General features: G+C 33.0%; 1 protein-coding gene across 1 annotated transcript; it reads right to left on the bottom strand.

Annotated features, from left to right (window-relative positions):
• Positions 1–34,837: 34,837 nt before the first annotated feature.
• LOC128679945 (larval cuticle protein LCP-22-like) lies at positions 34,838–40,750 on the bottom strand. Its single transcript, XM_053762494.1, has 4 exons — positions 40,598–40,750; positions 40,029–40,123; positions 38,610–38,849; positions 34,838–35,333 (listed from the first exon to the last, which is right to left on the bottom strand). Exons 1-4 carry the CDS (start codon positions 40,610–40,612, stop codon positions 35,111–35,113), a joined length of 573 nt encoding a protein of 190 aa, XP_053618469.1. The 5' UTR covers positions 40,613–40,750; the 3' UTR covers positions 34,838–35,110.
• Positions 40,751–72,089: the final 31,339 nt, after the last annotated feature.

The following is a 72,089-nucleotide window of genomic DNA, read 5'->3' as shown; positions in this document are numbered from 1 at the left end:
TAGGGCGAGATCAGACGGCGCAACCGGGACGCCGCGAATTTCAGAAATCTTACAAGTTATCTATATTTTATTCTTTCACCAACTACTGCCACAATTGAATTATAACAATCCTGAGTATATTCAGTAAGTAGACAAATATGTTCAACAAATAAAAATAACTTTACTTAAAACTTCGACAAAAAGAAACTTTTCGATTGTTAAATGAAGCAAAATTCTTTTTCCATCGCTCTCGACTGGTGGCTAGAAAGTTGCCAATAGTGTTTTATTACAAGTTCGGTATCAAATCAAAGTTTTACTTGCAATAATGGAACGGATATCGGACTTCCTGATAAAGTCGTGGGGACAATCGGGAAAATGCCAGGAATTCCGAGTCGACAAAACAAATTGGTTGGATGTGGTTCGGGAATGAAGATCTGATTAGACGATTGTCATGTCTTATAAACATTTGTTGGTATTTTTGTTAATGTATATTTAGATAGTCCCGGGTTCCTCTGTCATGGTCAGGTCAAATTGGAAAATGGTAATTTTCTGATTTATCTGGGTTCTTGGATGTTTATCTATAACTTAAATAGCGAACATGTATTTTATTTACAGAATTTTTTGGCATAATATCTATTAGTATTTACCCGGATTTAATAGGTCTGTATCTATAGGACCCTAAAGTATCATTAACAATATTATTACCTATACGCGTATTGCACTATTGAGTATTCCATAATACAAAACCCATGTTGTCCATTTCATCGTAATGACATGACATTCTCAATTCGAATGTCGCGCGATTCTTGTCACTTTTAATTTTCTGTTTTTTTTTCTTCTTTTTTCTAGCTACGTTACCACAGGGCTAAAAAATCGCCACAATAATTTCAATATTATAAATCTCCCACCCCTGTACTAAGTACAGTCGCAAGCAGTGAGACGTGAAGAGACGGTTTGTATCGCCTTTCATCCTACGCGGCGACTGTAACAAATGGTAGGGGAAGCTGGACTTGGTTTGAGTAATGAGCTTTGTGATATTTCATTCCGCGTTGTAATGATTCTTTTTGGCCCATTTATTTGCTTGGTTGCGGAAAAACAGAACGCGACAAAAGATTCAGGTTTTTGTCCCATAATTTAGTAAGATTAGTTGGGGTGAAGCGATCGCCTGTGATCAAAAGGTCCCAGATTCGAACTCTACTCTGATAAATGAGTTTTATATCAATTTGACTTATGTATGATGCCGTGTATGTATCGTGAGGAAATCAGCATCCACTTACCGCTTGATGGCGATAAGTAGGTATTCGAAAAAGTCATATGCTGTAATGATAGAACAAAAATAAATAAATGGTACTAAATTGTCATTTTGGCTAATTGAAGTAGGCATTTTGAAAAGGCGAATACAATAATTTGAAATAAGTTTATCGTATGATAATACTAAGAAAGGATTTATTAACTCAGGCATTGCGCTCGGGTCACATGAAAATGTTAATTCATTTTTCATTTGAAAAGTCCTGATGTCCAAAGCAGGCGCTTCTAACGATAAATTATTTTGGTAACCCAGTCCTAACGATATGACAGTACAAGTTATGTCCTAACGATATGACGATACTCTTGGAACTACATCATTTATAGATCACAATTTTATTTATTCGATTAATCAAACCCATGTAACTTATCGACTATTAGTTGACATTTGTTTTTGTTAGAAAACGTTTTTTAAATTTACTTTAGTACTCGAATCTAGTGAACATTTCCTTTTTTGGGATTTTAATTTTTTAGGCTATCTTTTTACACGTTATTTCTTGCTTCTTTATCGATACCGACTCAATTAACAACAATTAACAATTTTATCGCCAAAGTGAGTGGTATCATCAATCATATTACAGTTATAGAGTGGTACATGACGTAGTTTGCGGTCCCAAAATCGACGTCCGAAATAAACGACGACCATAAATTTGACATTTCATTTAACGCCTAGATTATTTCATTGCTTTCTTTACAGCCCGATTTCTTCCAACAGATACGGCTAGATACGTTACTTGCCGTATTTTATGGACTGCTCACCCCATACCAGGATTCAATTTAGATTCACCAGTGTGATAAGGATTATTGAAAGTCGGAAGGGTGGCTCCGAGATACTGCATGTGTATTACAGGCTTAGTACCTAAATCAATCATACATAAAGAAATACTCATGCTCAGGTAGATTGGAGAAAGTCCTGGACATAATGATATAAGGCCAATTAATAATAAACGCTCTGTAACTGTAATATAGCCTTGGCCGTTGATAGAAAACAACAGTATTCCCAAAGTTAGGGTTAACGTTAGGCAAGCGGCTGGATGTAAAATTACAGACAAATATTCATAATTTTGGTATTTTAATTTTTACGCTGACTCCGGGTTTTGTAGCTTCGAAGACAACCGGGAACTACGAGGGTGGGAGAGATAAACCCTTATTAGAAGTATCCGTCCATGGACTTCGGTGTTTGCTTACCGCCATACATCACACATGCTAAAAATAATAATTATTTTAACACCAAATTTTGATTTGATATACAAAAAGAAATCCTTGAAAACAATAAGTGAACAATCCTTTAGTATTTTTGTATAATTATATTATAAAACGAGTAGACTACATTAGAGTTTTATAATAAGTAGTATATATAATATAAATAAAAATTGGGTCTAATACAAAATTATTTATCTCGATAAAATGAGTCTGTTATTAAAACCGCAACAGGTAAACGGGGAATACAAATGATTAATTCGGGAAATGTACGAAATATCCGTATAACGAGGGTCGAAAATTGAAACGCATAGGAATCTGCTGTATGGGTTATTTACATTGATCGAGTAAATAGAATTAAGAACTTGTTCATCAAAATACTATTTTCTATAATATTTGATCTTCAAACTCCCTATTCCATATTTTACTAATACCTATAATAAACTATTTACTTTAAATACAAAGCTACAAAGATGGATGCAGTGTATTAAGTTTTAATGAAAATTGTGTTTAAACTCAATTTGTGTTTATCAATGGACTTACCAACTGGACATAAAATTAGTCCCATTAACTATTCAATAGATATAGTATAAGTCATCTTTTACGAATAAATGCCATCATATTCTATATCCGTATACTGACAGACCATAAGCTCAGCTTATTAAACGCACAGTCGACCTCATATTAATTTAATATGCGTGAATACCGCGGCAATTGAGGCGAATTTGTAAGAAATTTTGCTAAGTTGAAGTGCTGTAGACTGTTCTATTTTCACATTAAGTTTAGTGTGAAAATTGAACCTACTTGTACAGTGTGAAGCTCACGTGTGCGGCAAGCCATGTCCCAAGTGTCATAAGTGCAGTCATCTCGACCACAATCTACATAATAGCGTTGTCGCCGATTACATATTCCAACAATGGCTTGGCATTCCTTGTGTAATTTACAATATTTTTGCATTGAAGCGAATTTCAGGCGTGATTGTGGTAAAATGTACTATGTTTAGACGTATTATCAAGAAAAAAAGAAGAGGAAGCGGTGCTGGTCAAGTGTTTACCGTCCAGTGATTGAAATGTCTGAAATGTTAAAAATACTAAAAATGTCTAAAAATACTACTCGTGCCATATGAGTTTAATAAGAATCAATTTGAAATCAACATAGTTCTAATGTGAAAGTACAAAATAGATGTATTCGATAATTCCTATCATAGTATATACCTGTATTATTTCATTCTGTACGTGTTATATTTTATAAGAGAAGATAAATTTTCTTCGTTCAAAATTAGGAGTCAAACTTGCTGTATCATCTACAAATACTAGCTGCGCCCCGGGGATTCGCTCTCGTGAATTTAGAGATAAAAAGTTTGAGGTTATATTTTACCCGTGTACTAAATTTAATAACAATCGGTTCAGAAGATTTTTCGTGAAAGAGTAACAAACACATACACGCATACATCCTCACATACTTTCGAATTTATAATATTAGTAGAATTAACAGAACTGACAATGTTTTGAGTAATTGTGCATTAATTTAATGTTCTTTGTTCTATTTCTTTTTGTATTGTAATTTTACCGTAATGTATCGCCAAAGATCGGCGAACTGTTGGCCGATAGCCGACAGAAAAAGTAGTAAAACTTATTTTTAACATATTTTATACACAGTTTAAAACATAGTTAATTAACTGTATCAAGCAAGATGCATCGAAAGTTGCTGCAGTTTCTGCTAAAGTTTTTAGTGAATGCTGCAGAGTGGATAGCACCTGTGTGAATCTGGGGCAATCAAAGTTGCTATTTGTCTGGAAGTTTTGCGCTCAAACGCCCGTAACCCGTTTAAGGTATTTGTCCATTGCTGCATGTTTATTACTCGATAAAAAAATGGAATTCACAGCGGAATTTGAGTTATCGTCCTCTGACTGTGAGACTTCTACTATTTTTAAAGCTTATTTTTAGAAAATATGACAATTTATTTTTAATCTCTCTTACACAAAGGTAATATTTGCATGTGGCAATATAATCCTTAGATTACAGGAACAACATATGCATATTTGCCCATAGACATATACTAGATAGAGTATAATACGTTGTAGGTATTCATGTAAAAATTAATTATTCATTGTGAAAAGGATAGTGTAAACTACTATATAGCATGTAACTTCGCTTACATACTTGTAAAAAGGTCTATTAACAAAAGAAGCAGAAATATGTCTTAGTTAATTGACCATTTTTATTTTGAAGATTTTGTTCTGAACCTGCTGCTATGAAACTGCGGCTTAGCCCGCTCTCCCGGTCAAGTGGGCTTTGTATTTTCTTCGATCCAAACAATGTTTACGATGCAAAACAAACCATTAACCCCATTATCCTGTATTGTTATCGAACTATGTAGGTGTTTTAGAATAGACATAACCTTCAGTGTATGAAAAATGATCAACATAATTTACAGCCTATACCAAATCAACTACTACCTACAGTCATAGCCAGTCTCATCCATCGCTCTCCCGTGACCCAAGCAATGTCTTCTGATCATCGGGCTGATGGTTTTCCAATTGTTATGTTATCTTAAACATTATATTTCTGACTTTAATTCCTAAATCAATGCTCACTATGCAAACACACACCATTAGCTACACTTGCAAAAAACTCCAATATTACTTCCTTTTTAAGTTTAACCTTCAATAAAACGTGTCCCGAATAAGTTAAGTCGAATCTTAAGGGAACATTTGTTCAATAAAATGCGTGACGAAATTGCGGGTTCGAGCAATGCTCCATCACCCTCGCCCTAACACTTAAGCCTTCATTTTTACCAATTTCACAGCTCTCTCATACATCAATCTCTACGTATTATGTGTAAAAGCGTCAGGAAGATCGAAGAGTATTAGAAATTTAATCACACGTTTAATATCATGCGATAACACGAGAACATAAGTTTATACGGCAAATTTTTAAAACTATGTATGTGTTACCTATGAATGAAGGATCTAAAGATTTGAATCTTTCTTTAGAATCTGGGAGACTATTATTATCATCCGGTTAAAAATGGTAAAGGAATATGATATTGTGATACTGTTTTTCTGTAATTTTATGTGTACAGAAATAAGTAATTAGCAATTTCAACCAATTTGAGGTATTGTGGTTGTCTTTGCATACGATTGTCAATAGAAAACCAAACAGCTTTTTGTTAACGAGTAATTTAATTGTGTAGTAAAATGTTATAACTATTATTAAATTGTAATACATCAAATCATCATTTTAATGACTAAGTGAATAAATAAAAAAATGCAGATCTTAAATAAAAAATATATAATAATCAAAATAAATAAAAAATACAGATCTTATACGACGACTAAGTAGGCATATATTGTTTTTAATTAATTGCTAATATGCTTATAAACATATTATAATACAACTAAGTAGACAAGTCTTCGTTATATTTGTCTTTTCCAAACAACAAAATAGTGGGAAACAATCTGCGAGAGCAATTCCGTACAGTAGAACTTAGAGGCGCCAAAGGAGCGGTTGATAAGGACCTTATACGAGGAAACTCCTATAAAGATTTTCGTGTAAACGTAATATCGCGTCGTTAGGGTAATAGAATGGACCGCTATGGGCCTGGTTACCCTGGGTAAATTACTTGATGTTTGCTCAAACATGCTTATTAATTTCAGTGCTTGATATTTTGTTGTACGATATTAGATGTATTTTTTGTAGGTTAGGGCAATCAGATGTCTTTTGAATGAAAAGTAATTCATAGTTTAATTTTCCAAATAAATACGAAATATTTCAGCCGGATTAGACTCGAGACCCTACTGAGTAATAATACCCGTAAGTAGTACCTACGGGTATTATTACATTGACCTTTATCGCTTGCCTCATTGCATTTGATTTTTATTTCCATAGAAAAAAAATTATAACAATATAAAAATAGAAAAAAATATAATAATATATATAATAATATGTAAAACAGTTACTTTTAGTAATTTATTATCTGAGCTGATTTCTTTTTCAAATTCAGAATCTTAAAGTTTTGAGATTATTAATCGAAATTTATTGTACCTACTCTGCGCGAATATAAACATTTTAACAAGATTTCACAAAATGTATTCTGTGAAGATGATATACCGGTAGATACAGTGCCAAATCTGTCATAATTTTCAACCACGGGGCCCTGTCAACACGTAACTGCCTCAATAATGGCAATTACTACCATTCAAGCGAAGAACATCAAGCGAAATAGCCAGCAGTGCAGTTTCATTATTCGATAGCAAGCTTATTGAATCGAACGATAAGGTGACGTGTATTCCTGTGGTCTCCAAAGCTTTGACCCCCTAGTCCTAATCCTAACTAATATTATAAATGCAAAAGTTAGTTTGTTTGTTACCTCTTCACCCTACTCAACCAATCTTCTTGAAATTTTGCATACATGTAGTTTAAAGTATGGAGAAGAGCATTCGTCCCGGAAAAGTTCACGCGGGCGAAGCCGCGGGCTGAAAGCTAGTATGTAATATATACAAATACAGGAGACAGACATTCATTTATAGATTCTATAGGAAAAGGAAGCGATGAAAATTATATACCATATAGTATAAAAAGTGAATGTGAATGTGAATGAATAGAACGAAGGTGTCGTGTGAAATGGCAAGTGATAGAAGTGAATGGAAGAAAATAACATACTATTCTGAATACACGTAAATGATAAAAGGTCAAGAAGAAGATAGATTACGAATAAGAGTTTACTAAACTCTGGCACTGTCGTTTCAGAGGCCCATGTCCATATCAAGATCACAGAATAATATAGCGGACAACGCTTCTAAAATGCCTTGATTTTATATCAGCTATAACGTCGCTGCGTGGATGGGAATTAATTATTATAAAAACTATAAAATTCAATTATTACGTAATCAAATTCACGTAGGTAGCACCCTCTCTGTAACTTTTTGTTGCAAAATCCACAAGTACGAAAATTATTTTATCATACGATCATGGCTATTGTAAAACGAGAAAAAGGGGAATACAGTCTGGGAGACAAGGGGAATGGACGGTAATTTCCTGTCATTTAGCAGCATTACTCTCCCACGTGATCACCTAACTGCGGTTGGGGACGCAAAAAGAACTCAATTCTTATAGAAATTCGGATAAAACTATTTCCGGCTTCCGATTTGAGCTTCGTAATAGCATACGTGACAAATTGACACTGATAAAATCACATTTTATTACCATGGTCATCCCGTTTTGGTCAAAATTATTAGAGACTCTTTTTCTTTCTGACCGTTTCCATAATTTTATTCATTATTTACCAAAGTTGATTCTAAGCATTAAATACAGACAGTATATTTTATTATTCTGATATCTACAACACCCGTTTTGGAAACTCCATCAAAAAAATTTAATGAAGTCAATAAAAACAGACATCCTTTTCTTGTATAGAACGCGCCAATACACCCAACAAACAATTGTCACAATCTATTATTAAGCAAACCGAAGCCAACAAAGAGGGAAGCGACTCGTATGAAGATCGATTAATGGTTCCTAATTACGCAATTTCTGGCGATCTCTAATTGCAACGCGGCCAGTATATTCTGCGTGACAGTACGTTATTTCCCCAGGGGGCGGTAGAGATACGAGGTCGTGATGATACAAAAATACTGGAATTGGGACGTGGCAGTCATTTGCTGGACTCGTTGTGAGATCTATCCAGGGTTTGTCAAGATTAGAGTTTTATTGCTCATTGTTTAATTTATCTAAATACTTTGTATGAAGATGTAATTGAAAATCAAATCGAGATAAATAAGCAATTGTTGAAGTAAATGATACCGATAGATGAAAATTAAGTGAGATAAAAATATAGTAAGGACCTCAGCAAAAGTGAGTCATCGTGAAATTCAAATCCTAATATCATATTCATTTGCAATGGAAAAGTAGTAAAAGGCATATGGTGTGAAAGATGATAAGTATTAGCATACTTATGATCCTTCACACGATAAATAAGCACGAACCTTTATCAACACAAAAATGTTTGTAAGTATCATTGTTCTATTATTTGTTTCATTGAAAAGGTGTCCGGATACGTAATCTATGCTTGTGATATATTTAAATCAGCTAATGTCACATCTATTATTGAGACTCCTTGTTTTAACCCGCCATCGCCGTCGCGCCGTCGGATCGTGGGGCTAAAATTATTCACTGGCTTGTATTGTTCTCTCATACTTTATTTGTCTCGGAGCTTCATGATTCTGTTTACTTTTTGGTTCGATGCGTGTCGCTTGCAGGAGTAATTCTGGTCTAATTTGCGATGGCAAAGAGAACTAAACGCTTCAAAGAGTTTTAAATGAAACCGCTACAAGTTTTGCTAATCATGTACGCTTGTTTGAAGTTTAATGTGGTGTGGTGAACTAGGTATTTCAAAGAATTTATTAGTATTTATTTGATCTCATTTAGTTTGAAAGTTTTTAATAGGTTATCCTATTAAATAAGTAATGATAAATATAATGAAATTATAAATTATTTTAGAAATAATGAAATCGAAACTAAATGTATTACCTATATTCAAGCTTACGATTTTTGTTAATTAAAATCACAATCATATTACGCTTATGTTCGAGGGTAAATGCTTTCCATATATTATTATACTAAATCAAGGCAGGTGAATAATTCAGTGCCAATGAACAATGGCTAAAACCCGGCTTCATAAATTAATGGCTATTGATTTTCTTTAAACGTTCGCAAAAGTCATTCTTTTTTAGTTCTATTTGTAGGAGCTAATGGTTTATTGTGTGTCTAGGGTTCAGTCCCCGGGCAATTGTCTGGAGACAAATATATCGGAGATGTAGGGAATGTAAGTCTATCCATTGTTAACTGTGACATAAAGAACTAACAAGCGATCAGATTTATCATCATTTTCTTTTACAATTTGGTTACCAACATGCTCGTTTAGCCATTAAGCTACAAAATATACTTATACAATATCAAAATCCCCCTTACTAAATAACACACTATTGTGACAAAGTTACGGCATCACTTGATTTTCAGAACCATATTTGTCCTGTTGCTACATGTTGTACACGATTGTGTTTATTACAAGAATCATGTTAGGTCCAAATTTATTGCATATTGTAAGCTCATGTATTTAGGAAAAACACTTCGTTCTAGTAGTATTATTTCTGAAGTCAACATTCCTAAACGCAATTTCTACCAAACTTAAAGTCATTTGCGCATAAAACATAATGGCTCAATAAAAAAATATGTAACCCATTCAGCGGCTAACAAAATCACACAATGGGGTATGGCATTAGAACTTTTATAGAGATGTTAGTTGCCATTTAACAGATGATAACGCCAAGTAGACGCGTATTGGCGAGTGGAGTCACTCTGATGTGTAAGTACGATAGCCGCCAAACCCCATGAGGGGATTATACAGTTAAATCGCAATGTTCATGTATAAGTATAATTATGGTCGACCTAAAATATTAAAATAACTCTTAACTTTCTTCTTAACTTTCGGCCCGAACTCACGAAGTGCAGACCTAATCTTGACATCAAGCTAGAACTTCTTATGCGTGGATGTTATGTGTGCCTTGCCAATTATCTAACAATAATCATGGATGACGACGACAATCAAGTGAAGAAGGAAAAGTAGGAAAGCGGACCTTTCGCTCTATGCTTTACAAGTAAGAAATCAGGAAGGCCCTTCGACGAAAGAGAGGGAGAGGGATCTTATATGTATTTCTCAGTGAATATTTCGCTATAAGTTCCTGTTTCGTGTGAATTTTGTTTAACAGTGAACCTTCTACACTTTAGGTGGTAATATTACTTTCTCTATGGTACTAAGGAAAATGTGGATCTTTTATCGTGACTCGCGTAAATTCCCGGATCCTGTGGGATCGCAATAAATAGCTGAAATCCTGGACTTCGAACACTGACACGGGCAAGCTTGATAGGACTTAGTTGGTTTCACACTCGTCGTATCCTATTCTTTTAGCCAACTTGGACGTTCAGAAAATGTTTGAATTTCTCATCTCAGAAATCACACTATCAATTGGTGAAAACCGTATGAAAATCCGTCCGGTAGTTTTTGAGTTCGTCGCGCTTATAGACAGCCAGACGGCAGCATTGGATTTCTTTAAATAGGTATATGTATTTTCTTTAAAGTATTGTAATTTTTTTGTATATAATTTTGTAGCAAATATTTTTTTCTAATTCTAAACAATTTCGTACTTAGTATCTATATAAAGCAGTTTATTGAAATTTATCAAATCGTAATATATTGATGACTAGCTGATACCCGCGACTTCCTTTGGGTAAGGAATTAAAATTATTAGAGAGAATAATAACATAAGCCCGAAGGCATATTCTATACATAAATGGGAGTTTTAGCCAGTTCAGGCAAGTTTTCAACGAATACCTTCCATCGTCATCGAAACTTAGCCCAAACTGTTTCCGCCTTCACCACGTGGAGGTACTCCCAGCGTATGTTATAATAGTATAGGTAATATAAGATTAACTTTATTACAGAACTTCCGTTTCAGAAATGTTCGAAATCTTCTATTTTAATACGCCAACCGTTATTCCTCCTCAGGTTGAACAATTTCTGCTAAGACTTCACTTAAATGTTTATCAGATTGGTTAACTTTTACTAACACGTCATTTACATATAGATATAGAAGAGCTGTTGCTCGCGGCAAAGAAGACATGGGGAATAAAATAGATTTTTAAAAATCTCAAGGTGTTTGTGAATCATGGTTAAAAACGTGGACCAAATGAGTCTTTTTATAAATGCTTATGTTAAAAATGCTCATTAGGCTGATCAACTTTTTTTAAGGCGCTTTTGTTATTTGTTATCTGTTAGGTATAGTATAGCTGGTCTGTTGGAGTTCATCATCAAGTGTTTCATATCTTCGATTTTTATACGTCATCAGAAAATGCTCATCAGGGCTAACAATTATTTTTAAGTTGACTTTTCTATATTTCCTACAGTTTAGCTGGTCTTGATAGGTTCTGCTAGAGCTGTTCCAGTTTCCAAAATAAATTATACCCTATATGTTGACCGGGCTTTATAGCTATACAACAAAAAAGTTTCATTCAAATCCGTCCAGTAGATCCAGAGTTTAGCGTGTGTAAACAAACAGACAGACATACTTTTTTTTTTATTCTTATTCTATATTTCCTAACTGATTCTCTATCGATCTCAATTTTTTTTAATTTAAATATCTTCAATGTACCGCAACACTTTTTTTACTGTTTTATTATATGTATTGATGTATTGTTTGATGATTGGGACAAAAACATTATTTATTCTTTCATAAAAACTGGTCAAGTGCGTGTCGAGGCGCAATGATAGGCTTCCGAAAGTATGTCCCACATCGTAGGTCCTACAATCTCTGCCAAAGTATATTTTTTCTACTAATAGTCTCTGAGCTAAGCCGGTGATAGGCGCATGACAGACATGAAGAAACTATAAGGATTCCTTGTTTACTTCGGAATTCTAAAAATGGTGTAGGTACATATATACCTAGTATCCAAAAACAAAGGAGTATTAGTGTAAACATTCTTGATAGTTAATACTTACTGTTTAGAACTTAGAGCACCCATGTTTAACCCTTGTCAGTATATTGATAAACCAAACTTTTCTCTCGCCAAGACATCAATTTGTTTCTGCTCTAATTATTTTCAAGAGCCTTAGAAGTTTCATGTGTACTTTAGTTTTGCCCACGGCTTAGCGCGCGTTTACTTCGTGCGTCCAGTTATAATTTATTATAGCCAATATCACGAGTTGTAAGCAACGTGTCGCTATGAAACCTATACCAGATTTTAGTTAAACCATTCCGTTATACAATGTGAAAACCACATCAAATTGCATCCAGTAATTTTTGCGTGACGCGCGAACAAACATACAAACAGACAAAAATTCTAAACAAAATTGTTTTGGCCACACATACACAGTTTTATTATATAGGTATATATAAAGAAAAGAATAGATTACGAAAACCTAAATTCATTGCACCATATATAATCGTTTGATTTTTTACTTAATTTCAGCAGTTACTTAAGCCTTGTCCGTAACTGCTTATTAGCTATATCTTCCTACTTTCCTACTTCATCAAAATCGGCCAAGCGGTTTGGCGTGACAGACAGACTTTCGCATTTATAGATTAGGTAGTGTGGAAGTATGGATATAAACAATATTCATTTCTGGTACTTTGTGTTGCCTAAGTGCTTGTAAATTTAATAAAATTTGTAGTTACATTTACTTGGAAAATTTTCTGTTTGAGCACGTGTAGTAGCGTAGATTGCTATTTCTCTCAGTTGAGACAAAACACGTTAAGTGGCGCCGCATGCTGAAATTTTCCAGAAGCCGCATTTCTATCAGCTACCTACTTTTACTGAAATTAAATTGTAACTCTGTAGGTATAATTTGTTAAAACTATTTGTAGGTTCCGCAATATAATGTGAAATACTATTTAACTACTATTATTAAGTAAGTATTTTTTAAGTTTTTAATCACTAAATAGTATAAAACAAAGTCGGGCCCTGGTCTCCGACGCTCAACAGCTGCAAGAGCCGGGCATGAGCTAAGCAGGGACAGGCCACTAGTTCTAAATAATAATAAAATAAATACTTTATTAGTTCCTTATAAAATTTAATTTGATCTCTTGGCTTCTATATCCTCTACTAGAATTATATGTCCTGGATACCCAGGCATTTTCGTAGATGTCTTCTTCATAGTCGTATTCCTCATGGCTGAGGGTCGTGGTCATTACGTGGAATGAAACACACTTTATTGGCATTATTCATGGAGTGGTTTGCCATTGCCTTCTCCATTTCACACACAAGTTAATAATAATCAACCAGAGTGCAGGTTTCCTCACGATTTTTTCCTTCACCGGACGTGGACGCAAGTGGTGGTCTATGAAAACTACATGAGTCAGATTGGTATACAAACTCATGTGACACTAGTAGGATTCGAACCTGGGACCTTTCGATCCACAGGCGGGCGTCTTAACCACCGCTTTCGAGATTGAGAGAATGAATTAAAATGTTGAGAATGCTTGAGGAATCTGTCTCCGAACAACGCCAAGTTCTCTTGCAAGTAATAGTTTTGACTTTTCACTGATAATGATAAATTAAAAATTATTTATTCCACATAGGATCATATCTATATAAGTATATATGCGCACAGGAAGCGTAATAACAACTTCAGTTGTAGATGTATTGTTTATTTTGCAAAATATCCAAATACTTTACATTTCTTAGATCAAAACCAGCTTATCCAAACAAGAAATGTTGCTAAACACATTTCATACAAGTAGAGCAAATATTCGCTTTCGTAAAATTGGTCACGTTTTGTATTCTTCGAGCGACGTGGTTCGCCACAGCAATTTAACGAACCTTATTGTAATCGGGTTATATCGTACAGACAACTACCATCTTATATGGTACAGAACTTAGTTGTCGCGTGTGGTTCCACTATAGGACCACTTCATATCCTCCCGTGGATGTCGTGCAAGGCGACTAAGACCCAGATAGGCGTCAATAGAATTCCCAAGGATGGTTGAGGTCAGGCAGGTGGCCGGTTGTAAAATCACAGCGGATGAGTACAAAACACTCAAGTTTTAACGTACCTCCGTTGCTACGGATCCCGTGCTGTATGACAATAATATAATACATGGTACAAACAGCATAGACAATCTCTGAATTGTACCTATTCATTTGAAATGACTAATAAAAACGCGCGATGATAAAAAATCACAAATGTCTAACAATCACATTAAATGTGACTACTGAAACCAATTTGGTTTAGAAAATTTCGCTTTTTATACTAAATTTTTAAAACAACAGCAAAAATCACATAAAACACAATGATTTACATCTTAAAAGCATATCTGCATTACTCCCAAAGTTGAAAGAAGTATAACTGACATCGGAATTTTCATTGGTTTCCCCGAAATGCCTAATCTTTACAACGAGACAGCTGCCTCGCCTATTTAAATACACAAGAAACGGCGACACATCAGGAATAACATATCGTTTTAAATAGCGACTGACAGTTGACACATTTCGACATTCTTCAAGTTGTCGGTTCTGAAATACGCGCCTCCCTTTTTTATTTATTTTTCCTCATCACTACAGAAACTCTTTGAATCATTCTGTTATGTGATTTAGCTCTTTACTGCAACAACTTCAAAGTTTGAATTGCGTTGAATTTTGACTTCAGAAAATTGTGTTTTTGACATAAATTGCTTCAGTTTAATTAGCACCAACAAAAAAGGTCATCTAATTCTCGAGTTGACAAATATCACTGTCTAGGTTAAACGAGCAATTAGCGGAAGTCAATGTGATATAAAAATCTATTTAATTAACTAGACGTTAGATGATACAAAACTCCATAAACACAATTTCGTAGACATTAATATCTCAGTATTTAATCAGACAAAATTTATTAAGAACATTATATCTGACGCGGGGAGCACATAAATATGTTGTCAGTTTATTAATATAACTGCTTCGCATGTAACGAAAAACGTATGTTCAGAGATCATGCCATCATTTTTATATTAATTAATACATCATTACTAACGTATATCTCGGTTGTAAATTAAAAATGATATATCTAGACGAAAAGGAGCGGTGGTGGTGTAATGATTAAGACGCTCGCCTTTGGATCGAAAGGTCCCAGTTTCGAATCCTTCTCGTGCCACATGAGTTTGTAATACTCATGTGGCACAATCTGACTCATGTGTTTTTATCGACCACCCATTTGCGGTGAAGGTAAACATCGTGAGGAAACCTGCACACATGTTGATTATTAACTTGTGTGTGAAATGGATAGGGCAATGGCAAACCAATCCCAAGAAAGTTGTGGTGTGTGTTTTCATTCCACGTAACGACCACGACCCTCAGGAACCATGAGGAACACGACTAGTATGAAGAAGAGATGAAAATGCGAAGTAGAAGTATAAGATAAAGGAATTCGAATAACTCATGCTTAGCGCTTACAGTTTAAATTCTCTAGATGAATTCGCACTGAGTCTGTGAAATAATTGAGTCATTCATAAGGCTTGTGATAGCAGGCTCAAGCCCCATCCCGGCACAATGACTAATAAGAAGTTAATCCGCAAATAAAAGTGGAATTGAAACAGAAGTGGGACGCCTTCGCGGCGTGTGGGTAGGCTAATGTCGATTTGTCTTTGTCGGCGTCAGTGAACTCGTCAGAAATAGATTAAGCGCTCTCACTCCATCTAATGGCGCCTCATTTGTTTGGCTTTAAGAGAAAAATTGCTCTTAAACTCTGCACGATAGAATCTTGTCGATGAGTTTTGTTCCGACTCAATTTGACATCTCTGTCCCGCCAAATTTCCAAATTCACTTAACACTTCGAGTGTCTCCAGGAACGCTTTGAGTTGTTGTCTATCTGTTTGTTGCTCACCTGAAAAATGTAATTTGCGTTTTTTTCCTTCCATTTGTTCCGTTTTCGCCTCGTTTACTTTCGCATGCTTAACCTTTCAGTAAATTTGTTTTGTTTAGAAACAGTCTATTTTCTTCAAGTTGAGCGAGGTTTCTGTCTAAAGTTTAAAATTTAATTAAAGTTTGACTTGCTTTTTGAATATACTTCTATTACTTTCATGTCACGACGATGCGAATTAGCAATACACAATTTATTGGACTCAAAGCAAATTATTATATGATATCGATTTAATGGAATCGCTATCTCCATAAATTAATAATTTGAATATCTATCTATTTTCAATTGAATGGATCTTGCAAGGTTGCCTCTTGCAATAAGGGCTTTTTGTCAAATATAACAAAAATCTGAATAGATAAGTAAATATAAAAAAAAAACCGGTCAAAATGAAATCAAATATAAGTTGTAGGTAGTAAACCATTACATTAATTATTTATAATAATTAATGTAATGGTTTACCTACCTTTTTTATATGGTAAAGGTATTAATTACCTTTACCATATAAAAAACAAACAGTCAAAATTTCGATTAAAACGAAGCATAAAACTGAAAAATGTAAATAGCATCATGAAGCAGACGCAAAACTGTAATGGATATTAAAAAGTTTTAAAATTTTATCCGCCACTGCAAGTGATTTTACGTAGGTACCTAGTCACCGAGCGCTGAATTTAAATTCAAACAGAGAGAAAATACAAAAAAATAAACTACTAAAGGAAGATTTCGCTTACAACTGAGTAAAATAGAAGAACGACTTCTGGTTTCATTCTTTGAGAAACAATGTAACAATTATTCGAAAAGGAAATGCTACTTGCTAAATACACTACCTACATGAACTGATTTATGTAAGTATTGGTTTTAAATCCACTCTGTCATACACAATAGGTAAATTAAATACAAATATTATTATTTTTTCATTTACTAATTCCATATTTCTTAGTCTATGTACAGTGAACAGCAAATCAATGGAAACTGTCTCTCTCTGTTATCGAGGCCTAGAAGTCCATGCAGGGTAACTTCACAATGCGGTCGTGCTTAATTCGTCTGTACTTAATTTGTATTTTGAGTCTCTATTTTATATTTAGGTAATATTTTAAAACCAAATGTTTGTCAAATCATGCAGCTTTTCAGATTTGTGTTTACGACAATAAGATAAATACATTTTTTTTCACTGAGATAATACCTACGACATACTACCTACTTTATTTCTGCCTAAAATCCCTACGGGTACTTATATACCTACTAATACTTTTTAAGACATCTTCACAAAATGCGTTCGACTGAATTCATTTAATATGTGAATGTAGAAACTGTGCTATACCTTCAAAAATTGTTGGAAACAATTGATTAAATGAACTTCGAACTAGTCCTAAGTAGGTATGCAATAATTCAAGATTATTTGTTGAATAAATATAGCGTAAATAGGTTACAAAATAACTCACTTTCGAAATTATAATATTAGTTGGGATAGGTATCCCAACGGAGACAACGGGAACAAAGAAACGGAGAAATGTTTAGACGAGAGATAGGTATCTCTCGTTTAAACATTTCTTCGTTTCTTTCTCAGCCATTATTCGTACTGGTTGTGATATGAAACCAATATAATTTTATTATGGATTAGCAAAGGATATCCGTCGGCCAGTCATAAAATCCTCAACTGTGTCTATATCACATTTGTCGTCTATAAATTTACGGTAAAATACAGAGGAAAGGATCATACGTATCAGATTTTTTATAGCTAGAGTGACATATTTTATTTGTATCCTACAAAATATAAATCTATGTAGACATTTGTTGAAATAAAGGTATCTTTTTTAATTATTAACCATGACAACTGACAGCACAAAATAAAATGTTAAATTAATAACATAAGCGGATCCTGGGCTGATAAAACTATGAAAAAGCTCAGAGATAGTATCAAATTTATAATACCTATACATTCCTTCTTAAAAACTTCTCTCGTGTAAACGTATTCCCTGTTTTATTTTTCGGCTGTATCACATCGAAGCCCAGGGTCCTCTCAGAACTTTTCACGGAAGCATATGGAGCAGTCTTCAATTCTAGGGCGGGAGCCACACGTCAAATCGAATTTAAAATATTTCAACTATTTTAGAACCGTGAGGTAATAAATAACATGCTTATAATACTTCACACGTGGTCGAGAAACCTGAAATCAATTTATTTGTTGTCGACTCGTGGTGGCCGGATTTAGAATTAATACTTACCTCTAATATTATAAATGTATGTTTTCACTGGATGCGCTAAGAATGTTTTGGATAATAACGTCCTTTTAGTGGTTTAAATAACAATGTTGTCAAAAAAAGTTTATATGACAATCATAAGATTCAATTTGCATGTGGAATAACAAAACAGATGCCTGCTACAGAAAGGGAACTCCAGCGTTTTTTACGCTGTTTATCCTGATGTCTTCATTGTATCCAAAATTTGATTTGAAGCGAGCTCAGATTATATTATATGATTGGTTAAAATTTTGTCAGGTACATACACAGCGATGCCTGTTTTTACGAGTATTTTATAGCATTTTAAATACAGCACTCCCGCGGAGAAATATCAGTTATCCAAGCCCAATTGCCAATTAATTTTCAACTTGTAACATAATAACATATAAACTCGTTGAAATTTTATGCATTTGAAACGCATTATCCGTAGTAGCCACGATAAAATGTTTATATGAAACAAACATTATTCATAAATTATAATAATCAACGTCGAAAACTTTGATTACGCATATTAAATTTCCGATTTCAGAAAGTGGTAAATCACTTCTCATTTCCATCAAACGAAACTCCATGGTTCTGAGGGTTTATTTGTAGTGAGATCGTAGTGAAATAAGCGTGAAGGCGTCTCTGCGGCGACCACCCAGTGAGCGGCGAGTGCTTAACGCGCTTGGCGTCATTTCTTCTGATTTATTGAAACGCGAAGAGCCGACAGCGAATGCGATTGTACACTGAGCAGCAAGGAATAGGAACAATGATCAATTTTCCTTTCATAACTTTCAACTTTCAACAACAGTAATGTCAATTGTACAGTTATGCATTCGAATATATTATAATAATAAAAGTTATTGTAGTTACTTTAACATCATTTCTCGAAGTGTCATGCAAATGGCATCTATTACGTACCTATCACAATCTTTTTCAAACAATAGTTAATAAAATAGGTGGCAATAAAAACAGGTTTTGAATAAAAACTAATTTTTGTAATTGAATTAATTTATTTTTTCTAGTATTAGTATCATTGATATTAATAGTCAAAAAGCTTTAATACCCTCTACTTTATTTGCCTATCTTATTGTTTGGAACGATCAGAATAGGTAACAAAATTATTCCATTTTTCTTGGCTGAATGTGTACAAAGTTGATATTAACACCAATTTAATTCAAATTTGTGTTCAAAAGCACTTTTCTCACGAGCAGAACTTGTTTAATTTAACCACATTTAGTTAAATAGAAAATAATTATCAACATTCTATAAATAACAAGTCATTATTCTATTCGCCCTGGTTGTAGATAGTGTTTTTGGCCTCAAGGAAGTCAAAGAAAGCTAATGCATTTATTCAGAAATAAGACCGGACACTTACTTTTTCACGCCTAATTTTATATTATAGTAATTACTCAAAAAGCTACAAACTGTCAGTAGTTTGTATTAGAAATATGTCAGTTTTATAAAACTGAACATATATTTTTCTATCTAATGGTTTTACATGAAAACAATTTGTTAGGTCTTTCATGTGTTTCGGCTGCAGTTAATTCAACCAAAACTGTCCAAACTAGCTAGTATTTTCATTTTTCATCAATAATTTTCTTTATCCTATGAGGCGATAAGGGACATAGAACCTTAACAGCTGATAGGCAACGATAGCATTCACAAAGAGAGTTGACGTCAGGCGGGCGGGCGGTTGTACAATCATAGCCAAATCTTCAAAATTTAATGACAATTTTGTTACTTAGATGAAAGAATAGGTCCTATAATATCCATAATAGGTCCCGAAGCCAAAAACCCTCTTCGAGACACATGGTAACCGCATAGCTGGCAGCTTCCTGGCTCAAAGAATCAGCCTTATAATTAAAAGAGGAAACGCTGCTAGCATTTTGGGCACTGTGTTTGAAGGAGACGTGTTAGACGAAATTTTTAGCTTGTAGAATATTAATATAATTGTAACAAATGAATTGTAATTATATGCAATTAAACTGGTTTTAGTAAGATGAAAGATATTTTTTGTCTATGGTCTGTATGGTGAAAATAGATTTTCTTTAAAAAAATACTAGTTACGAGTATATTACTTCATATCATTTAATAAACGCAATATTAAGACGCCAACGATATAGCATTATCTGTTGTGTGACGTCATCATTCAGATTCTCCAGCGTTGTTTCTATTCCAATAATCACGATTCCATCATTTCCCATAATTCCCGTTTCACATCAGTTATTGCCAGTTGATGTCATTCGTAAACAAAAGCAGTTGAAAGGTTAGTGTTTCTTGCCAGCGTTTGAAAACCTGCGGCTGTCGTAACCCACCGCCATTACATCGGTCGTTTTGAGTTTACACCTAGATATTACGCCAGACTAGATGTGATATATATATAGGAAATTATTTCTCATCGGCCTGACTGACGTCAACCCTCTTTACGAATACTCTTGTTGCCTATCACTTGTCAAGGCTTTATATTACTTCACGTCATCTCGTACGATAGGCTACCCCAACAAGCTACTATGATGATAATTTTTGTGTTTTGTACCTCAAAAGGAAAAAAAAATCGGACCTTTATCGTATGAATTCAACGACGACCTATCAGCTTTTTTCAAAAAGAGGAAGGACTCATCTAGACAAATTTGTATTGTCCATGATTTTCTCCCACGTAAACCAGTTAACCATGTTTACAGGCGAGAGTATGCTTAAAATGTTGCGAGCTCGTTTTAGATTGGTGTTATTCAATTTTGTGTTTTATTTTACTAGCATTAAAAAACAAGGAAAGTGCACAAGTTGGAACGAATGGCTTGATTTAAAGTCGGTTACTTTGTTATAGTACCTACGTGTTACATTTTTCACTTTTTAGAATTTGATCAATTAATTTTTTGATCGAAGTCTAAAAAGTAAACTGCGTAACTTGGTGTAATGGTTAAGAGTTCGCCTGGATCGGAAGGTCTCAGGTTCGTATCCTACTCGTGTCATATGAGTTTGTATAACATATGAGTTTGTATCTCTTGCGATAGCCACGAGAGGATATGGAGTGGTCCTATTCCAGGGCGGGACACACGCCACCAAAGCATGATGAAATATATGTCTGTCTCTCACAGACTTATGTTAATTAACGTCTCAAATCATTTTTTCAGTTACATCCTCGGAGCTCAGGGCCTTGTTTCGTACTTTTTCTTCTCCGCCTTATGTTCATTATAGTCCTGTTGTTAGACTACTGGCACGAAAATCCTACTTGATTTTTTTTAGGTTTGTCTTTTCTGTCAGAAACAAGGTACATCCTTACAGGTACATCATTACATTCTTACATAATATCCTTATAATTATGATAACATTCTTAAAGGTACTACTGCGCGCGGGCCCCTTCTAAATCTATGGGTAAATCTGACTATTGAGGTGAGTTGTTAGTTATCTCCCAGTTAGTACATAATTTACCTAGTTGATACTTGTAATCTTTACCAGTTTTTTGAACATATATTATGCATTTTCATTGTAACCCGAAAAGAACGGAAAATGGTCACACAATATAAATAAATTTAATACAAAATAAAAAAATGCATTAAAATAGATTGTATCCAATACAATCTCATCGCGAATACGTTCCGTTTTGCAATTCGTATTTGTTTTTTTTCCAATCACACTGCATGTATTTCGCGCTTTGCTCGGTAATACGTCGGTGCCTGGTGATTTACTACATGCAACTTTTATCTTCAATGCGCTATTGTGGATATATTTTTATCTCCCTTGTTTTATTTCAAATTATTTTTTGTAAAGTACATAATATAACTACTAATATTTCGTTCACATTATTATTTTTTGTGTAGATATCAGCTTTTTCGATGCTGGGCATAAGCCACCGTTTTCTGTTAAAATTTGTGCTGTGTGTAATAAGTACCTACCTACCATACCATGTTGCATGTATTTTAATGGGCTTTCTTATTGTCATATGCTTCAATTTGAGATTTAAATAACTAGTTGTTCGGCGAATTTTGATGAGTTTTTACAAAATTATGAATATTTCAAAAACGACTAACCCGATTTTGATGTCCTAACTTAAAAATTCTATTGACAGACCCAGATTAACAGATATGTAGGAATATACCTTTTAAATTTCATCAAAATCAGACCAACCATTCGAAAGTTCACAAACATACATACATTCATATTTTTTGTATGTACCTATGTATGTATATTATACATACATAAGTACATACAAAAAATGTATTTTTGCCCCAAGTTGATTTATAGAACTCGCTCGCTTCGCTCGCTCGGTCAAAAATCAACTTTAATTAGGTCCCTAGCTACTCACCAAAACATTGTGTACACTGGAAATAAAATTTGCACCTAAAATTTAATGAACAGTGTAAAAAGAGACTTTGCTCGTTACTTCGTTCAGGATTTTGTTTTCAATTTTTCGCTTTAACTTGCGTCATGGATACGGCTTCGTCAAAGTTGATATTTTTTTATTCATAGATAGATACAGATAGATAGGTATTCACTTATAAATTTAACATTTCATATTTATATCTCATTTTTGATATTAGCTGCTTCCTGTAGACAACCGCCCGCGGCCATTGTTTTGGATGCATTTGTCATAGGTACATAAAATTTTAAAAATGTTATTATCTTGCGTCTTTAACTATTTACATACTGGACCAAATTGCACCAAAATCGATTCTATAGTTTAGTTGCGATATCGAACCTAACTTTCGCATTTAATCGCACTAATGTATTTTATAAAGTCAATATTTACATTTCATATTTTACTTCATTGAATTTCAAAGTTAATCCATTCAATAAAGTTTCAATTATATTCAAACATAAATTTCAGAATACCTTTCTTAGAAAAACTAGAAAATTTTCCTGCAAACAGGTGTCTTTCCGAAATTAGTTTCTATCTCATAAACCCAAAAAGAACCTCTGGCTGGACGAACTTCATTATGGCTGTTCTGAATAACAATAGCCGTTATGAATCTCAAATTTTATTGAGGTCATTTCTCGGAAATATTTTTTCCGAAACTTTGATATTAATTTTATTGGCTTTCTTTTCCTCAAAAGAATATTGACAGCAGATTGATTGCGTCACTCGATGGAAATTTACGGGATCATAAATTGGCACGAAATTATTTTGGTATTTGTCTTAATTTAAAACCATTTTTTTTCCTGAGATTAATAATATTATCATAAACTAGTACATTTTCAGAAACTGTAGGTTAATGGCATGAAAACTTTGTAATAAAATGAAAAGCAAAAACCCGTATTGAGTTTACAAAATAGACCAGTATGTTAAGACGTGTGCGTAACGCATAGTCGGTAAATCATACAAAATTTGTTACTTAACTTATGCCTGCGTGTATACAACTGTTGCCTAATAGGAGTAGGCAGATGTGTTCATACATTTATAGCATCTGTATAATCTGTCATATCTCAAAAATGAAGCCTTTACCAGGGTGAAGACAAACGGTAAGATTAGCTACTTCTCTGTATTTGTACTATGTACTACGTTCGTTCATTGCACTTGTATTTCATATCGTATCTGAAATAGGAGACTGGCTTCACCACAGTGGCGGCAAACCGTAAGATTGGCCACTTGTCTCCACTACTGTTGCTCCCTCCAGTCGTTTGTCATTTCTTTCCGCCCTCATATAAATACAAACAGTAAGAGCGGAAGCCGTGAAATTTCGAAATTCCTTTGTGACGGCGCGTCGGCGCCACTTTCCTTTATTATGCCTTTAGATCTACAAATTTTCAGATTTATTCTTTGAATAAATTTTGTGGTAGACGCTTGTCGGCTTTGAAATTCAATTGGGGGTCGACACATTGCTGACGAGTTGGATTTTTCTTCTTTTTATTAAGGATTTTCCGTTGTTGTCTAAAGGAAGACGGGGGCTTGACTTACACTCCTTTCTTGTTTATAAACAGGAAGCACTTTACAAATCCACGTCTTTTTTTGTAGTGTAGTGTATTCGTAGTTGTTTTTAGTTATTTATTTGTGGCTTTGAAAATAAACACATGGCTCACACAGATATATAATACATTGAAGATTTTAGCGATTATTTGTTATTTGTGCTCGATCCTACACTATCGACACTAATTTGTTCCTAGGAGATAATCTTCGGAACTACATAACTGATTAACATTTTTTTTCATCAATAAGAAGCTACATTATGCCTGAATGTTATAGGGTATTTTTTATATTTTTATTTAATACCTACGAATAGTACCTGTTTTCCAATATAAAACCATGAAATCGTCACCCAAAATCGATCACATTGAAAATCTCTTTAGAAACCCAACCACGCTAAACACCACGTGGGTGGTTTGGGTCATAATTTAATCAGGAAGGCAATTCAGTCTTTTGTAGAACCACATCCAAACGCCCCACCAAAGCCATGATATAAAGCATTGAAGACACAAAGGTAAATAAATATTATCGAAAATTAGTAAAATATTTGCGCATTACGTGTGAAATTTAGTATACACAACAAATTACACCGAAACTTAATTGTATTAAAAATAAATGAGTACATAAATTAATATAAAAGATATACATGTTAAGTACAACGGTTAATGTGTAGGTACAACGGGAGTCAAAACTGTCGAACAATTATTTAAACAAGCTCTGGATAAGACTAAATTTATGAAGCTGACGGGCCAACATTCAGTATACTTATATATAATTCACATACTCTTTTTCATGTATCTATTCATTATAATAAATAGACACATGAAGAATAGTATCGCATACTAATACTGATATGTATGACGGACCGGACTAATACTGATATGTTTTGAAAACTTTATATCCGTACTCTTTTATTTTATATCCGACTATTCTACAACGAAATTATTTGCATTGTGCACTGTTTAGCGGTAAAAGGGTGAATAATAAGACCGAAGTGTATTGGCGTTATATTGACTCAAAATGAGGGGTTGTTGTGACAATAAACGGTAGTTTTGTGACTGATTGCTCCCTCGTTTTATTTTGATTTTAGTTTCAAGGTTGTAACAACTTTTGGATGGGTAACAAACTAAACTATTCGTATATTGATAACGTGAATAAGTAAAAAAAAAGAATCCTAAAATTAAGTCTTATGTTAACCATGTTCGTCTACGACTTTGTACGTTCCATATTTAAAATGTGACTATAATTTTAAAAATACCAAATAGTTACTAAGTAATAAAAGTACAACCTATCACAAGACTTTAGTGTCCGAATCAGTACCAATTCTTGCTAAACAAATTAATAATCACAATTATTTACTATGGATCTGTGTTTCAAGTTCAATAAATAAAAGTACAGAAACTTTGGTCTCTCAAAAGAGATTCTTCTGATAGGATACATTTCCATCCTTACTCAGATATATTTAATTTATTCTGAAACATAATTTAAAACGGCAACAACACGGGCGTCATCTTGTTTTATTCTGTAACTCAGTTCGTTCGTTTTCTTTTTAATTAATTTTGACAAATTACCCTACCTTCTCAGTTTCTTTGCTTTTTAATTAAATACTGAAGTGACACTCGCCCGACGGAATGTCCGAGAGCCCTTGAGGGCTGTTCATACCTACAGGTTGACAAACTTATTAAGGCCGGTGACGGTGTCGCTACTGTTGTACACATTTGACAAGAAAATGACTCTTGAAAGTTTCCAATTTTGATCGCTGGGCCAAGTATCCTTGTCAATCTGTACAGGACATGTCAACAAGTCTCACTCGTCAATTGTTGATCAAGGGGCTACGGGGCTTTAGTTTTTTTCATCTTTTTGGGCAGGCTAATTTGTTTTTATCCTCAGCTTTATTCTCAAGGACTTTTTTAGCTTTTCTTTGACGACGCTATACAATGAATTTATAAAATAGATAATTTAGATTAGCTGCTTTCTGCTTAGTTTAAACATCCATTTTATTAAAATCTAAATAATATTTTATAGTGTATTTCAGTGGAGTTGAAAAAATGTTTCAAATCAAACTTTTTCGTTTATGGTGTTTAGTTTTTTGAAATCTATGACTGTTTTTTAAACTATTTTATAAATGTATTGTTCACAAATAGAGTCCTTGATGTGAATAGCCCTTTAAGTAAGGCATGTTTTGTACTGTTAATTACAGTCTGTCGTATTTGCCAGAACTTTAATAGAACCTCTCCGAAACTTCACAATTCGCAATACAAACACATTTACAATGCGAGAAGCGCTTGTTAAAACTAATTAAAAGGATGGTTTCGTAACAAAATAATAATGTATCTTTGACAATTTTCCAAAACATTATCCCTTGCTAAATTATAAATACCAAATATTAGGTATTAATATAGTGAAAATATGATACTTATAAGTAAGAAATTACTTTATGGCTAACGAAGTAAAAAATTACGTTATCTTATCACGTTAATTCCTAAAATTCTCGTAAATGCAAGTTTTAGGTGTATGTTTATTAGCCAATCATTTATTTTATTTATAATATTCAATTATAAGTACCCGAATATTTCCTTAAGTCTTCATAGTGACATATTTCACTAATATATAAACGGATTTTATGAAAAAAATGTATGAATACGCATGCAGAAATTCCTCCCCATCATATTGATGGTTATGGTACCTACTCGAATGCAGTTCGTTTTTCACGTAACTTCTTTCTACGCTGTATTAAACTATGGAATAAATTTACATCTGCGGTGATTCCTTTCGACCTTCATGAAAACAGCAACTCAAACTTTTTTAAAAATCGGCAACTTATCTGTGACTTGTATCGGATTGTTGGCGTCCATGTGACGGGTGGACGGGCTATGTTCTTTTGCCCACTATACTATGAAAAAATAAGGAATATCATATAGCAGTATCCCGAAGTTTGCACAGAAACTGAGGTCCGGGACTCAGCTAGTTATTACGCATTATTTTGAGAGTTTTGTATTGAGTTTTTGGTGTTTCTTAGAGCGTTTCGACCTCCACGGCCGCGCTGTCATTACAATTTTTCAAATTTGAACAAAGATAAGAATTCGTATATGTGGTAATTTCAATTTTATGAATTATTGATTTTGGAAATTCAAGAAAATTGACGGATCGTAATGACAGCGCGGCCGCAGCGGTCGATACGCTCTGAGAACCACCCTTTTCATGTCCTCCAAATAGAGCCAGACCCGATTGCTCAGTCGTACTCCGTTGCGACATTGTAGCACATTGCTGCTCCGTATTTTACGTTATTACGCGGCAAGGCACCTCAAAACTCCATACAATTTCTAGGTTGTCCTGTTATGTTAACGCAACGGAGAATGATAGAGCTCAACGTAGCAATGGGGCCTGGAACTTAAAAACAAATTTATCTTACGTTTAGATAGTCATCTATGCAATTTTTTGCGACCTTTGTTCGTACCAAATATTAATGGGAATATTATGCTGTTAACATTGTTCGTAGCCATAATGGTGTTAGTTGGGGTCGGTATTAGCCGGGCACGTGTAAGCTATCATTATCAGTGTAAGCAACGCTGCTGTTGGTGTGCAATATTAAAATGCACCCCTCAATCTCAATGAGATTTCTGATAAAATAATATTTGAACACTGTTCACATTGAATCATACTTTAGACTTCTTTCTTTCCTCGTGGGTTTCTTGATCGCATGTTATGATCTGAACGTTTTTAAAAAAACCCAAGTGTTAGGTAGGTACCTATGTTAGGTATATATATAATATTTTCCTTAAAAATAACTGACAATTGTAAACTAACATCTTTACCGTAATCAATATTTTGAATATAATTATTTCTTTGTTTTCGAGTGTGTTATTTCTAATACTTCAAGACTTTTCTTGAAGTCGACTAAAGCCGATTTAATTATGCAAAAGGGCTAAGGCATAAATTATTATATTTTCGATATTTTGAAAATTTTAGTTTTCCATTTCCCACTTCCGGCGGAGGAAAACATCATGAGAAAACCCGCACTGCAATTAATCTACAGTGACTACATAGCTTTTTAATCCTGAAAACTTTAATTTTATAACCGACTTGTCATTTTTAAATCGCCCAATGTGAATTGTGATTTACGTGTATAGGAAAATTTACCTTATTGAGCTTATATTTTCTTATCTTTAAAGACATGCATCCAACATCTACCCTAGCGTAAACAAAGCGAAACGCAATTTTCATGTTCAAGTCAATAGCTCAGAATAATAAGTGATTGTAAGTAATATTAGGGAAATCCACATAAGAGTCCCCTTTGCAAGACGCTTCTACCATTTGATCTCGATAGCTATTTATTTATTTTATTTCTGTAATTTATTTTTTACATGCCTCAAACACCTACCATTAGTATTAGTACTAGTATTAGCTTAATTTAATACTAGCTTTTAATATAGTGAAAACACATTTGGAAATCCCAGTTCATCAATAATTACAATAGTTGTTATACATCCACTATCGCGAACCAACCTGCGAACACTGCACTGCTCTTCCGAAATGTCTACGTTATGCCGGCTCCAACACTGTCGTCGAACAGTTTGGCGGTATACATTGCTGGGTTTTTCATAGCGTTAAATAAAAGCACTTATACCAACTACGCAATGTTCACGCATTCGCGTCGGCATGTGTCTGAGTTCGGTGACAGAGTGGATCTGGCATTAAAATTATATCTACATGAATATTAGTATTCATTTCAACGCCCAAGCAGCAAAGTTTTCGACATCCGTTCGAGTAGTTTCAGTAGTTGCAGAATATGGAGGCAATTCAGAGTGCCGCGCGTATCTGACTTACTTCACGAACCATTAAATTTTCCTGTTTGCATTTTTTAGCATACGTTACTCTGGAGATGGCGTCGTACGACCCGCTTTACGATTGTAGTTTTGGCGAGTGGTCTCTGCAGCGACACAGAGTATCTATTCAATTTGTATACGTTTTGTTTAATAAAAGTTAAAAGAGTCAATGCTTCTTTTTTTACTCACGCCACACGAGTACAAGTACCTACTTACCTACAATTTATTTTTAAGAGTAGAGAATGCGTTTAACATTATGCCAGCTACATTCTTAATTTAATTCAATTTCATCTTCTTAATTTTTCTTGGCACGTAAGTAAATGTTGTCTCTTGCATGTCAGTGACGACTAAATATGTGATACCTGACCACAAGAATGTATCTTTTGTAAAATGTTATGCACCATAAATAACGCAATAAAAATCATTCATTCACACTATCGCCGAAGTCAGACAGACACCGCCGGCGGATTGAACATTGCGTAATTTATATGAGAGCTTTTACTTAATGCAATGAAAAACCAGCAATATAATATATCGCATCCACCAAAGTTCGGCGAGCTGTTTGACGATAGTGTGTAACCGGCATTGAGTGTTAAAGTAATTGAACATGCCAATTGGGGTGATCAAATTGAAATAAATAAATGAGTTTGTAAACTAGATTGACTCCGTGTTGTAGTTTTAATTGTGTGGGAAAACGTATACAACAGAAATACCATAGCGCCGCGCCATCTGTTGTCTAAAACAGGAATATCTAAAGAAACGGATCGATTCACAAATTAACATAAGCACATTATACTGGTACTAAGTTGTCTGTGTATCCAATATATTATGTACTTAGTTCGAGAATAATTTCACAGATGGCGTAACGTTAAGAGAATTAAAAATATATTAGTGATATTTTTTTCTAAACTTATAGAATTATCGTTAGCTAGCAACAAATGTAATGTTGTATAATTCCAATTATGGTATTATTTTATTATGTGTAAGTAAACGTGAATTCAAATATTTTACTGATATTTTTCATGAAAATAGATTACTTGCCTATTTAATAAGAAAATATTTTATATTTTCACGATTTTAATGGAGAAAAAAGTATGTATAATACAAGCAATATTTTAACATGGAGTTTTGTCATAATCACCTCCGAATTCAATCCACTCTCAATAAAACTCAGTGAGTAGCCACTGACTCCGGAAGCCAGCATTTGGTCAAATACCACCATAAAGCCTCCAAAAAACTTTCTAAAACAATCCTTATGACCAAACATTAAAGTGCAAGTGTGTTGCAAAGTTAATTTTGCGGGTCCAGCACAGCCTTAGGCGAGCGTCAGCGGCAGTCACCCTATTTGGAATGGTTCCAGAACTCGACGATAAACTTTTATGTTATTTCAATGTGGTTAAACTGAAAGAATTGCATTTGCAATCCGATAGACTGTTTTGTAAATGGAGAACCGGTTTTTATTCATAAAAGTTTTGGAAACAATGTTTGCCGGTTATTTTTGTAATTAGTTTTGGAGAAGTAACATTGTTTCATTTGTAAGTTGGCGCTAGCATCATGTTTGTACGCGTTTTAAACAAGTGGTACAAATTTTTCAAATATATCTACTACTTCTGTTTCATATACCACATCAAACGATGATAACTTTATAGTGATATTCAACTGCTCTTATTTAGATACAATCTTAGATTAATAAGTGGATACAGTGTACCGTATGTACATGTACACTTTACAGTCTCGACGCGAATCTATCTTGAAATCTTCCAACTCGATCGATCATATCACATTTTCTTTATGTTTAATTTCTACACATGCATTTCGGACGATTTCGCAAAATTAATTATACCTATCTTGGGGATACAGATCCCTGCGCAAACCTCTCAAAGGAACGGATTAAGTGCCGTGAGTCCCTAAAGGAGAAACATATTAATACTAATAAACTCTTTATTTCATCATACAAACATAGAAGATCTTTTATGTAAAAAGAAACGATTTAACTAAACACGCGGCCTTATCGCTGAAGCAATTTCTAACAGCTAACAGGCAACCGACAGGGATTACTATACATATAGAATTAATATTTGTTTACTATACAAAGTTAAAATAAAGTTCCTTATACTTACTAATTTCATTTAGATTGATTTAATGATTTAAAAAAAACACACAAATAAATATATTCTATTTTACGTGTATAACATGATGAAACACTTTAACAGAATGGAAAAGAAAATAATTTTCCACACCACGGATATAGGGAAGGGCGGGCCAGCCTTCTGCCTTAATTGGCAACCTACCAACTTTGTTAAACCTACAGCATCTACGTGACGTGGCTGTGAGATACAAATGCTTTATTTATTGTACAGACAACTGCAAAATATCTTACCCGAATTTATTGCAAATTCATCCTAATTCCAGCGGTGTAGGCATCGAGGCAGGGTAACTTGATAAGTAGCTGATTGTACCAACTGCTTTCAACTGTTTCGGATATAGTAAGTAGTCTTCAAACTTTATCCCTTAGTTTTATTAGACTACAGAAAGCGGTAATGTAGAATAAAGCTAGAATAAAGTTCGTTATTATTCGAAAAAGAAATAAAGCAATATTCTGTTGTGATGATTTTCTGTTCAATTTAAATTGTTGTGGATAATGACAGTTTATTATAATAATATAACGGAATAAGGATATTGAAAACAAGCCTATGAAAGATGTTCGTTTGTACTATAAGAAAAAAAAACTTTATGAAAAAGAAATAGAAAAGCATAGGGTTTAAGCAATATTATTTGTTTCTTAATTGCAATACTGAAGCCAGGTGTACAATTCCTAAATTCTAATTAACAGGTAATCATAACTCTATTCCCAGACGGTTTCCGGGAAAGTGGGCGCGCTCTTGGAAACGGCACATCACTAGTTGAGATTAGTAAACGCTGTATATACTATTTTGCTTGTATTTTTAATAAAACGGTGTCAATATTTACGTTCTGTTTACATACATAAAACAAAAATTAAAGCTTTAAACGAGGTAGTAAAAAAGTTTTATCATTTCTTAATTGCCAAATATATTTGTTTAGTTAAATTAATAATCATATCTACATATTCATAAAAACAAATTATAACTGTAAATAAAGAATAGTGCTTTTAAAAACACATTTCTAAATTAATTAATGATAGTGGCCAGTTCCTACACCACAAAAAAACAAATTGGTTTGTTGTTCTTTATTTGAATTTATTCCGAAGATATTTCAGAGGCCGCGTAACGAAGTAGTCGTAAAATCTGGCCCGAAGAAAAGTGGTAATTGAACGCATCCAATTTACATATCGATATCGTTAGTATTTAGGTCGTGATCACAAAAAATAAAACATTGTCGTTTGCATCTGGTTTGGGGCGTCCTTCACAAGGAATTTTATTTAGGTTCGATGAACCGGAATCCTGAGCAAATGTGGTTCTGAAAGACTTTTTCGATATGGTTAACAAATAAATATTTTCATAACATTTATTATACAGACTTTTAGAAGAAGAAAATTGGAATATAAATTTAAATGAAGAGTAAGCAAACCGCACCGTAACCCATATACGTACAGAATAAAAAGTAAATTACAATAAGGCAGATTTTGACATGCAAAACTGTAACAGAAACAATTGCTTAATTAAATCTACCGCTCTCTCTCTTATCTTGGCGTTTTCCCGGTTGCTTCCACCTTTTAAGCGTCGCAGCACAAAGTCCGTTTTCCTACTATCTCTCCTTCTCTTCGCACGGTTTTTGGTATCCTTAGTTGTCAGACTATTATAGTACAGATGTAATATTTGATGACATCTAGCCAGCAGACTAAAAATCTACTCTAACCAGCCAATAGAAAATTGACCAAACCAAAATAACATCTACCCGCCGACCTATTCTATTTCACGATTGCGTATATTTCATGAAAATATGTCAGAAAGAATGCGCAGTGCAGTTAAGGATACAACGCAGTGCGTCTGGCGAACCGGCGCCGGCCAGTTGGCAGCTTCCTCGGTCAACGTACTCCGTAAAAGCCTTCCAGAGCCAAAACAATTTCGCCAAATTTCTTGCCAGGCTTAACACGCATGTCTTTACGATCTTACATACTCAAGTTTATTTTTGGCGACGGCCATCTTTGATATTTTTATTGCGGAATCGCCATTTATCAGTTTAAGACATCAATTCACATTAGCTTTCGGCCCGCAGTCTCATCCTCGTGAATTTTCCAGAGGGTAGTACTTTTCCGGCATGAATGATATTGTATCGTACCTTCTTCGTACTCTATGCAAAAATTTAAGAAGATTGAGATTTAAGATTACGCGTGAAGTGTCAACAAACAAAAAGATTTGGAGAGTAAACGAGTAAACGAACTATTCGAGTAAATTATAGCTATACCTATGTACTATGATGCTACCGAATATCATCATAATATATTCAATAGATGTAGTGTAATTGAGCAACAAACCTCTTCACTTAAATCCATCTTCATTCACTCACACCCAAACTTTCACACTTATAATATGAGTAGGATAGCAGCATGCAGAATGAGTTATGGGAACAATTATAAGAACAAAAACGATTAAAAGTTTTTCAACGACCAATGGTTCAATTTTGGACATTTCGCTGCAAATTTTAGTTTTGCTAATTGATTTGTAGATCGTCATAATGTGCCCAAACTTTGCATTTTAGTAACCTGTGTATTTATTGATATGTGTAGGTAAGTACGTACAACATTGAAATAAATTAAATTTTAGCTTATTCGGTATTTAAATTATAAGCACTGATAGAAACTAGTTTTTGTTCCCTCCTGATCACTTATATCATCGTAGATCCTAGGTTCGCGGCACTCAAAGCTACTGAGCTGAATGAGCTGGGATTTTTTTGACTGAATAATAAAATATTATATTTAATTTTATATATATGCGATACAATGCAATTGATAGGTATAGAAAGATTTTTTTTGTATTTATTTTTATGTGAAAGCATATATTAATTAACATTGCAATTTGCATGGAAGCATCGATGCAGAAGTAATCAATTAATCAGTGCTATAAATTAGATTTAATCCAAACATGAATAAATTATTGCTACCAGTATTACGCTATAAATCAAGCATACGGAGACAAAGCTTCGTGCGAAGTATGCATAACGGAAACACTTGTGATAATCGGTAATCATTCCTAAATAAAGATGTTAGCATGCTTAATGTACAGTGAATATTGTGACTCATAATCGTTCAAATTAAGTACGGTCAAAAATTTCGAAATAAAAAAAAAAGTATAAATTCAAATCACCTAATTGAAAATTTAAATTTACATATTTTTGTGATGACTTGTGTAGACTAAATATCGACAATAAATCTACATCATATGCGCATACGATGAATAAGTATTTATAGAAGCATCGAGGCTAAATTCTTTCGCATGTCATTATGTTGCACATACCTTAATATTTGCTCATGTACCAGTCAATAATATTACTACTTTACGATATAATTGACTGTATTATGAAGTTGTCATGTAATATCCTATTCATAATCATCTTAAGTTGAATATTCATTCATTTGGCTAGACTATAGCTTGAGCCCTTGCGTGAGCAAACTCTGAATAGGTACATCATAAAAATAGCTATGACATTTTTTCCAAATTTATAGGTATTTTACAAACTATAAATATATATTTGTGTTACTTTAAAGTCCAATAAATGCATAAAAGAACTACTTTTTATTCGTTTTATAGTTCGGATCCGGTCCGACACGTTGAAGGCACAAGTACGTTGGAGTATAAGGTCCACGTGATGTCCTTTTAATATAGAGTAAGCAAGTATTCTGCCAACAACATTTTATTGTTCACATTGATAAATTTGGAGGCCAAGGCATTTGAAATCCATGTCTTATGCATTGACGGAAATATGTCTTCCTAATATTTATTTCATGAGGTTGAAGGTGTTGAATTAAAATAACGTAATGATCGTAATAAAATAAAATTTATTATCACATTTCATAAATAGTCTCTAGCGTAAGTCTAAGCTCTTAAAACTAAATTATAAATTACACTATCTTAACTCGCACAAACACAATCACATTCTGTTTAAAAATGTCTTGGTAAAGATTGAAATTGTTAAGAAAATGGAAACTTGTAAAATTTTGCAGTCAAGTAAAATTTGTTGCAGTCGAAAAAATATACTTGAAATGTCAACTGGAAATACTGATATGATATAAGTTTAATATTTATTTTTGTCTAGTTAACCTTTTCTAACACCCATTTGCCGGAGTATTTAGTTTCTAGCCTTTTGACCTTAGGGCGGAAACCATTCTCATCAGCCGTGTATTCAACTCTATACATGAACCCGTCCGGCCCAATATATTCATAGAAACCTTTTGAAGCGATGCCTTCGTCTATTGTGTTCGGATTCTTCAAAACGGCCTTCTCCTCGGCACGAATCTTATTCTCTGTCTCGAAACTGCAAAAAAATAATGAAATTACATATACTTATGGTGAAATAAACTACTTACATGATAGCCGATGAACCTTGATTACGAATTTTGCAATCCAAAAATGTCAGTGAAAATTCCACAAAATTAAATCGTAATTTAATTATTTGTTCTCTTTGACCATGATTTTAAAAATATAAACTTTTGTTAATTAAATTTGTGAATTAATAAAAGTGGAGAGAGTTTTTTATTCCATATATTAGCCACTATACAGAAACCAGATTACAACTCATTTTGGATCGTCAATTCAAAAAAAATAATATTGATTTTTTCGTACACTATCCATAAGTTTGCTTGTAGATGAGTTTACTTTTAGGCAAAATTAAAATGATTTAAAAGTAATCGTAGGTGTCATAACATTATTTTTTTAACGTGCTACAATAATTTATTACAAGAGGTATGATTCTCACTATATATATTCAAGTATCCTCATTTGGAAAACACGACCATTTATACAAAATAGACATCATAACAAGGATTGGTTTTGGAAATAACATTTAAATAAGCAACTATTTCCAATCTATTGACTTATTTTTTACAATTTTTATTGTGCATTATTGTGCATACATAATTAACATCTAAAATCGAAGAATCGATACAATGCAAAAATAATTGTTAACCGTTAACCGGCTACTGGTCATACTATTATTATAAAGAGTTAAGCGTTTGTGAGTTTGTTAGTTTGAGGCGGGTAATCTCCGAAACTACCGAATCGATTTCAAAAATTCTTTCATCATGAGAAAAATACATTATCCAAGATGCTATGGGCTATATTTTATCTCAAAATTGACACGAGAGCGAAGCCTCGGGCAACATCTAGTTAATAAATACATTAAATATACCATTTTTTTAACAAATCACAAAGATTACCAGTTCAAAATCATTGTAGAGGACTGTTCCCTATTAGCGCATAATTTCCGTTGATTGATCTCATTCAATTTAGAAGGAATTAATGCATAACAATATAATATCATAACACGATTATAAATATATTTGAACTATAACCTAATGAAATAGTATCGACGTTGTCGGTCAATGTCGACTGTATTTGAGATTTGATCCGATTAAATATGTTCCGCATTCAAGGACAATGACCTGTGTGTATACATTGAATGATATATAAATATTTATTATTATCATTACCTATTGCTGCGTTAGGGCCTAAATCTCGTGGGAATCAACAATTCCTTAATTACTTATTTTGGACTGATCGGTTGATCAAGTTATTTACCTACCTACGTAAGTTTAAATAAATAACATAAATAAACAAAATGTGCCACTACCTACTGAGCAAAGATCTCACCCTTTACTTTTCCACTACTTTTGTATAGTTCATAATATATTTTATAGGTAATTAAAAAAGTACTAAGAAACATTGAATGTCGGTCAATGGGTAGGTACTACAGTCAACTTAATAGACAATCCAATGCAAAGTTGTCGCTATTTTCACCGTATAGAAAGGTAAAGACAATATTTTGTGTGTTCGACGACCTCGGTGGCCCAGTGGTAAAGTGCTTGCCACTAAAATTCGTTAGTAAAGAAATTAATAAAAATTTCAGAATCGCGCCAGTGTGCGGGGCAAAGAACCTTAATTTATTTGCAGTATTCCCAAATAGTTCTTTCGGTTCTATGATATTTTTATTTTTCAAAATAGCTCATTATCTTCAATTGGTTTAGTATAGATGGGTTTAACCCGGACACATTAAACTGGGTATAAAACTTTTTACCCAGACATTTTAGATTACGAAGGCTCACGCGTGCGCGTTGCTGTTTCATAAACTATCTCTGGTTTAGACATTTCAAAAGGCAAGGTTTTAATTTAGTATTCAGATAAGAATCTAATAAATGTAGATATACACTACATTCCGCATACTAATTAGTTACTTAATGAAAAATATTTAAATTTTGAAAAAAAAAAAATATTTAAATTTTGAAAGAGCTAAGCTGTAAACATTCGGTATCTTTTACTTTATTGTGCAAGATTGAAAATTAATTTTGAAAATTTATTTGTAATGAATTGTAATGTGAAAGAATTTTCAGATTTATTTCTGTTACAAATATTCACCATAAATATAGAACATAATATAGGTGTAGTACAACAAAAGATGATAATTTATTATCCTAAAATTTAGTGTAACAATGTACAATTTTTTGGTTCTCTTTAATAATAATATAATTGCTTTGAATCAATGACGTCACTCTGATATCACTATCATACGAGTTCCAAATTCATTCATTCAGTTTTTTACATTTAGAAGCCTATTAGCCTATGACTATTCTAAGTCGTGCTCTTAATGTCAACTGACTACAATAAAAAGATTTTTGGAAAAGTCAGGTCAAGCCGGAAGAATATATTTGACACGTGGAGACGCGTGACTTTTCATACCTCCATGGTTGATCTCTAGATTGACTTCACCTCGCAAGGTAATCGTGACGTGCTTAGAGAATTCGGCAACAAATGATGCAATGAACCTTCTAGTGGAGTTGAGAAGAAAAACTAGGAAAGCATAACTTGCTTGCCCAATAAACAGAAACATAAGAAGAAATCGAGAAGCGCTCAAATAAGAGAGAGAGAGGGAGAGTGAATTGCATAACTAATATACTTTGTGAGTTATCCTACATTACATTTTCTATAAATAATCCTAATAATATTTTCTTTATTCTGTTGTGTTATTAATATGTTCTCTCGTGTGGCGTTAAAATTACTTTTCTTTCATTGTATCTAACCAATATACTAAAATATTAATCAAAAAAGGTTCATATGCCTTTCTTTTTCAACACAATTGAAAAAAGAAAAGCATATGAACCTTTTTTTTATGAAAGAACAAACAAATCCCTGTGGAGGCCTAGTTTCTGAAAAACAATTTTTATTTTGACTAGAAAGTTTTGATCTGCAAACATACAAATGAGATGACAGTTAATTGGTAATCATAATTATAATGTAGCTGCTTGTGTAGGTATTAAAATAAGAATAAAAATATCTTCTCCTCGCGTGTTCCTGGTTACATTCTCAGCTGAGGTACATGAACCCAGAGTCCGCGTAAATATACATCTTGAAATTTTGACGATACGGCTCTGATTTTAAAACCGGCGGCCTGCCTGACGTACCTAAGCGTTCAAAGATTTGGGAATGCCATTGAAACTGCTAGATTATTTGTGCTTATCAGCTTTCAGACTAGTAATCTTAATCGCCTTGTACGATATCGTCATAAATCTATATCATATTAAACAATGAATATACTCACTCGAAATCGTATTTGTCCTCTTGATAATTATGTTTCTGCCTGATGATCTTGATGCCATTGTTCCTGTAATATCCATCTTGGTAGTATGGATTCAACTCATCAGGAGCGGTCAACACATGTCGGTATTGGTCCACTGTAGCCTCCCCCACATAAGGTTCGTAATCATGGATGTAGGGATTATCTTCGTGGATATAAGGGTTAGGAATGTGGATATATTTCCCTTCGTCAGTCGGAATGTACCTAGAAAAATATTTGGATGGTTCAATAAGATTGCCGCTGCCTTATTTATTACATTCCGAGACGATTTAATATACCTAGGAGTTGGGTTATGTTTGGCCGTGTCAAGGTCACGTCTCGGAAATTAGGTTCATAAATTCAATATTACTGAAATTTCTAAATAAATTACACAACTATTAAAAAAAAACTGAAAATGAGCATCAATGATACCAAAATTCGCGTTGTAATTTTAATTGTAAATTGAAGTATATTTTTACAATTTAAACGATAGATGTGGAAGATGTTCACCTATCTACACTACACATTCAATTTTTGAATGATTTTGTGCTGTTTATGTAAATAAAAATTATGTATTTGTTATGTAATTTATTTACAAATAGTTTCAGATGTGTCGAAAGATTTACTCCTATCAGAAAAATATGTAAGACATCATCTTGATATCAACAATATAATTATTTTTACGTAAAAAAGAGAAATGAATAACATGAAATGAGTTTAAGCCTAAGCTCATTTTAGATAAAGTTTAAACTCAATGCTTGTGACTCATTTTATATAACCGTTATTTATTTTTAACTATACGAAGAAGTATTATAGTAAGGCGTGTTTGAAATGCGGAATCCTGAATGTCATTATTTACATAAAAGCTAAGATCTTTGGTAATCTAATACAAGACTTGATGTAAATCTCAAGGCACTCAACCACAAAAGATATGAGGTGTCTTACACATTATATATTATTGTGAATTATGTATGCTTATTAAAATAAAAACAACTTGGTATAATAGAAAAGTAGGTATATCTCATTATGTTATTTAAGTAAAAAAAGCTTATACGATCACTAGGTAACAAAAGGAGATACAGATCTTTGTAAAAAATCCTCTCTTATTAGAAGAGCGGAAAATGTATTGTACTAAACTTTTTTTTTCTTATTCTTACTTAGATATCAGTGTTCATTTTTTAAAATGAAATGTCCTAAAGGTTTTTTAATCCGATTTATTTACTTTTTAAATATTCTCTCCTATAATAATTCTAACAGTTCCTTTCCTAGTCATTAAGTGTCGAAGCTCAGGGCTCACTTTCCTTCCTACTCTTTCCTTATAATTTTTATTTAAAATTGTCATTTTTAAATACCTACCGATCAAAAAACTTCAACTCGTTTTAGACTTATGTTGTATCTACTTACTTGCCAGTGTCTCCATATTTGTAAGGGTGCCATTTGCCGTCTTCACCGGGCCTTGGGACTCCTACAACGGCGACTGCGCAAAGGGCGACCACGTACTGTTGGCAAAACCATCGATTGAATAATATTTATATACTTATTGATTTTGATTAATAGCTTGAAAATGCTAGTCGTTATAACTGATGGTCAGAAAAAAAATTAAATTAAAAATATATAAATGTCGCGGTCATAAATGTATGAAATTGCCGAGGAAGTTATTGCTATTGTTTATGCCATTCCATATTTCACATTGACCATGGCTGAAAATCTGTATAGGCTACAACGCAGTGAATAAGTAGTAGTAGACAATACACTTAAGTAATGCAATTGCTGAAATAGTAAACAAATAAAATAGGTACTCGTATCTACTTCAAATTTATCAGTAAATAGGGAAGTTGACTTTTAAAAAATGTTAAATTTATATATTTTTTTACTTAGCAGTAATGATTCAAGCTAAATATAATATGATTTAAATAATTAGTTCAAATGAAAAAAAAAATATTTGTTTTTCAAATTTAGAATGTTACACGCACCACTAGGCTAAGCATCTTAATCCCGTATCACTAGGAACTCGAAACACCAGTCAACTATCACTTCACAGGCTCACTATGCGAAAACACAGTCGCACTTTCCGTGTGTGCAGTCTTTAGTTTGAATTCGGTGTGTTGATTTCGAAATCATCGGTTCTCTTTTATACATCTGCTACATAACGTTGCGGGAATCTCCGTGCGTCACACATACATTCATACAAATTACTATATAGTTGTAGTCATACTTTCATTTTACCGGCGACTTAAGTAAATTGATTCCAATAAATAACTAGAAAACGTGTACTATTACAAGTGTATTTCTAAAAGAGATTTAAAAAAACCTCAATTTTTATAAAAAGCTGTGTCCGCCACTTCGTCTGCGTTCAGTTCGCAATAAGTAGAATTTTCTTATACTTTAATTAAATGCCTAAATAGAATAATTTGTTTGAACTTTCAAAATAGAAAATACTGGTCTGATTAAAATAATATTTTTTAGTTAATGTCCCTTAAGGGCCCGGACTCAATGCCTATCGTCGTCCTTCTTTACGATGACGTCCGTCGACGGATCAACGCAGAACAACGCAGATAATGAATGGTGCGTCGACGTACGTTGACGTGCCTCAATGTCAAAACTTAGTAAAATAAGAGAGCACGATGGAGCGGTAACGCGCTGCATCGACACAACGGAACATGACGGAGCATTGGGACCAGGCCGTAATACGTGATTCACCGCTTTACCGACATAGTGATAATAATAATAACTAAATAGTGTAGTTAGAAATATGGAGGGAGGCTTATGAAATATTTAGTGTCAGGTACAAAAATTCTCATCGAAACAATTCAATTTAAGTCATGACTATGAAAATGAACTAAAAACTTGAAATCACTATTTTTAATAATTGAAAATGTTCGGATCTTTTAACTGCTACGAATAAAGATCAAAATATTATAAGAATCCTATATTCCTAGTTCCTATTTATAGAGTACCAAACTCTAAAATTTGAATAAATTAATAGCTATAATTTTGATAAATATTTCTTTTATGCTTTATTTTTTATTTTTTTTTTACAATTATTCTTTTTTTGATATGTTATACATTGGTGTCAAATAGAAGACCTCTTAAACCATCGTAGAAATAAAAAAATGTCGTTAGGTATATACCTACAACCGCACAATATTTTTAAATAGGAAGTATATTGTAGTGGCGCCGGCGCCGCCAGCCGGCGCTAACCGACGCCGCTTCATTTAAGTGGTCATTAAATTGGAATGTAATATTTTTAAATTTTTGATATATATAAATTACATACATTACTAGCTGCGCCCCGGGGCTTCGCTCCCGTGGGAATTTCGGGATAAAAAGTAGTAGTGTGTTATTCCAGGTCATTTTCTATAATTTCATAACAGTCGATCCAGGTAGATAATGCGTGAAGAGTTAACAAACTTACTTTTCGTTTTATTATTAAAACAAGATGTAACATTTATTCTAAACTAGTAAGGAAAAGATAACAAAAATGACTTCGTTACAAAAACCACAGATTTCAATTTTAGAAAATGTAACAAAAAGGAGATAGAAGAATGCCATTAAATAGGTGGGTAACAAAATATTAACACATCTCGATTTATAAAAAGGTCTTTAAACAAAAACACCACTTCCTTTAATCCTCCAAATCAGCCAGACATCAAGAAAACTTAGGGAAAGGGAATAGCTTCAAAGTGTGGCCGTAGGATGAAGGGGAATCCGGTACCGTAAATCCCTATGGAAAGTAATTGCATGCTATTATTTAGCTACATACTATTTATGGATGGATGGTAAATAGACAAGATAAATATAGGTGATTTGCTTACATACAATATTTATCTATGATGAGGTTTTTCACATAGAACTATATTTTGACAAAATAACAACTTCTAATAACAAAGAACAATAGTAGCTCTTTCCCAAAATATTTGGGGATCCTATAAATAATTACAGATCTATCTTAATAGATAAATAGGTGATTAAAATTTATTTCAATCTTAAGACATTAAAATATAATCAACCAATATTTCAGTTTGACATACAAGACCATGACAAGACATTATCAAGAACAAAATAATAGACAAACAGTAAAACAAAAAAAAAAAATAAAACGTTAAAACATAAAAGTGTTACAAAGACTAAGAATGTTACTTTTGTTTATCATGAAAAAGTTTAGTTTCAAATGAGGATGAAGGGAGTTTATGTACAGTGCATAGCAGCACATCTCTCTCATAGCTGAGCGTTTTCCTGGTTGCCTCCAGTTCATAGTAAACAGCAAAACTATTTTAAGTGTCCGGTCCCAATAAATAAATTAATACGAATATTGTCATTTTCCTTGAGAATGATTTTAAAATTATTCATCAAATTGTTGAAAACACCTAATTCACTGAATTCCTGAGATAGATGCGGATTCATAGCGTGCGTCACCTCTGGTGGCCAATAGAACAACATTATAAATAATTTAATTTATTATTTTAAACGCATGGACTTAACAAATACTTACATTTTATTCTACAAATGCTCATTCTAATTCATTTTAAATTTATGCTTTGTTTTCCTTATTATATTCTATATCTCTTTCAAAATCACCTAAAATAACAAAGACGGATAGTGTTACTTTGTTACAAGATGCAATTTACTGGGATAATGTCTTATCTTAACTGTAATATACTAATCCGTATACATTACATAGTCATAGGCATAGTCATAGTCTTCATCTTGCTCATAAGAATACCTAGAACAAAAATATTATAATAATTTGATGAAAATTGCGCGTGTCGTCGTGTCCCATGTAAGTATAACAAAACCATTCAAATATAACCATTCAAATATAATAAATATGGAAGGAACATCACCGACAAGAGTTTCACTCATGACATGATGATGTCATATAACTAGATGGGACCAAACCGTACACTAACACCACCATCAAGTTTTTATATTTTTTTATTAATAGCTATAACTAAAAAACTTATACTCTCACTTTTATCTGAGCGTTTTCCGGTTTCTTTGGTCGAGTTTCTGAGCTTAGGACCCGCTTTCCTACTTTTTCGTTTCCACTTCACGCGGTCGTCGGCATCCCTAGTTGTCAGACCATTGGCACGCATATCGTCTTTGATGACAGCAAGCCAGTATTTCTTCTTCCAGGGCCGGCGGTAGCGACATAGCCAGACATGTTTTGTTTCCTACGTAATTTGCCTATATAATAATCTCCTGTAATATACATACCCTAATTATTTTTTAATTACTAAAAAGAATACTACTTAATCTAATGGCATACCTTTCGATTAGTATAGTAGTAGAAGTAGTGTTATTTTTAGTAATCGACTAATTTTATTCTTTTAGTACATAGACTTCGTGCGACGACGGCGATTTAGTATCAATTTTTTATTTAAATTAATTTAGTATTTATTATTTAGTTTTAATTTTTAATTTTAACTTATAGTACTTTATGTTGCAAATACTTTTATTCTTTTAGTCCATACCATTAGATTAAGTTCTGTTCTTTTTAGTAATTAAAAAATAATTAGGGTGCCAAAAAATGAAAGGATACACATACTTACATATTATATATTTTTTGTTTTCGTTTTAAATTATAAGAAATTGACAAACATGTGGTAGTGAACAGGGACCGCCCTCAAAGTCATTTGCTTATATTATAAGTATTTATATATTAATTTTACCACATTTTAATAGATATGTCTATCAATTATGTAAACAGTATCAACATACTTAGTTAAGTACATTCTAACATATAGTTATTCGCTTCTGACTCGTTTGTCACGATTTTAGGGTCGAAAAGGTCATACTTTCTGATTAGAATCTTTAAAGTGAGGATAAAGGTTATATTATGTAAATAAATATATACTAGTTCTTTTTTCATGAAATATCTAATATTTAAGTATATCACTTCCTCTCTTTTTTCTTTTTAATTCCTCGAAATAAATCACCATTATCAACAGCGTTTTAAACGTTCCCACTGCCGGGGCACAGGCCTTGCTTATGGATGGATAAAGAGTATGAACCACCATCACCCACCACGCGGGCTCATTGCGGATTGGCGGGTTTTATCCTACTGCAAATACAACCGGGACCAATCCGATGCACTTTAGTTAATCGTATTTTTTAAACTGAACGTCTAAGAATCTCTCCAAGTATATAAGATGACTCAAAGTTCGTTCCAAGTCCTTCTTAGCTACTCCACTTACGCCTCCGCGGTCAATGACTGCAATTGATAATTCACGAGCTTGAAATTCAGTTAAATATTGAATAAAAAATACAATTAGATTTTTTATTTTAATGTGCAATGCATTTTTTATATAATATGAACTGCAATTAACAATATCCATTCCATAAGTAATCTTCATTTAAATTTATTTTCGTAAGAGCGCGGCCTCATTGCTCAGACGTGTTACGTTGTTTCAACGGACAATACTAAAATTGTGAGGAGATTCGACGTACATTAATGTACGACAGTATCAAAACCTATGGAAAACAATGGAGACAACGGAGCCGCAACATGCTACGTTGACACAACGTAGCAATGGGGCATCGCTCTAAGACGACAAAGATAACTATTCAGTTGTGGTTAACTTCTAAAACATATTGGTTAAATATTTCATATTATTGCAGAAATTGGATTTTAATAATATTTCAAAGTGCACACAAAATTATCTCAAATTTTCAATAATCTCAAATTTGGAGATATGTATGACTTGAAAAATAATATAAAACTTCCTTTTATGTGTTAAAAGCCATACATAAACGAAAATCGATATCTTTTTGATATCCCATGAAGACGTCGATTTTCGTTTATGTATTTGTCGTAAATTACTGACATTATTAGTAAACAAAACCTTGTATGCTTTACATTACGAGTATTATTGATTAAATGCATTATTTTAATTGCCAAAAACATAATTTCGATACAAAAATATTAAGGACGAGTCATCGCCTCACCTTCAGCGATATGTATCATATACTATATTTCATACAGAGTTCATGACAATTCATATAATATCTTTACTCGATGCCAAATGGTAAATATTACAACAACAAAAGGGACGCGCAATAATAATTGTGCAAACGTGATGCTTATTATTTCATCTTTAAATGATTTTTGATTACATTTTAACATTAATAATTTTCTAAATAAATTACAAACTTAGGTACTCCAATTCTACATATTAATTAACAGATTTAAATCTAATTAACTTTGACTGGGGAAAATTAATAAAACAACAGATTGAACAGTTTTACTGTATAAATCTTTGAAGGGTCGAAATTATATTGATAATGATTTTTGTTTTTACTTTAATTGTTTTCTAAATAAATTACAAATTAATTTGGAGTATTACCATTGATCGCAACTAGTATAATTAAAAGTACTACTTATACTTTTTGATTCTGTTCAAATATAATAAAGTCGTAAGTCTACATTAACTTAAGTACATTGAATAACGGAATCCTAAGGGATGAAGAGTACTTCTTAACCGCACTTCAATTTAGGCATATTAGTATGCTGTCTTGTTGTTTTTCTTTTGATGAAATTAATGTTACCATTCCTGCTTAGTCACACAGTTAAAAGGTTATATTAAAGAGTCTTTTGTATAAAGCAAGTTCATTGTTATTTTAGCAGATAAATTATTCACATATCCTAAATATTTTTATAACTAATCATCCTATGATTTATTTTTAAATTTAGCCTAAATATAAAACACTAGATGTTGCCCAGGGTTTTGCTCTCGTGAGAATTTTGAGATAAAATATAGCCTATAGCAATCTTGGATAATTTACCTTTCTAATGGTGAAAGAATTTTTGAAATCGGTTCAGTAGTTTTGGAGATTACCCGCCTCAAACATACAAACACGCTTACCTCTTTGTAATAATAGTATAGATAAACAGATATGGGTTACTTTTATAATATTTTTTTTAAATATGATAAAAGTACCCCAAGATTTCATCCTTAGCCGTTGAGCGTCGGAGCCCAGGGACCACTTTCCTACTTCACCATCTCCTCCTCGCACAGTCGTTAGTATCCCTGATTGTCAGACCATTGGCACGCATATCATCCTTCACGGCATCAAGCCATAACATCAGCTCTCCTATAATGTAAACCTGTATATTTAAAAAACGAAGAAGCGGAGATGGTGTAATGGTTGGATTAGGTTATATTTTATCGACTGCCACTTGCTTCCGGTGAAGGAAAACATCGTGAGGAAACCTGTACACTGGTTGATTATTAACTTGTGTTTGAAATGGAGAAGGTAATGGCAAACCACTCCATTAATATTGCCAAAAATGTAATGTGTGTTTAATTCCACGTAATGACGAAGATCCTCAGCCATGAGGAATTTAAAAACTGTAATATTTTCAAACCTTAAGCTCATAACCAAACATTTTCAAATAAAATAAAATGGTACCTAATTTATTATTATTATCTATTTATTAGCATAAAACATTTTTACCGAGACATTCTTTTTCTGTTTATCTTGATTAGAAAGTTTTTAATTGTTTAATGGTATTTATTACATTTTATGATTTATCAAAGTTATAAAAAGTTATAAAGTTGGTATTTGTCGAACATTATTAAGTGTTAATTTATTCCATGAGCCACATATTCAAATTCCTTTAGTCCATTATTTTAATTCAAATTTATCAAATATTTCTTTCATTCTTGTGTTGAACAACACTACTAAATTTTTAAGTTGACGGATACGTATAGGCATCTGTTCGACTTTATTTCAATTATTCTTACGTATCCCAGATCATGGGTTTTGTTTACGGGGAACTTTTTATTCCTGGTTTACAAATGGAGTATCTATTTGTGTAAGTATCAAATTTTATTAATGAGATCAGGAAGGCTTAAGTTTACTGACACCTTATGAAATATTGGAGTTATTTTCTATTTTATGGGATGATAACTAGGGATGCCGATGACCGTGCGAAGTGGAGACGAAAATGTAGGAAAACTGAACCTGGGCTCCGACGCTCAATGGCTCAGGAAGATTCAGGGAAAACGTTTAGATGAAAGAGAGAGAGATTTTAAATTTTCTATCTTCGTAGTCAGAATTAAAAATTAAATTTACAGGTCGCTTTATTCTACATTTCAAATTAACGTTTGCAAATCAATACATTTAATTGTCTCCAAAACATCAAAACAACCACATAAATGACAAAAATGTCTGTTAGTTTCGTAAAATATTTGCAAATTGATTTTATTAAGCCATCCAATTAACATCCAGAATGACGTAGATGCATAAATAAAAGTAGAAAACAATATTTATTTTATTTTTTACACGTGAATTGAAATTCATACATATGTAATGTGCTTTCCTATTTTATGAGATAGTTCAGTACTATTATGTCAACGGCTTGAGTTATATCGAAATAGAGATGACATGTAAATAATTTTCAACTATCTTTTGTTGTTATTTTCTGTCCCATTTGTAATATTTAAAATGTTACGTCATTCGATTAAATAAAGGACCAGGTTTCGTTCTTATTTTATTTTATCGATTTACGAGTATAATCGTTTATTAAATATGGCGGCACTGACACGCAATATGAATATATGATGTAGGATGATCAAAGTAATTTAGGCTGTCGATAATAAATTCATCAAGAGAAATGCCGCGAATACCAACTAATAAATATTCAATATTCTCATTAGTATTCAGATAGGACATCATTAGAAAGTACTATCTTAGATCTAACGACTAGACATAACTACTGAGACCATTTTTTTAGATTTTTAAATATTCTTGTGGTATTTCATATATCTTTATTGGTATTATTTGCTGAGATGCATTGAAACTTTATAAAAATTCATAGCCAATTAAAAATTCGAACACATTTATGATAATATTACTCATTATTATGTCTCTTTTTCCTTTGTTAATTTGTAATTGAGTTAGGTTAGGTAAAGAATTAGTAGTTACTCATTCAATCCATGAGTTTTTTTTAAACATAATTCACTTCTTGAAAATTGTTGAGATAAATAATCATCTAATCCATCAAATTTTAAATAGAATTTGAACTAAGGTTTTATGCCTTACAGGTGAAGACGTAGATAATATTTTTTTTTTACTTTTTGTTTTCAGTCTGAAGAATTATTCAAGCCATACATATTGTATTTCAATCAAATTAATGTCCATACAAAACTTCCTTAAAATTATAAAAAAGGAAACCATTTGAATAAATGTCCAGTTACAAAATCAATACCGAAAATCAACATCACTCAAACTTTTGAAACTCTAGCTGAAAGGCATTACGAATCAGTAAATCATCAATCAAAATAAAACGGTAAGAATAACAAAGAAACGGATTAATGAACTTGTAAAGTGTTGATTATATCAGCACATTCATTACAAATCCGTTAGAAGTGAGGAGATATGAGCGAGTTGAGTCCGCACTATATAAAACAACTAAAATGCAGAAAGGTACCATCTACCAAATTATGTATTGCTAGCTGCATCCCATGGCTTCGCTACCTGGTGAATATTAAAATTAAAAGTATCCTATGTTACTCAGAAATAATGTAGCTTACTGCTAGTGAAGGAATTTTGTGAATCGGTTAACTTAACTATTAGATTCTGATAGATCTAGAAATTACTCTATGTAAACAAATTTCCAAACACTTGCACAATAATCTTCGAGAATCCTGTAGTTGCCTAATAAGCTGTTAAGAATTTATATTTCCCCTAATCATCTTATACGACATTTACGGGAGGATAGTGAATGGAGGGAGATTCTAAGGAATCATGCGCCAAGTGACCTACTTATGCAACTACGTTATTTGTGATATCAAAATACATCGCTGAGGGCAATGGCTGAATACAAAAACGAAAATAAAAAACTTTGTTATTCGACCTTCTGATACACCAAAAAAGAAAAAAAAAGAAAATCGAACGCCTTTTTCTTTTTTCGTCCAAGATGGGGTAGGTTGTAGGTTGCAGCTTGTCCGCGATTTTTATGGTATGCAATAACTGTCTTGAAGGGACTTTATGGAGGCCGGTCCAAATGTCCGTTCGATGTTTGAATCACACATTTTTGTGGTCAGAAAGATGGTTCTTTTGGCAAGTTCAAGGATATTAAGCGGAGATATTTCGCGAATTTCAAGAGCAAAATCAAACAGGAAATAATTACATTAAAAGTACAGGTGCAGATGTCACAGGAAGACACCGTACGCAAGTTGCTTTTAATCTATCTATGTCGATGAGATCTTTGGGAGATGCTTTGTCTAGGGATGGAATGCTTGTGGCTGAGATGATTATCTTGGGAGACGTGTAAATATAATACAGACTCATTTTTTATCCCCATGACCCGCTGTTGGGTAAAACTTTCGATTGATACCGCTCGTAATATGCAACGTCGACCCATCCAGCTGTCGAAATTTCTTACGCCACGTTTTCTAGCTTGACATTACCTGCTTTTGTTGTTGCTGATGTAGCAATGAAACTTTGCGACTATTTTAATATGACTTCCTGAAAAACGAATTTTTCAGATTGACATGTAAGTCAAAGATGACGTGGATGCATCGGAATTTGACCTTCTGGTCTGACCTTACTCGAGATTTTGGCATCCAGTGTCGCTCGCGCCCACCAACCATGACATTTCGGTGAAACAGTCTATTTCCTTTTTTGCATACGTTTTTTTTAACAATATTTTATTTTTTTAACAGCAATACATCTTATTTTATGAACTCTAATGCACTAATGCTGATCGATATCATTTTAAAGTGGGACATTATGATTTTTAACAATTTGTCACGAGACAATAACATCTGAGTAATAGTTTAAATTAAAATATCTTGGTGGATTAAAATCAATCTTAATTTGACCGTTGGGAAATTTTACGTATAAACTAATAATTCTTTATTAGTTTATACGCAAAATTTCCCAATCCTAATCAATAAAACCTAAAAACCAAACGCAGTGCGTATGTGAAATTGCTGACTGTATAATATATAGGCAACTAGTTACCGAAAAATATCTAGTTAAACCAACATTAACGCCAATCAAAACAAACATAAACACAGGAAACAAAATCCGTTTTTCCAAAGCATTCAACAAATAAACCCGTTAAATCGGTACAGGCTAACGTATTCAATTTAAGTCAAATTAACTAATTGACCAGTATGATTAATCCCCACAAAACGACTTTGTAAACAGAACTAACAAATGTGTAATAAATCAACAAAGCTTTATATAATAGATATGGTATTTCCGATGAGAGGTCAATCTTTGTTACTTCGAAAAAGGCTTAGTTCATGATACAGGAAGACCACTATAACGAGAAGTGCTTTGAAAAGGTGGCCTCGAATTATTAGGGTTAATCCGAAAAGTTTTTAGGAATCAATTTTAAGTGTACTCTGATATTTATCATGTCGTGGGTAAAGGGGCACGATTTCGACATCATCTCGTGTCATTCAAATGTTGATACGTGGTTTTGATTTGACGAAAAAATATTTCTTTAGACGATAACCCAATTTCGCGGTTTCCGGTTTCCCCCTAACTTACAGATTTGTAAAGTATAAATAAATTACCTTGTATCTACAACAAATCAACATATGATCTTTTATTCCATTTTCGATATTATGTTCTTACAATACAATTTGTTTTGTGAAAAAATATGGTTATGTAATCATTTATTTGTTCCAAGTAGAAGTAACGGCCCGTTCTGGGTGAATATTAGTGAAAACTGCATGAAAATCCGTGCAGTTTTTGAGTTTGTAGCGAACGATTGTTTCACAAGGATTGTGTAAGGATTCGTGAATCGGATAATCAGAATGCTCTAATTCGCAAGCAGTAAATATTTGTTTAGGTCTGATGATTCTTATGTGCAAACTATAATAAGCATTTTTACCATCCAATGAAATGCAATATTCGATTTAATTTTATGTATTTTGGCATACTTGCAAATCACAATTTATGCTCTTTGAACGGGACCTGCAGTAAGTAATGTATTTATGTGAGGCGCATCGGGGATCCTTGGCGCCTCCTCTTGACACCTTTGATATAAAGATGTGAACATGATAACATGAAATATATTTATTTTAATTTAAAATGAAAACAATCTTTCTTCATTGCTGGGCCGATTTTAATGAATCTTGGAGTAGATAGTACCAAACGTAGGCTACCTTAAAGCTGTACCTACACCTGGTCGTTCATAAATGCACAGGAACATACCAATTACATTGGTATAATTTATTTGACAATAGTGTCAGTTTTCGATCGAATTTGTAACAGATATTTCTCTTTACGATTGTTCTTTAAGACAACAACAAAAAAAATTCTTGTTGTATTAGCTTAATTTTGATTTCCTAGAATAGGACTTCTATCACCTTTTTTTGAAATGACAGCCGATACCCTAACATCCATGTGAAGAACACCTTTACTCCTAAAAATAAAAAAAAAAAACAAAAAAAAATTAATAGCTGGTACAAACGACCGCACTTCAACATACAACTCTATGCAACGGCAATAGAGGTGGATTTGCAATGGTTTTGGATTAACTCTTGATGTGCTGTCGAGTGTACATTCCGTACGTTGTTGAGTATTCCTGTTTCTGGTGTTATGTACAGACGTGGACATTGAGAACGGCGCCAGCGCACGTAAACCGAAACAGGATCAAATATTTAGACACTTTTATGGGAATTTCATTTAAAATCAAATAAAATTTCGAAGATCACGTTTCCTATATTACGGAACAACTGTGTGTAACCGCTCCGTATCATCTTTTCATTTAGTACTTACTTTTAAACAACTTTCTTTGATGGTAATCCTAGAGCGGGTTATATTTTTTTGTTGATCAATGTTCTAGAGACTTCATTAAACTTAAAAATGTTCATAAGTTGTCCGCGTCTAAAAATATTAAAAGAATAAATATTATAATAAATTTTTCAGCATCAAATTAATATAGGTTTTTTTAAAATACCGTAATTATTACCCAATCATTATAATTTTCCACTATTTTATTCTTTATTATTATACTAGCAACCAGGCCCGGCTTCGAACGGGTCATCTATGTATGTATCACAATCCGTTGCGTGGTTTAAAATAAGAATGCTTAGAAAAAGACAAGACGCGGAGGGCGGCTCTGTTTTAAACTATGTAGTGATTTAGTCTTCTAGAATAAGGTCTGGATTTTCTTCAACAAAAACGCATATTCAGAACATATTTTTTAAATAAATACCTACCTATATCCGCTTATCCCCAGTAATAAATTTGTAACAGGCTTATGTTGGACACTTTTTGAATATGCAGTACCTGGGGTCGTCGAAACTTGTGGCCTTGCGAGGTCGCCGACCAAATGATACTACGATTTGCGACATTTTCGTTTCAAGCCAAATAAATATTTATGATAATATAAATAAAATTCAATTTTATTTGTAGCTTTGAAGAGTACACTTTTGCGTGTTACGAAAACGATCTGAATGCAGACTAGAGTAGTGTCATATGATTGTTTTGGTGACAAATACAACATTTATTGTAGTTTTTATAGCTTTGTTTTTATGGTAAAAATATTTATTTCAAAAATATCTTAGATCCGCAAAAAATGTTATACGTATTTTGTTTTGTAGACGAAGCTTCAACAAAAGTTGATTGCATTCATGGTCTAAAAGAAACAGTTATAAGAGTTATTGTCTTATAGCCTATAGAATTTATTTGATTAATGATTTTACTGACTCATCGCTTTTGATTTGTATTTATAATACTAGCTGTATCTCAAGTAATATTTACATTGTTTGTATTTTATATGGATTTATAAAAAATATATTTTCATTCAAGTCAAAATCTTGGTCAAGCAACTGTAAAAATATTTGATTTAATGATTTCGGTTTGACAGAGATAAGCTTATAATGAGTTTTATCTAAAATTAATAGGCAAGATAGGACAATCTTTTAACCTGGTTCAATTAAATCTTCATGATTAGTTACGGTAGCATTTAACATGTACTTATTAAAGTCATTCATAGTTAAAAAAATGGTGTCATTACATATCTCAAGGCAACGATACCCGTTATTATGGTGTAGAACACTCAAAATCTGATTACACTGTGTACATCTCTTGGATTGAGCCGTTAATTTCTATTAAAATGTCAAGTCTTAGAATAACAATTGTTAAAAAGGTATCATGAACACACTAAGTAAATACGTCTTATATGAGTGTTTGGTGTTTTACTGAATCACAATAGCCTAAATTTAATATAAATTTTAAATGTTGAAATTTATATGTCTATAATATTTTCATCGACCATATTTCAGAAAATTAACTAAATGTCCTTATTTTTAGTTCAATAAATTACAAAGAAATACTGGCTTGATGTCGACAAGGATTATAATGTGTGATACCGACGACCGTGCGAAGTGGAGACGAACAACGGCTGAAGAAGAAAGCGGGAAAGCGCTCAGATGAGAAAGAGATAGAGAAATTTACTAGAGATATTAACCAATCTAGAAGATGTTCTAGATTAGTTCTAGTAATTTTACATTCCGATAATAAAATATTTTTCACTATCAAATCAAAAAAAAAATAAGAAAATTATACGCTCACAGGTCACATTTTTGCTTTTGACATAATGAAGTAATTTATTAGTTCCTTTTATAATTTGCATACCTATATGAATAAGTTTATTTGTTTTCTCATTTTATCAATATAATCGCTATATTATTTTAATAATGATGTCCTTTCAAAGTTGATATGTAAAATTAGAGCATTTAAAAACCTAATTGATATTCTGGCGCCATCTTCAATTCCATTCCAATCTTTTTTCATTATAATTTTGTTTTTAATTATTTATTTGGCCGACAAATATTTACTTACGATCGACATTTGTTTCAAATCTTATAATGCATTTTGGGACTTTAATGTTTTTGATAGATTATTATGAAGATGCGATGTATCAAATTTGACTGTATTGATATAAGTTTATTTAAAAACGAATAAATCGCCATTATAGTCGAAGCAATTACAACAAGAATTAGGGTATAATTTTATGTATAAAATAATATTTTTTGTCTTATTCACAATGAGACCGCATAAAGCTGATCATGCGTGTGGTCAAATGGTTAAACATAAAAATATGAGAAATGGTACATACCGGTAGTGGTCGATTAACTCGTATTCAGCTCCTTGTGGTACAATGAATAAACATTTTGTATTTTTAAAATCAAATCAAAAATCTCTTATTAGGGTGATAAACATCACTATTGACGTCAAAAATTTTAATTCCACTCTACTCTACTGCAGACAGAAGTTTAAGATATTAGTTTGTCAGTGTGTGGTCACAGACTTTACTTTTTATTTTAACTATTTGACATGCTCGGTCAGCCTTATATAACTATTAGATTTTACTGTCATTAGTTGTTTATATCAATCAATACTGTAATACTAATTACACTACCTTTCTTTTTAAATATTTGGTCGACTAGAAGAAATCCTTTTTTGGGATAAACTCGCTTTTTTATATTTTCTTTGTGAAATAAAGAGTTTATTAGCTGATATGCCACAGTAGAAACGGGGTAATGTATATCACAGTATAACGTCTATATGTTTTACGAAACAGAGTATAGTTTGATCTAACATGGAACATACGCTTTAAGTTTCTAATTGATTTGGATAAGCCATTAAGCCTTGTTGATGGATGTGCTCCATGTTTACAGAACACCTTAAGCCTTGGTTCTGCGGCTTAATTATAACAGTATCATGTATACTGTGATTTATCGATTATATTGTGTTACATGAGCTATAAAACAACTTGGCTAACATAAGGGCCTTTGGAAGGCCTTAAGAGGCTCCATTGCTCAGACCTCGTTGTTTTGACATCCGTCAACGGACAACGCAGAAATTGTATGGAGATTCGACGTACGTTAACGCACGTCAAAATCTATGAGAAACAGTGAAACAAAGGAGCCGCTACATGCTACGTCGATGCAACATAGCAATAGAGCAATATTAGATAAGAAACGGAATTGGGCGAGAAAACATGAAATGTGTGCATGTATTCACAGTAACTTCATAGTCTATGCAAGACACAACCATATACGTCCAAATAAACGTTTGGCATTTTCGGTTTCGCGTCGCATCGGTCGTATCGCGCCATTTTGTCTCAAGTTCAAGATGACTCTATTCCAAATTTATAATTATTTACATAAAAGCGATGCCAGGCTGTGTGCCGATAAGTTGATGATTTTATAAACTAATTGTGTACATAATCGTCATTATACATTGACAGTGAAACAGAAGAAGTCATCAAAAATATAACTTGAACATTTTACTACTTATATACCTAATCATTGTTTTTTGTGAGGTTTATTAATGCAACCTCCACCATTCAAAAACAATATTCAAAGAAGGGCCTCGCTTACTCGCCGGGACGTTATCTCTCAGTTAATTCCATGCTGTTATTGAAAATTTAATAGCCCTTATAAATTAAAGGCGTCTCCGATATATCGACCAAGATTGTATACCAGTTTAAACCTCCCCCAATATTTATCAACGCGGCAACCACTGTAACAGTGCAAATAGGAGATAAGCACGTACCGCGGTTTTCGGCCACAGCGATTCGTGCTTCGCGAAATAAGTGCTTGATTTATGATTTTAGCACAACACTACCGATGTTTGGGAAAATGGTTGCGGTTCATTTAATTGGCTGAAATTTTGAGTTAATTTGATACAGATAAACTTGGGTAAAAGCGGTAAACAAAACTAAATAATACTAATGATAATAATGAAATTTGAATGGAATACATCAATAAAAGATCTGACCTAACTTGCATTTTAATATTAATTAATTATTACAGTGACGAAATTTCAGTATCCAAGTAATATTTGGCGAAACTTTTTTTAAGACACGAATATGATTTTTTAAGTTCTTTTCTTTTCTAATAAAGGATGGATGTATTTTTAGTTGAAATATTTTTTTTTTGTTTAAAAAAACCATTTAATAAAAAGAAATCCATAGCGTTGTCTCCTGATATCGTGATAATTTATTCAGATGTTATTTATTTGAATAAATTAGTCTTTTATCAAATTCCGTCCTGATGAAAATAATACACACAATATTTGTACCAAAATCAGGATTCAGCTGAAAAAATATAAAACTTCAATTAGTATTTTAAATTCCATTTAAAACCAACAATAATAACAATCTAAATGCAAAATCACATGATTGAAGTACAAATTGTTTGCTTTATTTATTTCTTAGAACGGATCTTCAAGTAGTTACTCATGGAATGCAGACATATTAAAGGCTATTTTTGCATAAAACTCCCATTGATAGGTCGTAAGTATAATTTAATGAAATAATCAGAGGAAATTGATGGATATTTAGTTTGAGAATCAAAGAATTATGGCACTAAAATTGTGCAATATATACGACTTCAATCTAAGAATTGACAATTAAGTTATTACTACTTTATAAATACCTATATCATTGCAAATTTACCGCAATTGTCATTCCATAGAGTTCCATTTCGGGTACCTTGATACGGTAGGCTACTTTATTAAGATGGTTAACGAAAAAGTACCTAAATATAATTCTTATAACTAAAAAATATTACTTAATATTTTTACCATATTTACTGCAAATATTTCTATGAAAATGGTACATAAGAAGAGAAAAGTTTTGACAGATTTTATGTTTTCCCCTATCACTTGAGACAGGTGTACTTTTCGTAATTGGTACATGTAAGCTCAACCGCACATCAAGCAACCCGAAGCATGCCAATTCACCACTAATGCCGCCTCTTGAAGGTCCATGCGGGGCAACCTGACATGAGATCGACTGTACTACTTATCTTCGTACGAAGCCACTCTTGACCCTTCTGCCACCCTTTCTGTATAGCACAAACACTTCACCCATGAAATCAAAGAGTGTATAAGTTAGAGTCATGTTTCAAACGGTTTATTTACTACTAGCTGTTGCCGGCAGCTCTTCCTGATGAATGGAGGACAATTAATGGGCAACAATATAAAGAAAAGAAAAGTTGTTTATTTGGTACATTAAAAATATAAATCAAAATGTAAACTTAAAATGAAAAAAAAATTGCAAATGTGTAGGCATGTTTTTGTAGATTGTCTATTTATCATGTGCGACCTTCTAGATTAGATTTTCAATATGCATGTAAGCAAATCTATCATATTTTATTTAAATTATCCCAATTTATATTATCAGAGTCGAGATTTCGTGATTTAATTTCGTTCATTCAAAGCTTGTTTTAGCAATCGAAATACGTGATTTAACTAGATGCCTGGAAACATACCATGTTTGATTCCTTTGTTGTTGAAATCGCTGGGCTAATCATTATCTAACCACCAATGCTATCCAATCTGATTGATTTAGTAAGTCAGCGGGTTCGAAAATGAAAAAAATGTGTCAATTTGATACTTTCGTACTATTTTGATAAATTCTGATCGTTTATCCAACATTAAGATAGAATTGCACCAAGTAACTTTAATGTTGACTTTGACCATGGTGCTGAAGTATAAAATGTTGTATTATGAGTTTTTTGCGCACGTTAAAGTTAATTCAAAGTTGACGGTGCAACCTAACCTAAGGGTGAGTTCTGTGAGTTGGTGAGTCAACTTTGACCGCTGCGCGCAGCTGACGTTTAGACAATTGTCCTAATGACTCAAATTATTTTATATAATTCAGAATACGACGTGAAAAAGGTGTCAGTGAAAGTTAGTTTCTGAATAAAAGATTAAGTTGTACCGAAATTTATTGAAAAATAATTATGGATAATGTAATTTCACTACCTATTGCATGTGTTATTTAATACCTTCTAACTTACTTTTGAAAATAAGTATCTAAGTACATATTTGGCCAGAGTTAAGCACTGTCCGTTAGTTTGTAATTGTGTCAAGACAAGTGTGGGCTGTTGATTTAAAATAACCAACCAAAAATGTAAGTCTTATTAATTTTGTACACTATGTTGAGATCCGGTATCTGTTGATTTTATCAATACTTATTTCGGTACAATCTCCTTTGTGTGTTTCTAGGAATCTAGGTTGATGTATTGATTAATTTAATTAAGAAAGTCATGAGGTGAGCGCTCATCACTCATTCTTCCAAATAACAGTACCTATATGAACGATAATAAAAATATTTATAAAAGCTTCTATTTAATTTGCAATTTTTGTGTTTTTTTTCGGGTGATTGGGTCAAATATTTCAAGCTGAACTATAACTGGGCTGCGGCTGTGCACGGAGTAGTAATGTGGGATTGTGGTACAATCAACAGCACATTAAGTTTGCATGGAACCTCTAGGGCGCGGTAATAGCGGCGAGTTTGCAATGAATTCGTGTAGGTTGATGAGCTGTCGACTGTACGTCATCATATAACTCCGTTATAGTTGTCCTAACATATACTCTCCATATCCTCTCGTACAAGGCGACTCAAGGATGAAAAGCATTGACGATTTATATCGAACATTAAATTATAATCTACATTAATGTTAAAAGAGGAAGCGTTTGTTATGTGTTGAGGGTGCAATCTTCGGAACTATTCAACCGATTTCCAAAATTCTTCCATTTGAAAGAAGTTGTTTCTCAAACATATTATACTCCTTAGCCTGATATTTCTACGGAAGCAAATCCTCGGGCTCCAGTAGGCAGTTAGTAAAATAATAGTAGAATTACGATCCCGCGGGAGCTAAGCTCCGGAACTCCGTTAGTTTCATATAATTAATTTGAATCGTGTAATGGGTGAAGCATAAAGGGATCAACAACATACAGTTCCAGTAGTCAGACCCTGAGAGGAGCAGGATGCAGTGCTAATTGGATATGTCAGACGCCACTGGTTTAGTGCCAAGATATTTCTCCATTCCGCTCCCACCACAACATAGCTCTTAATAGAATTTGGATGTTGTCGACACGAATATTTTATTTATATAAGATTTGTTTTTAACAACTAGCCAGTAGTAGATTATCTTTTACGATGAGAAACGTAAGCAAGAAAGCTTCGTAAAACGACATCAAATCTTGTTCAAATGAGTCATCGAAGAATAATTCTAAACATAGACTTTGAACTTCCTCTCATTGGAATACAAGGCGTGAGGTGTCTCGCGTAAACAGCGGAGATAATAAAAATTAAGATTACAATGATAATAGAAAATAGCGATTTATGTCATAGTTAATTTTAAACATTAATTTTAAAGATTCTTTCACCCTCTCTCGTCTGAACGTTTTCCCCGTTTCTTCAGCGGCAATAGAGCGTCGGAGCCCAGGTTCGGATTTCCTACTTTTCTCTTGTATTTCACACGGCATCTTTACGTATCGGACCGATTTATATTAGTAAATAATTATATAATGTTAAACATAGCTACAATCCTGGTTTTTTAATTATATAAGTAATCTGAAATATTATTAATTTTATTATTATTAAAAAAAATATACTTTTCTCGATCTTTTAGCAGCATTAATAATTTCCTCGAAAACAACACAATTTTTCAAAAGTACATTATTGAACTTAATCAGAAATTTCTGTTTCAATCACCGAGTTTAAAATCATGATCGGCGCTTTAAGCACTGGAATCAATTATATTGTGCATAATTGATAACGAAATGGCTTTTGAGAAAGAATACAATAAATTTATAAAAGGAAAGGCGCTGAGTCAGAAACGGAATGGATTTTAATAAATTGCTTTATTATGTGGTGATGTAGAGGCAAAGGTCAACAACTCATCGGCCTGTATATGGTATAATAAAATTATAAATAATACTCTTTTAATTTTATTGTTCCTTACATGATATAAATATTTTCATTTTATTGAGAAACATAAACAAAATGTATTATTAAAATGTTTTTGAATTCAATAAACTATTCTGTAATGTTCAAGTGTCTGGTATAAATCAAGTTCTCTGACCGACGAACATCAGGCCCATATTTAGATATTCATTTTAAGTTTCCGTTTAGATACGAAACAATAAAAATTTAAAACACTGAACCAACCACCGTGGAAATATATTATATTAAAAAGAATAAGAGCGTTCCCAGATGAATAGTAAAATATACGTTGTTCAACCATATTTTCATTCTGCGACCCGAATCGCATCCCCGCTTATGTTTGGGGAGTGTCTGATTTGCCAAGATCCTATCAGCATTGCTTATCGGACCCACTGGGATACGGCATTTGCCTGCTCTGTGGTTCGATAGAATTTCTTCCAGATTAGAAAAAAAATATATTAAACTAACCTTTTGTTCGCGGCATCTGATTTCTTACGAGCGGAATAACTCTTTTTGTTAATCTATGATTAGGTATGACCAGCCAATCTGTCAAGTGGATTTGGCGATTTCCGATTGTGATTAGGTAGGTATTATGCCATTATTAGCAGAATTATGTATTTTGATTATTGTTTTTAGTTCTAATTAAAACACGCATACCTACTCAGATATACTATCATGAACGTTAAATACCCTGTAGGATTTTACATTTCGATGCAACTTACTCCAAAGTGTATTTGCCTAGTTTCAAGCTGAGGCGCTATTAATTTATATAAGTATTATCTAATTACATGATTATTCTGAATTATTTTCCCGAAATTGTTGTAAATTAGAAATAGTATATTGAACACCAGCCTAATGAATGATTAATTTAGTAATTAATCTATAGTCAATAAAAATTATTAAAATGGATACTACAATTCGAGTAAATTTAATTCATACCTACTAAAATAATTCAATTCATATTTATAATTATTATTTTAATAGTGTGTGTTTAGACTCTGTGTCTTGAATTTGGGATGAGATTGATACCCAAATCTCCATAGATTTGGATCTTCAAAAGACGAATCTCCTCTTGTTATTTTATTTGTTCGTATTCATCTGAAGTGAATACCAGATACGAAATAAACGCAAACTCTACTTGTCTCCAGAGAGCGATACTTAGTAAACTAGTGATATATAAATCGACTCCATTTGTTGTCTTTAATGATAGATAAGTTACTCGTAATACGGTTGTTCAAATAGATCCAGCTTTCAGTTGCTAGTAGGTACAGTCAAATGCAAGTCTTATAACCTGTCTGCAACTCTATGGTGTGGTAATAGCGACGAATCTTTATCGATTGTGAGTAGATTAATGTGGTCTTGACCGTACAAACATTAGTCAACTCACATTGGTCTTACTTAAAGTGTATTTCAGTACTTCGATATTTACGAAGTAAATACCAGATAGCCAGCTTCTTCAGACAATCAAATATTAGCAGCTTATATCAATCTGTCCGTCAAGATTTCACGGCTGAGCCTTGGATTGAATTTTATATAGGTACATTGGTGATAAGATAAGATGTATGTATGTAAGATATAATATGGATGTGATTAGTTGAAATTTAAATAAAAGGGCATCCAAGGTGTCCGGTGTGTGAAATTTTGTATAAAATTATATATAACCGCGGGCAGCAACATATATGTTTTAATGAAAAGTAATAGATGCAAGTTTTATAGATAAGCCATAATATCAGCTACGTGTCTTACCAGTTTTAATGTAAACTTCAGCTAAATATAACGATAATGAAAATATCATGAAGCAGCATTTCTCATTAAATTTTAATGATGAATAAATCAATAAGTTTAATTAATTTTGGCGTTGCCAAGGAATCATATCATCAAAGAAGTGATATAAATATCCTAGCGAACGTCAAAGTAAGTTATCGATATAGTCCGCAAGTTGAAAGTGGCATAGGTCCGAAGGGAAATCTGCAATCTTGGCGGCCCTAACAAAGTTTACAACTAAAATCCTATTGTGCTCGTGTCATGGGAAACCAAGCACTTGATTAGCTTGAAGATGGATCTAAAAGTTTAAACAACGATGGAACTTTTGTTACATTTATTTCTTCTGTAGTGCCAGTTATATTAGCCGATAGTTATAACTTTTTCCGAAGGCAAATAAATGAAATTCATGAAATTAATGCTAACACAATATGTAAAATTCGAAAAGTAAATCAATACCTCAAAATAACTGATGTAATAATTACTTTTATTGCAAAAGGGTTCGTTCCCTTCAAAAATATTAATATATAAGAAGGCGCAATAAACAAAGAACAAGAATGAACATAAAATTGAATATTACAAGGGAATCACGAAATTCACTTCAGTAATTTAAACAAACCCGTAGATGCAGGAGCGGAGGACTTAATTTTGGTACGAAGCGGTGAAAAATGTTATTCAAATTTGTACAGAGTATTTTTTCTTCCATTAACCTTCCGGCGGGATTCTGCTCGGAAGGGACGATGGGACAGTACAAAAACAGGCTTTTATTCTGAAACTGTAATTAGGAAATTAACGACTTGGACTTAGGAAAAAACAAATGGTGTTTTCGGCGGTTCATGTGGGAAATTCAACGCTTTTGTGGGAGAATAAATACACAAAGTTAAGAGGTTACAGTCGAGGGCTTAGCGATTGTTATTACGAATACGAGTTTTAGCACAATATTTTGCTGTAATGCTTTTATTTTTATTTAATGCTGCTATGTTCAACCTCCGATGACATAGTTATTAACGTGTCTGTGTATCTGTCCGAGACATTATAGAAGCCAAACGGCTGAACCGATTTTGATCAAGTTTTTTTTTTATTTGTAAGAGAACTTAATCGAGAGTGTTCTAAGCGGAGTATATCAAATGTAGTTTCAGTCGTTTAGAAACCATCAGCTCGTTTTTAGTCGATGAGAGGATGCAAGCAAATTCGGACTTCTTTCGGATATCTGAAATTTCACTTTGTTTTTACGACGTACTTGAGAGCACTAGTGTTATTAAAGAATGACAGAAATAAAAAATGTTAAGAACAAAGTCTAATCAAATAAATTGTAGTACCTACCTAGTTCAAAATCACCAAATCAATAAATTTAAAACTGACAAGTTAGGTCACCTATATACCACAAATTAGACATAGCAATAAATCTAAACAACATGAGTTAATGTTGAATATATATAGACAAATTACGTTAATTGACTGCATAGTTGACGAACTTTATATTCATAAATTAGTGTTACGTGACGTGAAAAAGAAGAATGCGCAAAAATTAACAAATATTGCATCAAGACCTTGGGGTATTTTGTACCTAATCAAAGTATTTTAATGCAAAACACATGATAGTGGACGTAAAATGTCATGGCGAAGATTGAAATCATCAGAATTAGAAAAGACAAAAAATACATAAAATTTTTTTGTCTTATAAAACGGTATATAAAGAATAATATTTAAATTTTGAAAATTAAATGCATAATACTAAAATAGAAGATTCAAAAAGAAACATGTATTAAATAACGCCGGGCATCTCCTCAAATTCGAAGACGATTTGCACAATCGGCTTGCAAGTGCATTCAGTCCCAAATCCAGTATTGTGGCTGTGTTCACTGCAAGTTGGACACAATGCATTCAGTTGCTATGGTCAGTCGACCTGACAAGCTGCTTATATAGATGGGTATCTTAGATTAGATAGACAACGAATCGAAATCTCTAATAAATAATTGTCTTATATTGTTGACTTGTTAACAAACGTTAAATATCTTCAGTTTAATATCTAAATGAAAAAATATTGGCTTTACAAAAATATGCATAGATATACATAATACACTCATATACAAATAATAATTATCATAGTGAATTCCACGATATTACTGCAGCAGATTTTCGCATAATAATTAAAATTTTTGTATGATCGCGTTTCCGGTTCCATTTTCGATGGATAATGAGGCCACGTCGCCCATAGATTAATAAACATTTCAATATTTAGAATATTCGGCAGGGACTTACAGCCAGACTAATAATTGTAGTCAACTCTCTTATGAAGCTATTTGTTAGCCATCAGTTCTCAATCGCCTATTGCGATACCTATTGTCCCTATTTTATAACTTGTCATTTATTTCTGCTATCATGAGTCAACACATATAGCCGATTGCGTAACAACGCAATCGGATTATCGTTTTGAAATTTCTCGTATGAAATCTGGGCCCAATAAATACCAAACTAGAAGAAAATCAAATGGAAACATATACCACAACAAATAATTTGAAAACAAAAGAGTCTCTTGATTAATTGGGTTAAACATTATAAAGTTATTAATGCTATAACCTGTCCAATTCAAGTAGTCCTGAGTTTTGAATAAAGATAACTGCGTTCACAATACTGTCAACCGCATTCCCTCTGGCCATCCATCATGGGTCGGTTCAACTTTCTGCTGCTGATTAGATACCAATTGCAAATTATAAACTCGAAGCTGTTTTGACATTAGCATTGTTTATTTTGAATTAGAAAGTAAATATTGGAGAATTTATTCTTTGGTATAAGACAGGCTATGACGTATCAAAGACTAAGGGATTTTATTGAAAAAACCTTAGTATTTTTAAGACTCTGCTGTGATTCTACGACCGGTTGTCTGCTTGATCGTGATAAAATTTGGGAATGTTGTTATCTACAAAATGTTGAGGCTTCAATCGCTTAGGCGTCTTATACGACACATACGGGAGGTTATGGAGTCCTAAGATCATATTTTAGTATTCTAGTGCCTCCATATGCCTGTTCTTTTTACTCAAATAGACATGTTTTCTTAACTACTAAAATTGTCGGATATCAGTAATAGTATTGTCTAGTAAATCTAAAGCCAGAAGTAGGTCAGTCCTCACAATTAATAGCTCATCATTAATGTTGACTTCATTCTTGCCCGATTATCATTTGTTTTATCCGGAATGGAAGGCTCGGAAAAATACATTACTGAGGTAGCAACATTTGTCTTCGTCGCCTTCCCACCCGACGTTAATTAATATGGAATACCCTTTGGGCCGGCTGTTTACCATTCCTTGACTAATGTCTTTATTCCAATTTTATCTATTCACCAGATACTTTTGTCGAATTTGCCTTCGTCGGCGATTCGTTACATTTTATTCATCTTGATTTCTGTTAGTAATTATATTTCAACTTGATACAATCTACAAGTTCTTGAGAAAATGTACCTATCTTAACCGATGGACAGACAATCAGAACAATGAAATGATGTGGTGTTCTTTTCAAGGTAAGAAACCCTAAAGAAATAACAATATTGTTTTTTTTTATTTGAAAATATACAGTGTTAGAATAATATCAAACCGGTAAAATTACAAAAATCAGCGCTGCTAGAATTGCTATTTCCAAGCAAAGATGCTACTTTTCTTACTCAGTATTCATATAATTCGAAGTTGAAAACTTTAACCTGCCATTATAACGAGCAGACATGTAATTAAGGCAGCTATTTTCATCATATCATACCTTCGCAGTCATTCATCTTCTGGACTATTATGTTTTAAATACCTAGGTACTTCGAATAATAAATTACATTTGCCAAAAGTTTGACACCCTGCTTAATAGTATTGTAGATACTGTCGTAGATTCATCTATATATAAAGTAAAGCTGTAAGCAAGCTATGTCTGTACATAGGAGATGTAACTAAAGAAATATTATGTAGGCCTTTATGCGCCTAACAGAAGCCGAAACAATTTAAATACATTTTATAATAAAAAATCTAAAATTCTATAATGATAATTGTGTGATTAATTACTTAACCCTATAAGCAAATAAATTATTTAAATATTAAAGCTATTAAGCGTTGATTGAAATTATGTTTCTTTGTTTTTACCAAGGGATAAAGATACAGTACTAAAACTGTATCATGATATTTGGAGAATAGTACCGTAAAGACTTCAATTTCAGCAACTTTTACAATCTATTTACTAACGGAACTATATTAAACAATACCCTGAAGTAACATAAAAAGTCAATAAACACGAAATAAATTGTGATAATAAAACAAAACCCATAGGAAGTTACCGTCCAAGCCCTTTCAGGCAAGAGTGAGTGATCTGAAAAGTTTTTCGAACATATATATTGACTAGTCTCATCGGTATTTGCATCCTGTGGTGGGTAACGGACCAGCAATAGGACCTTTTCAACTTAAATATCGAAAATAAGCAGACAGTTGAGTCGTTATAATGTCCACCAATGGTAGCAAGTTTCCAGGTTTGAATTTCCTTACTTATAATTCAATAACTTTTATACTTATATTTGGCTTATATTTAGTTGTGTAGAAGGCTAATATTGATTAGTAGCCATGACATAACCACTTATGTTGTGGGGCTAGAAGAGTTACATTTTATAGATCTCATGTGCTTTCAGTGAAGAAAATCGCCCTACATAAGTTATATCGAAAACTTGCACTATGTTGATGATTTATCAGCTTGTTGGCGGTGCAGAAAATCTCTCAGTATACATGCTTAGATGCATCTAAAAATATTTTCTAGGGATTGGTGTATATGTAACATTAGAGTATAACATAAATGTCATAAAAATACTACGTCCCATGATAGCACCGTGTAATACTCTGAAATAGATTATAGAACGTAAAAGACTAAAATTGGGCGAAACTTAGAGGTCCAGTTTGGGTCAGACCGTATCCAACTCTGTTTGCAACTCAGTAACGAGTTACCTGATTGATGGGTGTACGGATAGCACCCAACAACGTGTATTGATAACGTTACATTAATTTCCCGATAGCAACCCAGAGGTACCGCAATAAATTGACCGATTGTGAATTTTTTACATATTTTTTTTGTTTGTAAATATGTGTTGGGAAGTTGTATTCAAATGATTGATATTCTTATATATATTGTTGATCGTTGACAAAATAATAACATACTCACCAATAAAAAAAATTACGGTATATTTGTCAACAGTTTTTGTTGTTACCTATCATAACTTTATTATAAATGCGAAAGTAAGTTTATATTTGTTACTTGTTCACGCTCTATCTACTAAACCAATCTTCTTGAAATTTTGTATACATATAATTTGAAGTGTGGAGAAGGGAAAAGGGTACATTTTATCCCAAAAAAAGCTGCTGTCGTGGGAAAATTACGCGGGCGAAGCCGCGAGCAAAAGCTAGTTTCAATGCGTTTATAATTTTCATTGCAAAAAATATTAAAGTATCTAAACAAAATCTTAACGACATAGAAAAATCGAATAAAGGGTCGACCGTCTCAACTAATTAATTCGTCGTAAAACCTTTCGATTTTCCAAAATGCCCTTCCTGATTTTCAATTTCTGTAGTAAAAGATTAATGGAAAGCGACAGGTTCTGTTATCTAAATTTGTAATTAACCCTGGTGTTTCAAAAGCTGTTTTTGTGGTGTTGGACGTCGTGTTCTCTTTGTTTATTCGGTAATTCTTACCAGCAAAAGAAGGTTGTTCGGTGTATCGAAATTGTTCCTCTGCGGGCCCGTTGTTTCGTTTTACGTGTTTAGAGATAAGTAAGGACGGTAAAGCTGTGGCTACATAGCCGTGCTGAAATTGGAAGCTACGTTGGTATTAGGTTACGTATTTAATTAATATGAATTTTAATTTACATTTTTGTCGATGTAAAGCGATCTGTGCCTCATTTTCATCTTTTGAACAGATGTCGTCCTACCTATATTCTTTTAATTGGTTGGAAGCTTTATTTGTTCAGTTTCTTCATTATAAAGTCTACGTCAGATCTAAGGACGTAAATTCAACGTGTATGTTTTTTTTTATATTTTATATAAATTATGTGATCTATTTACATCCTGATATACATCACTTATTGACGTCAAAAAAAATACTTAAACTAAGTCTACTGCCGACTTCCAAAGGGCAGGTGAAGAAGAAGAAGAATTATAAAATTGAATATTGGATTTTTTAAAATATGATGTGATGATTAATATTAAGAAATTCTCGAAGTAAGCCTCAAAGTCCGGGACCAGCGTAGAAACCCTTAAAATTTCGAAGATTCTACTGTGATTTTATTACTGGCCGCCTGCCTTGCGTCAACCCTCCTTGGAAATGTTATTGTTGTGCTGTCGCCTCGTATGACATCCACGTGAGAATATGGAGTGGTCCTATACTAGAGCGGAACCACAAGCATGGCGGAACCACAGGATATTTTACAGCTATTGTAAGCTAATGTCGCAAAACTGTATCAAGGAGTGGATTGGTGCCTTTATTTTTGCTGTTTGGGAAGATATGAGTTTTGTTAGCGATAGCAGTTGTGATCAGGCCTTGTGTAAATCAACCGCCCCCAAAGATAAGCGGAGTACTGTAAATCATACATTTGTTTTCGTGTGGGAGGAATATTAACCGGTGATAGGATCCGGAACTCGTTAACGTTTAATATAATGTTGTTTTGAACCACGCTTCTTTAAAATCGTGACGTTATTTTTTTAATTGCGGGTCGTTGGTCGTTGTCGCGTGATACTAGAGTTAAATTATTACGTCATGTCAGTCGTATCACGACATTTTATACAGGCTTAATAAAGTAATTCAGGTTGCTTTTATTATATTATTAATAAAAAAATCATTCCCAGAACATCAATGATAAAAAGGCGTGCATAATTTGACAAAGGCGGTCGAAAAATAATCATAAAGATTGTGTTAAAAATTAAATAATATAAAACATACATATAGGTACTTACTTACTGAAAGCTACAAGCATAATCAACATTTTCTTGTTAAAATATCAGTCTAGTAGGGCTTCCTTAATCAATACTATCTACAAAAATACTAGGAACAATACAGAAGGCATTTAATAGAAATTGGAAACAGGAAGTTAATCAGAGACTGCGACAGACGGCGAGGCAAGGCGACATCAAATTAAACGGGTCAGGCGTGCCTCGTGCCTCGGGCCTCGCCTCGACGGGAACTAGCTCTGTCTTCAATTGCTCCAAATTAGGTAAATAGCCGCTTATCAAGCTGCTTTGGACGTTGTTATATTAACATTTTAAATAGTTACATATAACATAGAGGACTGCTGTTAAGAAGTTGGCCAATGAGAGAAAATTATAGGAAAAATCTTGAATTAGTTTGTGTTATTTTCTACAAAGTACAATAGCACAATCTATGTAATACTGTAAATTTTTAAAAATAAACTTCACTTCTTGTACGTAACTCGCACCTCATTTATTAGTGGTCCAGTGTATTAAATTAGTTTTTTCTCGCAAATTTCTTGGACTTTTGTTTTGTTGATATAGACTTTGTACATTGAGATAAACTAACGCTTTGACCGTGAAAATGTTGACGAACTATCTTGTTAATGTGCCTAAACTGAAAGGGCGAGAGAACTACAGCAAAAACCCAAGACATCTATTGCAAAATATGTTATAATTTATATATTAAGTTCAGTTCTAGTCCGTAACTCGTCGTGCCGTTCATTTATTAGAGTTTCATGATTCTATATTGGTTACATGTCACATAACAATAAAGAAAAAGGAATACGACAGTGGGATACGACAGACTGTTTAATGATTATTTTTATTAGTTCCTAAATAGATTCGGAACTGTGATTTTTCAACCGGACGCGTGTCTGAAGTCATCTCTCCTCGAGAAACAAACAAAATAACACTAGTTAAATCAAGGCCTAATAAGTATCTTAGTAACATTATCTGTATTTCCTTATAGATATTTTCACTAACATCACACGACGGTGAACATGTGATCCAACAGAGCGAATAATTTATTACGTTCTGTATAACTTCTACTTGTCGGCTTTGATCGGGAGAAGTCGCGAAAACATTGGTCGATCATTAGTTTTCTTCATTACTGTGTTTACTAAGGATATTATTAGGCGACTACATATTAGTTTCATGGTTTTAGTATAGTTTAAAATATTTGAAAAATAGTAGTAGAATTCTATTTACATTCGTTTGGGTAATTTTTCATATCCATCCATTATACAAGTTTTTTACAAAAAAAAATATTTTTGCCACAACCTTTTATTGTCGTCAGAGAGATCTTGTGGCGTTCAACGCCTCACAAAAACCCATGTCAGTGCTTTAAGCCATTGAGGAGTTACATCAACGGGAGCCAACCCTGGGTGCAACATCATATGCAGATGAGCGCTGGGAGAGCTACGGACAACAGTAAGTACAGTATAAATTTATTGCTACACACAAATTTTGTATTAACGCATAAATGGTTATTTAAACATCTAAGCATGTTTAAATACCCATTTGTATTAATATAAAAAATATTCTAGAAGTAGTTAATAAGTACTGTCATAAATTCTAAATTATTAATTTTAAAATACCGTCAATTCATCAGAAATTATACTTAAATTTTATAAAGTACAGGCGGTATGTATTTTTGTACGTTTGCAATTCAAAGTAGGCTGTTTTTGCCACAATTAAGGGTGGAATGCGAAAAATTAAGAATTAATGGTTAGAAAAAGCAATTTGGACGAACGTTTGTTAAAAGCAGTTAAAAGATATTATATTTCGCAGTAAGTATTTGCTTTGTAATGTTGTTTGTTTCATTATTGGACACTCATATAGTATCCTAAATATTATAAATGCAAAAATAAGTAAGTATATTTGTTTGTTACGTCTTCGTCTTTAGTTATCAATAAAAATTTTCATCAAAATTTGAATAAAGTAGATAGAAGTACAGAAAAGGATATTTTCTCTCTGGAGTGCACTGTTCATGTGGGAAACAGATGCGAGCGGTGCCGCGGAATAAAGCTGCTTTCATCTATATTGTCATTTATTTTTAAAACCTTATATGTCTATGTCTACCTATTTATGGTCCCATTTTAACATCTAGTTATTCTGTAAAGTACTTAAATCGATAGCATTCATCAATTCACATCACAGATCTCCGCAGATTTTAGTGCCTAAAATTGAGTGTGCCATTTTATTTTCGTCGTTAACCGACATTATCTACGAAAGCGGGAAAATCCGCTAGCCGTCCTCATCCATCATTCAGAGGCTGCTTTCCTGCGACTCTGGCATTTATTATATCACTAACGTCTTCATTTTTTTTACCTTATCTTTTCATCACTATCTGAAATTGTAAATAAGCTTTCAGTTGAATACCTCTCTCTATCGTCTTCGCGTGTTCTTGGTTAGGTACATTCGGAGCTGTAAAGAGCCCAAGGCTCGGTTAATTTTTGTAGATTTGGCTATGATTTTACAGCCGACTAACCTTGTCATACGATATCCACTAATAGGATAATCATAATTCTAGGATCCACACCACTATCTAATGGTTTGTACTAAGTTGTATTTCTAATATAATAGTTTTGAGATATGTGGTTCCAGGTTAGAACGAGACCACTCCATAATTTGTAGATATTTTTAAATATTATATTATTATGGAATAATAGGTAACAACATTGAGATTGAACAAAAGGTATTATAGGTCATCATGGTTATGATAATTACGATGCATCTAGAGAGTTTCATAATCATAACCAATAAGCATTGAAGTCCATCAAGTAAGTAATTCATGATTGTAACATACATGGATACATATAGCAAAATTGTGCTTTATAAAATCATAAAAGAAGAGGAATTTTATAAATTAAGATAACAAGCTCCAAGATAATAGCGACAAAGTTCTACAAAAGTCAATTTGCTGTTAAAATAATATTGTAGGTGCCTCAGACAGAACTGTTTCATATTCACAGGCGAAGTTTGAATACGAGAACGTGGTAAGATATG

The sequence above is a fragment of the Plodia interpunctella genome, chromosome 2 (genome assembly GCF_027563975.2).
Source record: "Plodia interpunctella isolate USDA-ARS_2022_Savannah chromosome 2, ilPloInte3.2, whole genome shotgun sequence".
In the NCBI taxonomy this organism is placed as follows: Eukaryota; Metazoa; Arthropoda; class Insecta; order Lepidoptera; family Pyralidae; genus Plodia; species Plodia interpunctella.
Note: the sequence above shows the minus strand (reverse complement) of the source record. Positions and strands in the feature narration are given on the sequence as shown.

Bases quoted from the DNA above. Each gene is read 5' to 3' on its own strand.
- LOC128679945 (XM_053762494.1), bottom strand. The intron at 38,850-40,028 runs GTAAGTAGATAC...ATATTTTTCTAG, and splicing joins AAATATGGAGACACTGGCAA to GTACATTCCGACTGACGAAG. The intron at 35,334-38,609 runs GTGAGTATATTC...ATTTTTTTGCAG, and splicing joins GAGGACAAATACGATTTCGA to TTTCGAGACAGAGAATAAGA.